Source organism: Ylistrum balloti, unplaced genomic scaffold (genome assembly GCF_031769215.1).
Source record: "Ylistrum balloti isolate Yb309-2 unplaced genomic scaffold, AGI_CSIRO_Ybal_v1 Utg371732, whole genome shotgun sequence".
Lineage (NCBI taxonomy): Eukaryota > Metazoa > Mollusca > Bivalvia > Pectinida > Pectinidae > Ylistrum > Ylistrum balloti.
Window position 1 is genome coordinate 33,294 of NW_026782871.1, and position 72,089 is coordinate 105,382.

At 34.0% G+C, this 72,089-nt stretch overlaps 4 protein-coding genes and 1 pseudogene across 4 annotated transcripts; 2 read left to right on the top strand and 3 right to left on the bottom strand.

Moving 5' to 3' along the window:
* Positions 1 to 501: 501 nt before the first annotated feature.
* Positions 502 to 4,502, top strand: LOC132563451 (protein phosphatase 1L-like). Its single transcript, XM_060228209.1, has 5 exons — positions 502 to 693; positions 1,720 to 1,908; positions 2,570 to 2,738; positions 3,559 to 3,689; positions 4,050 to 4,502. The coding sequence occupies exons 1-5, from the start codon at positions 502 to 504 to the stop codon at positions 4,422 to 4,424; spliced, it is 1,056 nt and encodes a 351-aa protein (XP_060084192.1). The 3' UTR covers positions 4,425 to 4,502.
* A 10,650-nt stretch (positions 4,503 to 15,152) lies between these two features.
* LOC132563445 (arginine and glutamate-rich protein 1-like) lies at positions 15,153 to 21,622 on the top strand. The gene is made up of 5 exons (XM_060228204.1): positions 15,153 to 15,410; positions 15,921 to 16,028; positions 16,314 to 16,539; positions 18,965 to 19,048; positions 19,366 to 21,622. Exons 1-5 carry the CDS (start codon positions 15,214 to 15,216, stop codon positions 19,522 to 19,524), a joined length of 774 nt encoding a protein of 257 aa, XP_060084187.1. The 5' UTR covers positions 15,153 to 15,213; the 3' UTR covers positions 19,525 to 21,622.
* Positions 21,623 to 24,950: 3,328 nt separating this feature from the next.
* Positions 24,951 to 29,958, bottom strand: LOC132563448 (WSCD family member CG9164-like). Its single transcript, XM_060228206.1, has 3 exons — positions 29,700 to 29,958; positions 27,892 to 28,239; positions 24,951 to 25,342 (listed from the first exon to the last, which is right to left on the bottom strand). Exons 1-3 carry the CDS (start codon positions 29,956 to 29,958, stop codon positions 24,951 to 24,953), a joined length of 999 nt encoding a protein of 332 aa, XP_060084189.1.
* Positions 29,959 to 39,435: 9,477 nt separating this feature from the next.
* On the bottom strand, positions 39,436 to 44,615 carry LOC132563449 (uncharacterized). Its single transcript, XM_060228207.1, has 4 exons — positions 44,196 to 44,615; positions 42,347 to 42,440; positions 41,618 to 41,767; positions 39,436 to 39,839 (listed from the first exon to the last, which is right to left on the bottom strand). The coding sequence occupies exons 1-4, from the start codon at positions 44,613 to 44,615 to the stop codon at positions 39,436 to 39,438; spliced, it is 1,068 nt and encodes a 355-aa protein (XP_060084190.1).
* A 6,147-nt stretch (positions 44,616 to 50,762) lies between these two features.
* On the bottom strand, positions 50,763 to 55,943 carry LOC132563450 (uncharacterized; annotated as a pseudogene).
* Between the last annotated feature and the right edge of the window lie 16,146 nt (positions 55,944 to 72,089).

A 72,089-nucleotide genomic window follows, 5' to 3' on the forward strand; every position in this document is an offset into this window, starting at 1 on the left:
TCTCTGCAAGTGCATTTTCATCCGAGAATATATTTTTTTTATGTTTTATGAATAAACAGGATGTTTTGGAAATATTTACCAAAAGAAATTTATACTATGTTGCGAATTACAATTTCGAGATAACCTTCTTTTATTTACGAACTTATGTCTTTGATGCTGAAATTGACAACTTTATAAAAATACATTTTCACTGAAATTATGAAATCTGGGTGTCGGAAAGGTGTAAAATTATTTTTCGGAAAAGAAAAAAACAGTAGTTGAGCTAGATAAGAAATTATACGGGGGCAGGCTCCTATGGAGAATTAACATTACTGGAAACAGGCCCTTTTAAATGTTCCGGTCAATATTAGGTTATTAATCATCCCTTTACTACGTGCCATTTTACCCACAACACCCTAGTCAACATGGATCCGTTGTTGTACACTTCCTGTTAGTTGTCAACCCTGTTTATTCCCTTTTCCAAGCCTCATTTCCCCTTTGTATATCCCGAACAATGGCAACATGACGGTGATAGCAGCATGCAGTCGCTTCCTGCGCCGGTATCTGTTCTGCCAGGAAGCATTGATCTTCTTAATTTTATTTGTGATCGTCTACAATTCTTTGTTCCACGTCAAGCCAATATGGCGATATTTTCAAAGGGCAAAATTGAAAATGCAACTCCGATGGAACGGGCCGAACAACACATATGATAAGGTATGCATTGTTGTCGATAAAATTTTGGAATTCCTAAGCTAAAACCTGGCTAATAGTAGAAATTGCCCACGTGATACAGGTGGATATCCGATTTCTCATGGACAGGTTGGACATGGAGTAAAGCATTTAGTTTGGTTTATTGTTGCTTTACGTCATCAAACAGACAGGGCCAGTGTCATTTAAGGACGTACTAGGTGTGGGTGTTGGAGGAAAGCCGGAGTTTCGGAGAAAACCCACCGACCTGCGGCCAGTAGCTGGCCATGTAGGTCTTGAACCAGCGAGCCAGTGGTGGGCTATAATGATAACCTTAATCCCTTGTAGGATTCCGCCTAGGAACTCATTTATGTTGGACGTTTGACCTTGTGCTTCATCGGGCAACCCTGCATATGGGAATAAGTCATGCATATACCACCCTCGATACTCCAGGGGTTGCATTCACTTTCACTCTTCAAAATCGAAGGTTCCATGAACGACATCTTGTAGACAAGATGAAAAGACTTATTTAGTACTTTGATTTACATCAAACAAATCTCAAGGTTGCAAAACCCAAGGAGTATTGAGGATGCTAAAATGCAGGGTCATTTGAAATAGAAACACAAAATTCATTTAAACATTTGCATTGAAAAAGGATATATATCTTCATTTACTTATAAGTCAGTTTCATACACCATTGAGTCATATCATATGGATTCCTTTGACTCCTAAAATTAGCATTACTGTTACAGCATTAGAGCTTTAAATGTATACGAAATACAGAACAGTTTGGAAAACATCTTATACACATCAAGCTGTTTTTTTTTTCTTTTCGTGAACAACAAGAAAAAGAACATATTGCTAAAACTGAAAATAGTTTGGTATACTCAACATGATAATTCTGCAGTCTTCTTGGACATTGATGCATTGAACAATATACAAAACATTTATTAGCAATATTTTACATTAAAAGTGCATCTGATAAGAATATTTAAATTCAATTACTGATGATCAAATATCAATTTAATGTCATTATTTTCTGTATGGTCACAGGGTCCAGCTTCTTTAAGTTATCCTGAAACTGCAGAGAGGAAGGCCTCATGGGATTTAAGGAAACAAAATGCAGCAGTATATGCGATTCAGGGACGACGCCCACACATGGAAGACAGGTTCAACATTGTCAGTCGTTTAGAGCACACAGGCACATCTATTTATGGAGTGTTTGATGGACATGGTGGAGAGGTTAGTACTTGTATATCACTTATCAAACAATGGAAACATTGGTCTAATAATGATGATTGATGACAATGAAGGAATGTTTAGACTGATTAAATAAGTGCCATTTTCTGCTATTTTGAAAAAAGAAGTAAAAGAATAAATTTGTGTCATATCTTCAAAAATAGCATGGCAAATAACACTTTTTATTCAGTTGCAGTATACTGGTGAAAAGAAAGCCAAGTACATACATTCCATTTATATACCAGTTAGATAATATGCTTACTTACAGCAATTGTTATATCAAACACTCATATAGTGTCATGTTTACAGAACTAGTGTTTTATTTTTGTTTATGTAAACAAAAGATGATTGCAAAGTGCATATAAAACTTCTATTCTCATTTTCTCCTTGTATATATAAATTCCTTATAGATGGTTCAGATGATAATTGTTTCCTTACAAAGGTACTAATGCCTGTGTGTTGTTTTCATACATGTACATTTTATAATTTTTGTTGAAATATTTGTAAAACTTTCTAAATCATATAGATATTATTTTTTCAGGTTGTACAATGTTTAATTTTTTTTTAGAGAGAATACCAATGAACATCTATAAAATCACATGTAAATCATTTAGTTTCTGAAAATCAGGTTTTCTTAAAATAAATTCTTTATTTATTTGTTTAGTTTGCTGCTGACTTTGCAGAGAAGACCCTGTTTAAAAGCATTATGATTCGGCTGTTGAAGGCTTCTCTTGATGAACAAACAGAAAATTTTACTTCAATGCTCACACAGGAAATGCTGAACGTTGATAACCAACTTCTGGACATCGCTCGCTCAAACATGGATATCTCAGGTATATATCTTAAAATCTCACTGCTGTACACTTGAGGTGAATCAGCTATTTGTAAGCCCGAGTTAGGGTGGGGGCACATTACTATTTGTACTTATGCAAAATCAGGGGATAGGTTAATTACTTGAATAGGAAATAACATTGGCTTTGTTATTTACACAGCAATAGCCAGACTTGATATATAAGATACCTTATAAATTAAAAAAAAATAGCCTTACTTCATGATTATATGTTGTAAACAGTACCATCCTACTAATATTGTACATGTCTGATAGATAAAATGTAAATTCTTTTAGAGAAGTAGCTTTCTGGGAAATGCAATGGTATAGAGCCTGAGGATAAGTCATAATGTGCATCAAGGAGATTTTGACATTTTTGTTTGATAGTACATGTTGTTTTGTTTCATTGATGAATATTAAGCAGACGATTATGTAGGTGTGACTGTAATGAAGCTTGGAACAACTTTTCACTTCAATACCTGAATCATAGATGAAAACAAATAATTCATGTAGGATTGGCTCTTAAGTAACTTTTATCGGGGAAAGATAGAAAAGTTAATCTTACAAGTCATGTAGGTAATGAGATACTTTAGTAGGTAAAACTTGTCATAACATTTACTTGTGTTGTTGTGAAATATCAACAGGATTAACCGTAGTCAGTTTTAATCAAATTAAAATTTAAAATTAAAAAGTTATGTTACATTATATATAATTTAAGGAATATTTTTTGGAAACTGTCCAATGATTATGGCAAAAATTTGTACCAGTGTAAAGCCAATAGATATGTTGTACTATGGAGGCTGTAATAAGTTTCCTCATTACAGGTTCTACAGCGTTAGTTGCTCTGGTGAAGGACGGTAAACTGACTGTGGCAAACATTGGTGATTCACGAGGTGTTCTGTGTGACAAAGATGGCAGAAGTATTCCCTTGTCATATGACCACAAGCCTCACTCGGTTGGTATATCTCTAGTATAATACAAATGTAGTCCATATACTTTACCAATACTTTTTGGAGCCAAGATTTTTTTTCAGTTGTGGGATTTCATATTATTTACTTTACCCTGTTTCAGTAAATAACATGTAGACAAATTTAAATAATAAAGATAATTGATTGTTTTTAATTTAAGAGGTAGTTATTTATCTCTTCTGAAAAAATACAGCAGTGCAATACAGGGTTATTGAATGAAATTCCTTCCAATGAGCTTTGATATATCATATATAGTATATAAATATTTATAAATATTTCAAATATTTGTTTTGTCTATCCTCAACATTTAGTCTTATTGCAAAATGTGTGATATTGTTAAATTTCAGGTAAAAGAGAAGAAGAGGATAAAAGAAGCAGGAGGTTTTGTGAGTTTTAATGGTGTGTGGAGAGTTGCTGGTGTCTTAGCAACATCTCGTGCACTTGGTGACTACCCTCTCAAAGACAAGAATCTTCTTATTGCCGAGCCAGACATCCTTAGCTTTGATTGCAAAGAAATACAACCCCAGTTCATCATTTTAGCTACAGATGGATTATGGGATGTGTTTGGTAACCAGGAAGCTGTGGATTACATCAAAGAGAGGCTACATGAGCCTCACTTTGGTGCTAAAAGTTTAGTGCTGCAGGCATATTATAGAGGATCGCTAGACAATATATCTGTGATGGTTGTAAAATTTGGTACAAATTCGGATCTGTTACGGTAGTTTTGGATAAAAAATTAAAGACTAAAATTATTTTAAAAGTTACGTCCATGTATGTGTTCAAATAACTGATGTCATGATCTGTCCGTTTTGATTTTGAAAGAACAATTTATTTCAAATTTTATTTTATAAAGTGCTGAAATTTCGATTTTTTAAGACAAGAATTATGTTTATATAGATGCAAGTTATGTGTGTTTTGTTGAGGATGATTATGAATTTAGATTTTCAACTTTTAATGTGAATTTTCTGATGTAATGATTTTGCTTATTAAACTCCCAAAAAGGTTCAAAGGTTTTGAAATATTAAGCATTTTGCGGATCACATGTTGATTTACTGGAGCAATATAGAATTTCACTATTCTCAGATATTACATTGATCATATTAATAAAAAAATATTTGGAAGAAATTGATTAAGTCAGATTGAAAACTGCTTATTAAAGATGAATTTGCCTCAAAAGACACCTTTAGTGTATTTCTGTTCAAATCTGAACTAGTGTATTCGAAAGGGAGACAACCCTGAATTTGGCAAGATTTTTTGTTATGAAAATTTAATATATTGTAAGAAACCAAAACTTCAGGTTAACAAGATAAAACTATTATGCTTTTATGCTTTTTAGAATCACTATTTACTATTTCAGTGTCTCTGTATTTTGTAGCCAGGCAACACTTACTTTGTAGAAAGGGCAGTTCCTATGGATGTGTATAAAGTTTTAGCATGTGTAAGCTGTAGATTTGTTGCAAATGCTATTTATGCAATATTTCTGTACTTCATAGCTTGTAGTTCTTATGATTTTGTAAAATCTTTCTTATTTTCCAAGGGACTAGGAATTCATTCTTATAATTTCTTAATTCATAAATCACATTTATTTAAGAGCAGGGTTTGATGTGAAATACAGAAATCATAACTTACTGTTTAATAGCAGATGTTATAAAATAACAGGAAATGTATTTATATTTATGATTGAAAGAGATTTTGTTTATTTATATTACATTAGTTTTACAAATAATGGCCATATTTTGATTTAGTTCAATAATGCATTGTCTTTTTATTGGTTACAAATGTTATACATCATATTGAATATGATTACCATTTATTTTAAATTCATTTGTAACTGATAACACTTGGGCATAGTAATTAATTGATGATACATAAAATGCCATTTCTTTCCTTTAAATTAACTCTTGAACTATTAGCTTTAATGTTATTTTTTTTCCATTTATGTTGACTGAAGGATGGCATTTATCAAGTACATTGTTGTCCTATTTTTAAAATGGTATTCATACATCGCAACATCCACAGTCGTAGGGAAAAATCCTGATTCAGCAAAAATAAATTTTTTACTTAGGATAACAGATTACCTTACATAACAGACTCATTGGTAACTGAACATTTATCAGATTAAAATCCACCTCATTGAAAGTTACAAACAAACAAAACAAAATAAACAAAAACAAGTTTGTTTGTTTCTGGGATTTTTGTCCCATGAACCAAAACAAGCAAAAAATTAAATGAAATTTTTCACAGGTGAATTGTTTCATTAATCAAAACAAGGGTTTTACCCAACATCAGAACTGCTGTCATCTGAATTCTCAATCCACCTCTTGTACAGTAGCAATTGTTTTGGATTCCAAGAAACTTAAACCTGCATCATAGTAAGTGTTGGAGAAATGAGTAAAGTTATTTACTAGATAGGTCACAGACAGAAGAGGCTTAAGCTGTAGCAAGTCACATTCATCTTATTTAAAATTTTTAATTTCTAAAATATTGACGTAATTGTGACTATAATTTTTATGTGTGTATGTATCTAAGATGTGATTCAGTGATTTTATTTTCAAGTTAAAAGGATTACAAGGTTTGTGGTGATAATTTTGCTTTAGTCTTAATCCCATCTGTTACAATAATCTATGCAGGAATTGGAATGAGTGATAATTTACTTCAATGAATATTTTCAGTGCAATGATACTGAAATAAAAGTATAATGTTGTATGCCTGTATATAAGTATATATATATGTTAGGGATGTCAATTTCATAGAAATTGCTATTCATATACTGGTCTCATTCAGTATTCAAACATTCATTGATATTCCTAATATATACATGTATATATATGTGTACACACATATTTATATAAATGTATATATGTTTTTTTATTACTATTATTAATCTCATTTACCCGGCAGTAAGCCCAGCGGCCAGATTATCAGTGTCAGAGTCAGTGGTGGGCTTTTACAGGTTAATGATTCTACTGAGCAGCAGCATAATATGTTGAAGGGCTTATTGCCAAGCATGGGCTTATTACCAGACATGGGCTTATTGCTGGATGGATATAGTAATTAGTTTGAGATTCACCATTCCTTATCAAATGATATGTACTTAGCTGTGTGATATATTGATAGTTCACAATGGAAATATTTGAATACAGAATATTTGGGTGTATTTCATCTGAATTTTTTAAACATATGTTTATGTTGTCTGTAAGTGTTACGTTTTTCAGTATGCATATTTCTGTAAACAAAAATTGAATATTTAAGAGGAGGTACAATGCTATAGTGGACAGTAATTATTTTTATCGTAAGGACAACTGTCTCAGGTTTTGTTTTACTGAACACCAATGTAAATAAATGTTGTGAAGATAACACTTTAGTACTAAATTACAAATTGATTTTTTAGTTAATAGTTGGTGCACAATTATTTAATTGTTAATTCACTTAAAATATTTAGTCTGACTCATTAGCTTAATGGTTAATCATCATTCTACATGTTGACATCCGGAATTTTTTTTTTGTATTTTAAAATTAAATGTCTTAAAGTGAAAAACAAAAATACTTCTTAAAGTACTGCGATAAATATGTTCTGTCATAATTTTGATCTCCCATCCTTTTTATTGAAAGACAAGAAATAAACAGAGTATATTTCCACAAGAAATCTTGTATGAAATACTTGTTTAGAATGGACAAACATACCATAGCATACATTAACATTGTATATTTGTCTGTCACTTATTCTTTCAACACTTTGAGTCTTGTAGATTCTTTTAAGTCAAATATAATGTGAATATAAATAGAAAATGTATTATACATGTAAGATTGCAGCATTTGTGCATATATTTGTGCAACAATTGTATATGTATGTGTGCAGAAATTGTGCATGTATATGTTCAGCAAATGTGCATGTATGTGTTCAGCAAATGTATTTGTGCAACAATTGTACGTGTATGTGTACAGAAATTGTACGTGTATTGTGCAGAAATTGTGCGTGTTACTTTGATATGATTTGTGTGTGCTGTTGATCATATAGATATCACTAATATGTGATTTTATGCAAAGTACTTGATACTGCATGTTGTTGATTTTTTATTGTTTACCGCATATCAATTACCACTTGTTTATGCTGATTGTAATTACATCTCGTGTGAATTAGATGCAATACTAAGCAGTGCAATATACATGTTATATATATTTTTCTCCATTAAGTGTAAGTATAGTTATTTTGTGGTTTAATTTTATCAATAAAGTCCTGTCATGCATGTAAAATAATGAATAAAAAAATACTATTAATTCCATATTATTTTAGAAATTTTTTGTTTTTTTTATTACTTTCAAGAAATTTTTTTTAGATGCTTTTATTCACAGTAAGATTTTGAATTTAGAAAATGAAACTAGACGGCTGTGCAGCAGTAAAGTATGTATATATATTTTCTGTTGTAGGTACTAGAATCTATTTATGGACACTTACACACATTCCTCATTTGGTGTCCCCACTCTCAGTTATCTCCCTTCTGTCTTGCTAGAATATTCGTCTACCAGATGTATTTTGATGCATGAAAAAAGTGAACAATTACATGATTCTGTCCTTAAATATTCTCAGATCATGTATTATTTACATCAGAAACTCATATATGGAAATTTAAAATTGGTGACTTGTATTAATTAAAGGGTGCAAAACTCTTTGTAACTCAATAGTCATTAGGCAGTTGAATGCAAGAAGATTTTGGTTGTGTTGTATATCAGATAAAGTGTACTGTTTACGATGTGAATGAGTGCTGCCATACTGGGTGTATACCTTGAATGCAGTCCTTCATCTTATATGTACTTTTAATCTGAAGGGAAGTTGATTTCTGAAAATCACCATTTCTCTTAATTCTTCAAATTGATTCAATTCTTAAAATAAGTGATGGGAGATTTACATGATGAATCACATTCATTTGGAAATCATTGACAAAATAGGAAAAAAAAATAGAAAAAAATAGCATAATACATTATGGAATGTAATTTTTTGGTGTGTTTATTGTTAGCCTATGAAGCCCATTGCTTGTACAATTTTTGCCAAACTGTGTTTGACTGACTGATATATCAACAGATAATCTAATCTGCATGATAAAATATCCTTAAGTTTGGTAAGACAAAATGTAAAGTAAAAATACTTTGGTTTTTGGTCTGTTAAGCTTTTTAGAAATTTTTACACAAAACTGCCTGTAGATAAAATGCATTTGGTATTTGAAATAAAAAAAACCTACACAGGAATTGGTATTTTGTGATAGTAAAAGATGGATAAAAAAAGTCAGGCATGACTGATAACTGGTCAAATAAATACATCTCATACCATATAATTATTTCCTTTAGAGAGCACACATATATTGTTATTGCTAAAAACAAATTATCACTGGAAATTGGCAGTGGATATACTTGGTGTGTTATCTTTGTCTCTGAAGTCGTAGTGACTTAATTTCAGTTCATGTAAAAAAACATATAATTGAAATTTTGAACCTTTTCCAACAACAAAATGAAAGAAATATTATCACTAATTTTAAAAATTGATTTCTTTGCTAAATTTTGACAGACATGTTTATAATTGTGAATGGGCACTGTTTCAGATTTGATACTTCTAATTACAGTAAACATCACAATATATCATAAGGAAAGTGGACTGGAGTTGAAAAATCATGAATCATTAACATTTTGTGATGGCACCAGTTTACTGTTACAGTCCTCGTTAGGCTTTTGTCATATACATACACCAGGTGTTGTAGTTAAACTCCTAGATATGTCAAATTTTGTCCTTATCAGTGGTGTAGGGCATCTGTTGAGACAGCTAAGAATATACAATATGTGGAACCATCTTTGAAAGCATTCGTAGTTTATTAACCTAATGTAGTACATTTATGATATTGATAATGAGGAATATATTGCATCCATTCCTTTCATTGTTATTATGTCTGTACCCAGTTACAAGTGCCTGGAACCTGTTTGTTACACATGTGGAAACATACAGACACAATCATTTACTACTAGTACAATTTAATCGTATATTGTAAAATCTTTTGTGTTGTGTATCCACCACTGTATTGTCACATTTTCATCTTTGAAATACTATATCACCTTTCTGTACTTTTTGTCTTTAAAATGCTGATTTTTCGTTGCTATGTTTTGCATACATATACATATAATTATCAATCTTGTAAAAAAATTTAATGATTCTACAAAATGGTTATATACAATGTATATGATTAGATAGTGATGAAATTAAACAACTTGTGATATATCTCGAAATATCATTATATATGTATATAAACAAAGATTGTACTAAAAATCACTGTTTTTGAAAATAAATATATAATTTTTCACATTCTTAGCAGCAACATATTGTGGCACTATAGGTGTATGTGACAACATGGTATTCTGTGACATAATACACTGTATTCAAATACGTAACATCTTTACAACAGCCATACTGTACATTTTTAACTTATCATTGTGCTGTGTTTTAAATTTGTACGTTGATATGAAAATAATAATATTTGGGTTGTATTTAGTTTCTAAGATTAAGACATTTTGTAGAACTTTGTATACAGTTTGCAGACTCACCACAAATTTCTGTCTTATTATTTAGATTGAAGTTTACTTACATGATTTTATCATGAGCCTGTCATCAAGTGAATTTCCCATGAGATTTTTATGCACATGCCATCAGTGTAATATAACCCTGGGGTGTTTTCATAGGCTGTGGTAACCAAAAATTGAATGTGATGTCATGAAATGGACAATGGTATTACGTCATGATCTGAAAGTAGTGTAACAAATGGACAGCTTCTGTTTGATTTTGTCCTCCACAATTTGACTTTAAAACCTATCAAAATGTAAGCTTTTGGAGTAATTTGATAACAAGTGTATAGATTTTTTTAAAATTTTATATGAAATTTTATGCAACTTATCTTAAAGTTTTAAAGTCTCCAAGTCTTGCTGAAACAAAAACTTCTAAGATTAATTTCATAAAAACTCAAATGAAATGAAAATTCAATTAAGATACTATATATACCTAGTTATGTAAAGTCATAAAATACCATGTGGACAATTTGAAATTTTCTCCATTTATATATTAACATTCTATTTAAAGACTAAGAATTGTATATTCCATTAAATTGTTCTAGAATTGATATACTGTAATAGTACTTACTCAACATTGCTTTTATCAATGACAGGAGAAATTTAAAACATATTTTCTTGTATTGATATAAGCCATATATCTAAATTTCTGAAATATTTAAAACAGTTGTATTTATGTGGTTTTCAAGTTGTACACATTTGTATATATTTACATCAGTGAGAAAACCATTCTTTTGTTCAGGAATTTAAGCCAATGATATCCGAGATTACTGGTGATTATGTTTGATATCAAGTCTGATAATTTTTAGGCTCTCCCCAAACCTCCACCTCACTGTCTTTGTATGTTAACAGATAAAACTCTTATGGAATACTGACCAGATTTCATTTCCGGTTTGAATAAAAATTATTTAGTATATGAATATATATTTCATCATTTCTAGATTAGTTTTTATTTTGTCATTATATAACGGTGAGCTGCCAGTAGAGAATGGTTGAGAGAAGTTTAAATCTCCATTTATGTTTTATTTTTATTATCTTCTAGAAAATATTCAAAGTTAAGTTGAATTATTTTTCTTCTTTTCATCAGAAATTTTTAACTACACAGCCACATGTAGATAATTACAAATGTGAAAAACAAAATTGTGATAGTCCATGCTACTTGTTTCTTATATAAATCCAATTCTAGATGACTAGTTTTCTAAATCTATTAATGGTCTTAGTTCTGGACTTGATAAACATATCCTGGGGTTATGTTATAGATAAATCAGTAGTTCTACCAAAAATCCTTTTAACTCTCCACCATAAAACATCAAAACTAAGTTTAGCCATTTTGACCTTCATACTACATTTCAAAACATTTTTCAAAGAAATCATATAGTTTCTGGGATGATGGTTATACAAAGTCTATGGTCACCATATATTTTAATGGTGCAGGCTGCATGCTGTATATCTAGACAATTTATCTCAAACTCTAATACCTTAATTAAATTCTAAATAAATATAGGGATGTTACATTCAGGTACCTTAAAGTTATTTTCAGAACACAGTTTCATTGCAGTAGATTTTTGATGTAAAATTATGTGAAGTATTTTTTCAAGGTTCAAAGCTTATCACCACACTAAATATTGTCCCTTCATGTGTCTCCCAGATAATTTTTTTCCCAAACCAATGAAACGTTTTGATATTATTTTAAATGGGACCTATACTTTTTCAGCAAAACATCCATGACTGAATTTTAATGTAGATATGTTTTTGTGTACCATGTAATGAGTTGTGAGAGGTTTGAGAAGGAAATTACTTGCTTGAAAATGATATCACAGTAATCACACTTTTTACAGGTTGTATTCAAATGAAATAGCTGAAAACATAATTATTTGATTTCTGTTTCTGAAAATAATGATTTTTAACTTACAAGTTGGTTAAAACTGAAGAGTTTTTAGATTTTATTAAACTTTTTAATATTATAAGATATACGCCCCTGGTCCATTATGACCTGCTTTTACCATTTTGGTGAAATTTAAATCACTTTTTATAAAGGGAGCCAAAAAATCCCTGTTGATCGAGATAAGTCAGTATTTGGGGTACATGTTGACCTTTGTAACCTCATGTAGTGGTAAATATAGCAAGTAAGTACACCCAGAGCAGTTATAGATTTGTTCTACCAATAAATTGTCATCTCTGTTTCTCTCTGATTCACCTGGACGTACATACGAAAAAGAACTAATATGAATGATCATCACTCTGATGGGTCATATTGGTCTTGCAGCGTGTCATAAACATATCCGTACACTATGGGATTTTATCCGTGTACAGGAAACTAGGGTATACATATAACATATATTTTTATTATTTGTTATTTACTTCTAGTCACAATAAAATTGCATATTAAATATATGTCTTCTGTGCTATTTGTGTTTGTTTCCATGCTATATTGAAACAGAGACGTATATAACACATTATATATGTCTCTAATAGAAATGTTGAACGCACGACTGTTATCTTACTTCAAAGATAAAAGTTGAACGTAATGTTGTAATGTGGTTCATTTGTATAAAAGTGACGTCACTGTGATACATATACATTGTATATGAACCGTTGGTTCGGAATTCCCTGGGATTCAATACAACTTTTTCCGTGTATGTTTAAAGTTTTCCTTAAGGGCGCTCAGGACATTACATTGATAAGCCCAACGTCATCAATTGGCTGAACTGTTTCAAATCGCCCTTCCGTCTTGTGTCACATGCATATTCATAAGATTTTTTTTTTCAAATTCCATATGCAGATTACCCTTGGTCCCTCGTGCAGGATCATTTTAGGCTAATTAGGAAAACAGTATCGCTATCAAGCGGCCATTTTGAATTTTGACAGTTAGAGTATGAGTTCTGCCGTTCGTCACTTGTGTATGTTTAATTTTCAGACTGATCGGAGAAACAAAATGGCAGATATGCGGTCGTCTTGAATTTCGATAGCTGAAATTCACTGATATCGCTAGTACTTGAGAAATACTCAAATGCTGTATATTTGTCAATTTCATTTCTAGGCTTCCCTTGGTTCCTACTCATATAGAATTAGTCTGAGTCTATAACATCCTCGATACTCAAGGGGTTACGATCACTTTCGCTCTCTGTACCCCTGGAAAATGTCATGGCAAAAACTGAAGGTACACGCGAAGTGTTTTGATTGGTTCCAGGAGAAAAAAATACTGACTAATCACTGACTGATACAATCCGTTTACATAGATTACATAGGAGCAACACCCAACTTCAAAGTCATTACAATATACCGTTATGAGACCTCAAGATTCGTTCGATGTATATCAAAGGATCAAACTAGTCTTTTCGTCTTGTCAATAAGATGTCGCACACGGACCCTTCGATTTTGATATGACATGTTCTATACGTAGATTGAGGTCTTAGTCGCTTGATTGCATTGATGGATCTATGACACTTGTTTGATTTAAGGACAGGTAGAAAAATGCAGTGGCCATCTTGGTGTTTGACATGTTAAAAAGCCTGTTATCGCTGTTTGTTGAGCACTTGCAGTTGTGACTCTCATGTGTCATATTTATTGAGCTTTCCTCTGACCGTCTTATTAGGGATATATATTATCGGTATACGGCCAATATTGGTGCATTTTTATTTTGGTCTGATTGAAAAATGAAAAACACGTTAAGCCGCTTCGTTATGAGGAGAGTCGTTGTTAGCCCTCGGTACACAGAAGGCGGCACTTCAAATTAATCAAATAAGACATTTTATCAGAAGCAGAATAAATTTCGTCTTGATTCCTAGCAATGTATATATCTGTTCATGATACGGCATTCATCTGTCAACGATTATCGAATGCATTTTTTGACATTCGAGTAAACATATTTATTAATTAATTCTTTTTCTTTATTCCTTATTTTCTTTTATTCTATTCCAATTTCAAACAATTTTATTGGCATATAAATACATATATGACAAAGGGATCAAACATCAGGCAGAACCACTTAAGTCCACTTCCACACAAAATGTTGGCATTGGAACAGGGCATAATACGTTTACCCATTCATTAAATAATGCATTGTAACACAGGGGAAACAACTCCTATTTACCTGAATTTGACTGTTTAATTATAATATTCGGACTCAATAATCTATTTGGTTAAAAAAAATCAATTTCTATTGAAGAACGTGGAAAATTACTCACTGTGTGTATATTATTACAAGGTTATATACAATTGCATTTGTAAATATTTGTTGAGATAAAATGTCTTTATTTCATCATATACAGACCAAAAGTACATTGTGACATATATATTGGAGATAATTTTTCGCTATCGTGCATGTGGTCCGCAAGGGACACGTCAAGGTGATGGCGACTTAGAACATAGACACTAGTCTATTTAACAAATGACGGTTTCCCGACAGCTTTTGTACGCTTTTCTGCAGTAAAGATATTACGACTAAAATGGTGAACATCCATCATTCAAGCTACAAACGCGCCTCAAAGTTGATATTGAATTCATTCATTTAATGATATCTCGAATTTGAATTATTTATATCGATATTTACGGAATTATTGATTCATTAATTAACATCATTAAAATCACCTGATTAAATTAATTATATTTATACACAGGACAGCGGCCTTTGAGAGTACGATTATTTTCTATTTTTTTCTATTATTTGTTGAACGTCAAATCACTGTCGTTTATACTGAAAAAATAGCTGTTTTCTAATTTTCAATTGTGTTTTAAGGTTTGCTGTTGGACGTCGGATAATTTTTAGGCCTAGACACAAAAGCTGTGTCGACATGCGCAGTTCATAGTCTGTTAATGTTTGCCATTTCCGGAAATAAAGAAAGGAAGCCATTTTGGATTTGCAAATGATAACAGGAGCATATTGCTAACGTTTACCGTGTGCTTTATATGCACATTTCAAAGAAAATGGGTCGATCTCGAAGTCGCAGCAGATCTTCCAGTAGACAGAGACACAAAGGGAAGCACAAAAAAAGGAGGACACGATCTCGCTCCGGATCACGGTCGACTCTGAAGGAATCTCGATCCAGTCGTCGCAGTCGAAATCGCTCAAGGTCGAGAGAAAGGAAGCGAAGTCGTCATGAAAGGTATCACAGAAATGTGCATCACACACTTTATATATGTAATGATTGATAAATATTTCAGGCCCTGACAATCGCATTGATTACTACAATAAATGCATGTAGGTCACAAGATGTCCGCACGCTGCGCGTTGGTTGGATATGTTTGCAAACAATAAGCAAGTCGGGGGAATCACAAATTTGCGCATAATGCGCAAACTGGCATATTAAACTACGATTGGAGTATGGATTTGTTACTCTATTTTCAATGTGACCATGTCAACAAATCAGTCTTATGCTCTGCAAATTGTCGGACTCCACTATGATACTAATTAAACTGTTCCCTTTACAACTTCTCCATCCAAATTGGTGAAATTTCAGGTTTGTTCCCCAAGTTTTTCATGTACTCCCCCATATGAATACATTGTTATAGTAAAATGTACCCCTAGTTTCAAAAGGCAACGGGAAATATTGACAAATTGAAATTCTGCATTAAATTGCTGTAACATTACGTTTTAATCAATTTTCTGCTTTCAGGAAACGTTCATCTTCAAGTAGCTCTAGTAGTGATGATGATCTTATCATACGTGCAAAACGTAGAGAAGAAGAAGAGAAAAAGGTGGAACTGGAGAGGCAGAGACTACAGTAAGATTTTGTTTATTTATGGGAACGTGAAAGTTGTTAATTATCTTTCAGCTGATTTATCATTACACTTTTATATCAAATAATTTTATTGTTTTTTTAATTTTAAAATAAAAGCAATTAACTGTTACCGTAACCCGTAATTTAACCTATACAAGACTGTTAGAGGCAGAGTAAAAATTAACAGGATCAGTAATTATATTTTCAATTCTATGAAATTTACATAGTAACTTTTGTAAAGCAGATTTTTGTCAGGGACCTGAATTGACTTAACTCTTCAAATTACAGAAAACAAAAGGAACTTGAAGAGCGTTTGATAGAGGAGGAAGTTGCTCGACGTGTGGAAGAGCTTGTTGCTAAACGAGTTGAGGAGGAGTTGGAGAGACGAAAAGATGAAATTGAGGCAGAGGTCCGTCGTCGTGTTGAGGAGGCAAAACGCATAATGGAGAAACAAATGCTTGAGGAGTTAGAACGTCAACGAGAGGCAGAGCTTGAGGCTCGTAGGAATAAGGAGGTATACATAAGATCTGGGCACCTGTTTGGGTTGGCTCTGGTCTGGTCTTTTATATAGCCACAGTAAAATGTGTGGAGGAGGAGTGAAAGTGGGACAGAAATGCACAGACCCTTCACAGCTTTTGAAAGCTTACTTTATAATGCAAAGATAATATGCTGTATATTTAATTCCATCTCTTTGATATGTTTTCTTATATGAAATCTTTTCTATTTTTTGTCCAGCTGATGATATGCTGTAACCCTTCTGTAAAATTTTTTGAAAAAGTATATTTGATTTCCTATATTCATGCAGCCAATATAATGCTGCAAGTTTCAGACAGTATAGCTTGTGAAGTGACTGTTGCTGAACAAGAATGAATGAAACACTAAAAGGTGTAGATTTGTTCAAGTAGCTTTGAATGTGAAAAGTAAGCATAAGTGAAAAAAAATTGAAAACAAATCATTATTAGATTTATTTGTATATGCCTGTAATATTTTGGTGGATGCACCTATAATTCGTAGACCACCATGTCCCAGCACTTTCAGATCTATTGTGTAATTTCTCTTGAGCAAATAATGTGATAGTGTGAGGAATATAGCTGTCAGTGGTTATAAAAACATCAAAATCAGACTAAAACTAACATTTAGCATCTTGGTACAGAAAAGGTGAAATAATTTCTATCCCTTTGTTCATTTGTGTTTTACTGCAAAATTTTTGGCCAGAACATGCTTTTGAATCATACGTCCATCACATACATAAACATGTATTTGTAAGAATTCATCAATTCTGGTACACTCTTAGTACACTGATCAGGAAAAAACACAGTGAAGAAAGTATTTATGCAATCCAATTTTTGAAACTGTTTTTTAGAGTCTGATTTGCAGCAAGACTCGAATGTAACAAAGTGACTAGCCATTCATTACATGACAGAGTGTTTGAACAAATCTTCAGCTGTGATGTACGTATGTGTCAGTGAAGGCCAGACCTTAGCTATCCTTCCGAGTCTGTCAAACAGCGCTCCAGCTCGGCTCCTCCTCACATAATGCAACTGTCCATTTATATTATATTAACTTCTCATTAGTAAACATAATGACTGCTTTTGCTGTTTTTCGCTACCTACTCTCCTACCTTTTGCAATTAAAGAAGAAAAATGTTAATTTCCTTTTTTTTTGAAAGCACATTTATTTATTAAGAAAGACAAAATGTTGCAAGGTTGGTTCAGGAAGTCATAACTGGACAGTCAGACTCGGAGAAAGAAAAACCATCCCACCCTCAAAATCTCCACGTTACTGTTATATGCATGATGGAGCCATTTAATTCCAGGCTATGGTAGAAGTAGTCCCAGCAGATATCACCGATAATCATGCCAACCAAACATTTTCTTTCACAGTTCTCTTAGGAATTGCAGTATCTATTAACAGACATAAAGGGAGTTTCAGGGCAGGAATTATTACCTCTGTATGCAAGTATTAGACATTTTTTTACAAATCTTGATATATTTATATCACATAGGAGCATCGATCAAGTCTAAGGTACAGTAGAGCTGAGAGAGTGTAAGAGAGAATGTATGTTACCTATAAAGTAATCATATTGTGGGAGGGAAAGGGTGGGAGCTTGGGCGGGTCTACTTCAATTGTCATAGTACGAGGGAGAAGGATGTTCATTGTATGTGCCTGTGATGGAGGCAAGGAGGGCTTTTGAGTTTACATCCCTCCACGATTGCTTACTCATGTGAAGATTTGTAGCTCGGCAAGCGGAGAGAAGTAACAATGCAGTCTGGTTTTGGTATGTACGTTAACTATCCATCGTCCACAGGTAAAAAAAAAATGATGCCATCTTACATGTTGTCGTATACATTTACCATTACAAATTTTAATGCACTTTTTATTGTTTTATTAATTTTGGTCTTACATGGACATCAGGGTTATCATCAAGTATTTATATGATGATGATGATGAAAGATTGCTTTATATTTTATAACTACTTCAGTTGATTTAACATGTATTTGACAAGGAAGGAACAACCACTGTTAATGTTCCCTCGTTGTTGTGTGCTGTGGATTGATTGTTGGTCTGCTACTATACAACGCTAATATCATAATGTTTACATCAGATAGAAAATATTTTTAATTTATCCAGAAGTCACTCATTTATCTATGCTTGATAATAAAAATCAGATATTTATGTATATATAATCTGTAGGATTCTTATACAGATCATCAATCAAATATAATCAAAGTGAGTCTAGCTTGATGATATCATAGATAATGTTTTCAGTGTCTTAAATATATTTAACCAAGATGCTTTTATGCTCAATAAGTGTTAAAACCTTAGGAATGAGTTTTGGAATGCTTGGGTGGCTATGTTTGGATATAGAGTAACAACCAGTTTTTGGAGTTAGGCAGATTTCTGCTGAACACATGTTCACATGCCAACCTTTTTTGTAGGACGAGGAAAGGAAGAAAAGAGAGGCTTTAGAACAAATAATGGAAGAAAACAACCGCAAGATAGAGGAAGCACAGAAAAAATTGGTATGTGATGTAAATCTGAAATATAAACAGAAAATAAAGATATCCTGAATCGTAACTTACAGTATAAAGTCAGCATTTAAAGTGAAGATAATCTAAAGTGGTAATTAACATGAACTATATATTCAATTATTCTGAAAGGTTTTTGTCAAGTTGTATTCTTCATTTTCTGTGATTCATAGTGACCCTTGCACTTCAATCTGCTCATCAATGTGTTATTCATAAGTACATTGATGTCAGTTTTAGTGTCAAACAGCTTTTTTTTCTGAAGATGCATAAAATCATGCTTTTCTACATACAAATTTAAAAATTTTCTGCAGGCTGAGGAACAGTTGAAATTAGTAGAGGAACAAAGGCGTATGTTAGAGGAAAAACAACGAATGGAGGATGATGATAAGCGACGTAAAAAACGGGAACAGGAGGTAATACTCAATAAGAAGAATGCTCGTCCTAAGGTATCCTTCTCTCTGGGAAAGTGATGTGTGTCATGCTGATAGGATCTAATTAATTATTGTGTTGTGCAATCGCGAGTGAAAAGTCATCAGAAAATTGGAAGGTGAAATCAAAGATTCTGGATGTTCCGAAGGCTATGCTCACGGGATACTCAGCTGTTGATGGAGAGCTTGGTTATGTGGCATATTATCAACTCAACAGAAATGTATCTAATTCTCCACGCCAGAGGGAAGGGATATAAATTGATATTGAATGTGTATGTATCAGGATGTGTTTTTTTTTTATGTATTATAGTGTTGTGTATGATAGTGAAAGTGTGTCTGTAAGAGTGTGTGTTTGTCTGTATTAGGGTGTCATTGTTGTGTGTGATGATGAATGTGTGTGAGTGTGTGTTTGTATAGGTGTATTGTGTGTGATATTGAAGGTTTATGTGGGGATGCCTGATTGTCTGCATTAGTGTGTTGTGAGATAATGTGTGTGGAACGTGTTGGAATATGGATTTGGCAGAGATAGTGCTAGGGTAAATATATAGAAAAGAATTATTGGAAATGAGGAGTGATTTTAATGGAATACATATATATATCATTATTTGTTGATGTTTCAACTTAATTATATGATGAAGTTGAATGTGATTTGACGTTTTATGATATTTATATTGTCAAATAAGATGTTTTAAGAAAATATTTTTTTGACATATAATGAATGAGAGGACTTTTCTTTTTACATACTGTATAGATGTAAATATGGTCTGTTTTTGGACAGTATAAATATGCCAGTATTGCACATGTCTAGCAGAAGAAAAGACTTGATCAGACCAAGCATTACACTTGGCTGGCAGTGTTTATCACCAGAAATGAATCAAAACAAAAATGGATCTAATAAAAGGATGAATGACATTTTATTTCATAGATAATAAATTCAGAGAGAAAAATGTTGACTAACTGTATTAATGATGGGTGTTTAAGGCTGGCATTGTACTTGGCTGGCAAGGTTTGTGATTGTTTGTGTGGAAGGTAGTTACAGAAATGATGAGCTGTCATCCTGTTTACACAGATAGGGCAAATTAGAGGGATTTGGATTGTTTGGCTCAAGGTGCTGTGAAACTTGTTTGCTCCCTTCAGGATTAGGATGAACATTTCCTGGGCTGAGTGGAGGATATGCTTGCTGTAATCTGCTACACACTTTATTAGGTGTGTCATTGTTCTAGCTTATAGAAGTACATCCTTTATTCAGCACAGGAAATTTTCATACGTAAGTTGAAGGGTCCAAATAGGAAGTCTGAAATAAACAAGACTTCAATTTTACAGAACATTGGGCTAAAATTGACATGTGTGTTCTTAGATCATTGTTAATAATGACAAAATTTTTCACATTCATGACACATATTTGTACATAATTGTTGATAAATTATACTTGTGCCAAGGAATTTGTTTTTTCCTGTTCCCGGGAAGTGTTTGCTTATACCCTAAAATTTCTTGGCAAGACATTTTACTTTCTTGAAGATCATAAAAAAAATGAACTAACATTTTTTTTATGAGTCAGATGGGTAGGTGTTCAGTAATTTGTTTTTTTATAGATGAGTATCTTGGTAAAATTGTTTAGATTTAAAGCAGACACAGAGAAGATTTAATTAGAGTAAGGAGAGGCCTACGGTAAGTCATCCTTTGTATAGATAGTCTTTAGGTAGACTTAAGAATGCTCTAGTCTACAAGGGTCACAGTTTCTGACACCTGATTCATTAGATGTGTGGTAGAGTGGAAATTCCTAGTTAAATAATTAAACTTCAGTTTATTCTAGATCTGCCGTCTTCCTGATCAGCATTTTGTTTTTGCTTTTCACAGAAAGATATTGTTTTTAATTTTTAGACGTAACTCACTCCCTTAAGAATGATAAATTAATGGCTTTTTTCATCAAAGGATAGGACTGTTGAAGAAATTTCTTCCTTAAATGCGAGATTAAAACTAACCAATGTTTTCATTCTATCAAACATAGTAAGGGAGAGGGATGTTATTATTTGTAAAGTTCTTAATTGTCACATTTTATTCCAAGAATTATTTCAGCTTTGGAACTTAGATATGAAAATTGCACTTTGTTGCAATAAAAAAAAAATTGTCTATGTATAAATTGTTTTGTTTTTGTTAAAATGTCATTAGGACTTGGAATATTGAGAGGTATGGAAACTGCAGCAGAAATGTGGTCTTTACATGGCGTTTCTCATGGCACAGTTTCTGTTATCACTTGTCCTCCTAAACCAAAAGTCGTCTTGAAACATGACTTCCACTGGAGCTGTGTTGGCAAGAGATAGTCCGAATTAAAATATTGGAGTGTTGCTGTGTCCAAGATGACTGCATTGCTGTCATAATAAAAAACCTTGTTACCCGTTCCTCTCCCGAACAAAAAGTTCTATCATTGAGACAGGATTTCAACAAAAGAGTTGTGTATAGGTCACCAATTGTTATATTTTCATTAGACCCTGTGCCCCACTCAAAAAGCAGTCTTAAAAAATAACTACTGCTTCTTTTCCTTTATAAATGATTGCGATGGCGTCAGAAATTTTTTTAATGAGTTGGGTTTCATCCACAGATGGTACCAATTAAAACTGGAACCTGTGCCTCATTCCAAATGGCCACAATGACAGCCATTTGGAAAACATTGTATTGCTATGTATACATCTCTTCTAAAGAAAAATGTTATTGAAACCCGACTTCAAGAGAAAAGGCATTTTGAAACAATATTTTAAATAATGATTTGGAAATGGATTTTTGCCGCCACATTCAAAACTCTGTTCCCCTGATTGAAAAATTGAATGAAACAGGAATATGGTCCTCAAGTAAATTTGAACCGTTGGCATTATCAGCAAACCTATCATCTTGAAATTAATGTTGTAAATGACATGTGTATGGTTCACAGATAAATTTTAACTTATGTCGCATTAGATAACGCCAATGCTGCTTTTTGGGAATAGAAGTGTCCAGACAGGGTTCCTTAAATTATGATTTGTTCACGATCCAAAGAAAGATGGTCCTAATAAAATTTTATGCATTATTGTGGCATTAAAGGTGGCGATCATCTTGAAAATTTTGTTGTCGCTAATCCTCCTGAAGGGAGCCTTAAAGAGCCGTAATTGTACCACTTTCAAGATGACCGTCATGGTCCCTGTTCTTAAAATTTCTACTCATCCTTGACAGAAAGTTATCAAGGACAAAAAAGAAAGTACCGAAAGGTCAAAAGAAGTATTAATTCAAACTCGATTCCGAGTACACCATGTCAAACTTAAGAAAAAAAAACGATTTAAAAGGAAATTCGACAATCGTCATATAAATATTGGACAATCCCAAGTATTGTCCACCAGGTACACAAGGGAACAGTAAACGCGCCAAACTTTATATCGTACAAGGAAACGGAATATCTCCCAAGAAATCATTATGATGGCCACGAAACTCCCCAATGATATTCGAGCTGCCTCTGTCGAAAGACTGTTATGAGATTATCTTGTCAGTTGTCGACATCTTGCAAGAAAATTGTGATATTCAAAACAAGCGTTTCGATATCGAATCAATTGCTATATGTAAACATTTTGTTAGGAAAGCACGATTCATATTATCCAGAAATGGAAAATTCACAACAGGGAGATTGAAATATTCACGCTTATACATCTAGGTGGAACGCGGTCTTTCTTGGTTGAATTGTAGGAAAAGATCGAGGTAAGTGGCTGATGTAGAAGTGTCTGTCACGTTCTTGATTTATTAATATTATTATTATTACTACTACAGTCTTAACAGCCCGTCAACACATAAGAGGTTATAAGGACCATCAAACGGTGAAACAAACCAGAGATCCAAAGAAGAAAAACACATCAAACAAACTAAAAAGTAAAAGACAAATGCTGAAATTCTTTAATAGTTATATTATCACAAAAGATTAAAATGGTAAGTCATAGTCTATAATACAGACCAACATCTTTCAGATAACCTAGAAATTTATAAATCTTTACAGTTTCAAAAGGGGTCTTTAGACTTGTAACGTTACGATATTAAATTCTCTCGCAGACAGAAGGTCAATGCAGTCCAATAACAAATTAAATCTTCGTTTTTCAACATGATAGGTTTCAAGGTGTGCAATTTATTATTGATATCTTGGTTCCATTCCTGCTGCCACTGAGCTGTTAAAAATTGTTTGATAAATGGTTGAAAATGAGTAAAATGAAGATTAAAAACAACAGGTGGCAGCGATAAAGATTCCTTTGCGCCTCGATCTGCTTTTTCATTGCCTGGTATTCCCATGTGCCCAGGAACCCAGCAAAGAGCAATACGAAAGTTAAAGGCAAGTTCATGATATAGTGTTAATGTATTGCGAATGATAATATTTTCAATATTTCTATAGCTAAGACTTTGTAGTGCAGAAAGAGAGTCTGAATAGATTAGAGCTCTCGTTACTTTGTTTGTTTAAATATATTCAAAGGCGAGATATATAGCTTGCGCTTCCGCCGAGAATACTGAGGCGTTGTTCGGTAGCCGGCATCCATAGGCTTAATCTTGTGAAACTTTTGCCACGGAAACCTTATCATTAACTTCTGAACCATCAGTGTATAAATGTAGAAATTTTTTATATTCGAACATCAATTTCGAAAAAGGATGAACGAAAGGTGCAGTTGTCAGTGTCTGATTTAACCATTTCATGAAGTGAAAAGTCAGCTTATGAAACAGTACTAGAGTAATTCGAGAGAGGCGGAAACGAGGTTATATTGCTCTGGTTTGATTTTCAGATCTTGCATACTCTACGGATTTTTTTTGTATTCCTTGCTAACGATATCAAGACTGCACTAATCATAATTATATAAAAATATGTGTTTTCGTCTGCTGGCAAAGCCTTTAATAACTTTTTTTCTGGTTTTGAAAAAGACGCGATCGATAACCAGGCAAACTCTACCGCCAAATTATGCTGCCTCTTCAAAGACGAAAAACTATATGCATATCATCCTTCGGTATAACGATCTTATGGTTCACCCTTTATAAGAATCGTGAACTTCAATGCTAATATCAATACACGTAACGAGGACCGTGTATTAACAGCATTGATTGTTGGCTCAGTAGATTGTTAAACCTAACAGTATCCAAGTTTTCCTGCGATTCTAAACCAGTATTACGGTCGTATTGTTATACTGTTCGCGTTTATTAAAAACGAGAAATCAATGCAGTGTGGATTTTAAACAACTCAAAAGGTCATTGGATTAAATGTCTTTCTTTTAAGAATTTTTTCCCACTCTGTACACGACATGTTGCCGAATTCAGAGTTGTTGCTAGACTATAAATTGTCCATTTAGCGTGTGCCTGCATAACGCTGACGCTGCAATTTATGACGTTAGAACAGAGTGATAGTCTTTTCATATTCTCATTTCGTCTTTATGATAAAAGAGAAAAAGTTCATTCTAGAATTTAAGTTTAAAACCGCATTAGCAGTGTGTATCGTTCTTTTTCGATAATTTCACCAGATACTGCGATATATCTAAATCAATGCTTAAACTCTTGGCGACGTGTGAAACCTCACAGACAGATTTTCGGATTTCTTCCTTTTGTTTTGACGTATACAGGCTGACAACGCTAGAAGCCGTCTTGTTCCGTGCTTGGCGGTGAAATTGTCCCTCCTTGTTTACTATAGTACACAATAAGTCTTTGGGTTTTACCTGTACTCCAAGGAACTCTCCTATTCTTAACAATTCTGCAGAATTATTGCCTTTCAAAGATTCATACAAAACAACTATGCTGTTATGTTGAAATTTCTCCAACCAAAATACGTTTTTCCTCCTCCAGCGCCTTAGCCGGTCATCCACAAAGTCACTCCATTCTAAACAGGAAGACAAGCGTAAGCATAAAATAGAATATGGGGAACAGAACAATAAAAATTCATGAAATATCTACCATGAAAGAATATTGATAAGGAGAGTTATGATCCATTAAAATGATCTTGTTTAGAGCAGTAAGTAGAATTGCAAAGGATTGAAATGTCAGACAAGGAAACATTACAGGAAGCAATGCAGTATTTATTCTTTGATGATCACAAATGTAGATATGCGTTTACTGTAAAGTCACTTATTTTCGTTGATTTTGTGGTTACTATAAATCCATGAATTAGACTGTATAATTACAAAATCATAAACGAATAAAAAATTACATGGATCGTAGTATCAGTAGATTTCGTGAGCAAGATTTGACCACGAAATGAAGTGCCAACGAAAATGCATATTTTTTTGAAAACCGCGAAATGTTACCCACATGTAAATGTATGATTTTACAATATGTGTTTCAATTAAGGTTATTGTATATGATATATGCATAATTCTACAGCTGCATTTTGTTGAAACAATATCGATAAACATAGTGTAATATTGGTTAACCACAGGAATCGGATGTTCCATATACGAAATATAAGTAATATACTTCTAAAATAGCAAGAATAATATATAAATAAAACACTATTTCCTGATATATTAGTAGTATAATAGCTATATTGTACATAGAGAATACCCAATACCTATGGGTTAACATTGGGACGTTGTGATTATATTTTCTCTTACCCTGGACAGGTAAATCCACCCTTTTTACCGCATTCGGGTAACCCTGTTGAAACGGTGCAGGTGGAATGGAATTATTCCATTCTACACGGACGCACTTGTACCGGATGTTGGACCTGATATATGTAAAGCTCTTAATGCACAAATCGGAATTAACTGTCAAGCATAAATCATTTAACTAAAATTAACATATCATCCAAGTCAGTTTCGGACAGGTACGGTTGTATCCCTTCAAACTGCAGGTGCTAAATATTCCGTAGTCCAGCCAAGGTCCCGATATGTACATTGCGTTTTTATTGCTGATGCAACCGGTTAAACCGTTAAAGCTTCTTACTTGAAAACGCCCTACATCTTACCCTAGGGTTTAGACAATTTACTCGTGCTCATTGCACGACTTGAAAAAAAGTTATTTTGATAGCTATAGTTCACACCCAATACCCGTGTGCTGATATTGTATTGGGTTCTCTTACCGTGGCCAGGAAAAACCACGCTTTTTACCGGTATGAGATTAAATTGGAATGCGTGAAGTGTCTGAAGCACGGGCCTCGTCACTATTTATATGCCATTCCCGAGCTTTTGTTTACACACAAATATACTTCGTCTCACTCTCAGACAAGGAAAATATGTTAAGAGAAAAATTATTAATCACAGCCTTTAGGGTGTTATAAGATTATCCCTACATCCGGGGAAGATGATTAAGCTCATTTAATTAATAACCTTACCCCTCGGAGGGGAGAGGGAGTGAAAAAATTCTATAATTCTTTTAATCTAAACAGTAAAAGCTTTTCTCACCCTAGAATTGAGATTGGGGATTCTCCTTTCAGAACAATGATATGACGTCACACTAACAAGTCACTAACGTCACATCGTCAATTAAATTACGTCAACGATGCAAATTATCGGGATGACAAAAACACGTCTAACTTTCTAATAAGGTCAGCAGAATAAGAGAAAAATAATCATTCATCCCCCTTGATGAGAAAGGTCGATCTAAAACCTCGGGAAAAAAATTCTTTTTCCTGGGGTTGAAATCCACCTATCTCACCTCCAAGGGGATTAAAGATTCGATTAGTCCCAAAATATACTCAGGCCAATTATTATCCGAATTGGAAAAATATATAAAACTTGCCGTGAGACCTACATTGTACACTACCCACTTACCTAGTTGCAGTATAATGAGCAGAAATAAGAAGGGTAGATTAGAAGAAAAGGATGGTGACATTACAAAGATACATAATTCAGGGAATTTCATAGACACGACGGAAGATGATAACACAGTTATTAAGTAGTACTAACGACACCAAGATAAAGGTACTTTCCAGCAGGTATGGCAGACAACATGGCGTCAGGACTTATCATCATATATGCAGGACAGCAAGATAGATAAAGTAATGGGAGTCAAAACGAACCACACGACAAGTGTCTTAAACAGCAGAAACGACGGACAAGACAGTTGTACTTAGCAGCAGAACCGACGGACAACAAGACAGATGTGCTTAACATCAGAAAGGACGGACAACAAGACAGATGTACCTAACAGCTGCAACGACGGATAAGACAGATGTACTTAACAGCAGAAACGACGGACAACAACACAGGCGTAATTAACACATGTCAGGCCAACAAGACAGACATACTTAATCGCAAATAGGAAAGACAAAAAGGCAGATTTACATGACTGCATGATATTAATGATATTAAATTGATGCAAATAACAGATGCGAATTGGGGTTAGCCAAGATGAGAAAGAATGGAGTATTAATAGACATCACAAATGACCTATTTAACAAAAACGTGTATCGAGCCAGGCAGAGAAACTTACTTCTAGTGTGAAATAAGGACGTATTCGCATGGTCTACATGCTTGCTTCTTGACTTCGTCTTATCAGAGGATATCAGATCCTTGACCCTTCGGTCTCCATTTTCTAGGCGTTGCCTTTTCGCTGAATTTCCCTTTGTAGCATATTCATAGTTGAAAAAGGATTTAATCGCATGCAACGGATTTCTTATAATGATTATTGCTTTGGTGAAAAGCTTCAGGGTTTGTTTGGTGGCTAAGTGAGTTTTGTACACTATACAATGTCTAGTCGAGTCGATGACAGGCACTAATTCTCCCGGAAACCCGTTCTCTGCGAGACCTTTATCCTGGTATACACTTCCTGTGTAGAAACCTGGAAAATGTGAAAATATCCCATGTCCAATCATTCAAAATATAAACAAAATAGTTATATAACAATCCTTACAGGATTCGTATTGTTTCCTTATTTGGTTTCAGAGTCCTTCTGCACAGGAACAGTAGTCTTAGGTAGCAGCAAACAGCTAATTTGCATTCATTCTGAACTAACTGGCCATGATTGAAGTATATAGGTTATGAAAAACGCACACTTACATGTACATATATATTCATAAATTACATAACAATTACATTATATTAAACAAAAAATAACTCCTTGCTAAAAATGGTTTTGTCATGTAAAGTGGACAATGTGGGGTTTCATAATTGTTAGAATTATATGTTTACATTATGGTTGGATTACTATTTGGGCAGTCTCGAATCTGTGTCTTCACACCAAAATCTAGCTTTACACTAAACGAAATTTTAGTGAAGGCGTTCCAAGTTTGAATTTGCTGTAATGTTAGAAGCTTGTTGCCATGACAGTGTTGTTGGTTTTTTAAACATGCGTTTAAAAAATGCAGTGTAAGGTTGGAATTAGTAGTAATTTTTGCATTTTCAGGCAATCACATCAAAATTTTTATTTACACAATTTTTATTTTTCTACTATTAACTTTAATTAAAACTTTTATAATTTGGTAATCTAATGAACAAAAATATCACCCAGGGCCACACCGAGAAACTTGGTACTGCTATCTTAACAAATCATATAATTAATACAATATACTTGTGATCAAGCAAAGTGAAAAAGGTATGTTACTGTCACAGTGCTTCAATTGAAATTATCCCATAAACATAGTATAATGCCGTTGAGCTGTATTATATTTCTTTGTTTTCTTATCTCTGCAATACGGCATATGGTTTATGCATACGGTTATCTAGTGTTGTTTCTCTTATCTATCGTTATTGTTATGTATTTAGAGACTGTCGGTCTTAGATAACTTAGAGGCACTTTCAGATTTACAAGCGAAGCTATGCCCACTACTTATCTGGCGGCACTTTGTATTATGGCAAAATGACATGAACAATCTTACTAACTGCCATATTTTTAATCAAGGAACTTTCCAAAGATCAAAAAGATTGCACCATAGAAACAGAAATGACACACAAAAGAAATTGTATAAGATAAATGTTTTAGAATATTTTACTTTAACCCTAAGATAGTAGTTCATATTAACCTCAGGTATCTAATCCAGTTCGTTAGCATAATAGACAACAATAATGACATCATTGCAACGACAAATGTTCCCTGTCTATAATTCGTCGAGCTCCTCTCCATGATCACAATGACATGGAATACATGAAATGTTTGGATTTTATTTCAAGGTGCAATAAAGAAGTATTGACCATGTGATGTCAACTATCAAATTTGATGAGGTATTTATATACATAATGTTATAAATCATGTTGATATGTTAAAATACGAGAATGCATTCAATTTTAATATTCAATAAATACCTGTAAGCTCCTGTATCAGATGTCTCATCCAGGTGTTACCAGATCCAGGAAAGCTGATGAGTGCTGTTCGGTGTTTTGGTTTGTCGATAAGAAATGACAAGTTCCTTGGTTGACAAGTCTCAGCTTTTACTAGATCGTTCGATGCTGATAAACTGAAATAACGCGTTTGTTCTCCAGAATAATCATTTACAAAAGACGTTGCCAACCATTTGCAACTTGAAGACTTACTCTGGGAGTCATTCAAATGATGAGGTTTCATGGAAAGATATATCACAGCTGATCGTTGTGAAGTAAAATACCACAGAACAAATAAAATAGTAGCACACCACAGGAAAAGCATACGACGTTTCCACAAGACGCTTGATGGACAAGGAATCATGCCTGGAGGCAGTTAAATGGCCAACCGCTTGTCAATATGCAAGGTATAAACAAACAAAGTGAAGTAGTAGCGTAGCCTCTAGAATCATTGAATACTGTTGTCAGGTTAAAGAGAAAGCATGAAATTAGTCACTTTGTGTTGAACGGAGAGGGAGATCTTTGCAATATCGGACAGAGTGCTGCCATGTTACTGAGAAACTATGCTTTGTCGATGCTTTACCAGTGACAGGAACGTTCGGTTAAATTGAACCATCGTCACTGTAGTTGCATTTCCAAGCAAAGTCTCGGGATATTATTTTATACGTGAAGGAAACGTCGGCGTTACTGTCCAAGCACCCAAATCAGTATACGTTGACGTCACTGTATATACTAAACCTCTTACGCCAGCGTCACTCCTCAACCAGAAATCGACGTAAACGCTTAATATTTGTGATAAGACATCTGAAATTGACGTCATCGTATAGTTACATCTAGAAATCTTGCACCAGAATCAGTGTTCAAGCAATTAGTCTCCGTCTCCGTATTTACAGTCAGGAGTCTTACGTAGATGGACTCCACTGTCTTCTGCAGCTAGGTATCAGATATCACCAACAATGTCCATACTGTAAACAAACTTTCAGATACGTCAATACATAGTGAGTCCGTTCTTTGTTGAAGGCCAGGCTTTATGATCATATCTACCTTATCATTACTGATAATATGAAAGCCATTGATAAAGCGTGAATCTTTTGTGATGGTGACGGCCATATTGCCATTTATGACATCAGACTCTGGTTATTATTAGACATTTGGTTAGATGATAGAGCAACAGCTTGACTGTTCCTTATTTACGTAAATCGACGGTTATAAACCGATTAACTGAAAGAGCAGAAATCGAGCAGATTTTTTTATTCATTTACTATTTGTGTTATCTTTGAATTCCGTAACAACGTTGGCGGTCATGTTCCCTGTCTATAATTCGTCGAGCTCTTCTCCATGATCACAATGACATGGAATACATGAAATGTTTGGATTTTATTTCAAGGTGCAATAAAGAAATATTGACATCTACCATGTAATATCAACTATCAAATTTGATGAGGTATTTCTATACAGAATGTTATAAATCATGTTGATATGTTAAAATACGAGAATGCATTCATTTCTAATATTCAATATATACCTGTAAGCTCTAAATCGACGTATACGCTTAATATTTGTGATAAGACATTTGTAATTGACGTCATCTTAGAGTTACATTTAGAAATCTTACACCAGAATCAGAGTTCACGCAATTAGTCTCTGTCTCCGTATTTGCAGTCAGGAGTCTAACGTAGATGGACTCACTGTCTTCTGTAGCTAAGGATAGGGCATCACCAACAATGTCCATACTGTAAACAAACTTTCAGATACGTCAATACATAGTGAGTCCGTTCTTTGTTGAAGGCTAGGCCTTATGATCATATCTACCTTATCATTACTGATAATATGAAAGCCATTAATAAAGCGTGAATCTTTTGTAAAATTAGATAGGTCAAGATACGCTCTGTCGAGTATGATTAACAAGAGGCCAAGAGGGCCTGTATCGTTCACCTGGATCTTTATGACCACCAGTACTATATATGTGCATATGTTCCACAGTAGATGCTTAAAGTAATATGACAAATTACTCCATATGGGTTCTGTCCCTTAGTAGTCTGCCCCCTCATTTGTGCAATGTTGAATTGAGACTTTCTTATGATGTTTCCGGTTAAATATAATTGATAGCTTTCTTTTAAATTAAGGAAACAAGATGGTCAAACAATATAGCAGAAAAACCCTTAGTTATAGCTGGACGGATGACCGAGGCCAGCAGAAGCTTACTTACCCTTTAGATCATCGTTTTCAAACACAGATACAACATATTTGAGACTTGCATAGGTCAACAATACAAAGGAACATAATCCTAACTCAAAACCAATAAAACGTTTCATGCATATCATTAGTGATGTCACCATGGTCAGTTAAGCCCCGGTTACTGGAGGTATACTGATAGCTGTTTACTGTAGGCCTATAAACACTGCATAGCAAATGGGATCAACTTAGAACTATATATTTATGCTGTAATTATGAAGAATCTTCATTCAAAATGAAGCTCTTGCAATTCTCTTTCCGATCATGTTTTCTGTATTTTAATGTTGTGAATAGAACATAAGTAATTGGCTAACATGTAGTTTTTCACATTACTTAGCTCAATCCTCTCAGACCTCCAGGGGACTTGGCCTAATCTATTTTTTGGGAACAGTGTGACGCCACTGTGAAACGTCTTTATAATTTTGTTCAAATCATGCCAAGAAAACTCCCAGCCAAATATGTCCCATTAATTAAGTCAGGAAGGTTCTACATATTTGTATATAAGCCTTTACAGGCCAAATATACTCAACAAAACAAGAAAGGTTAACATGTTTCCTTGGCGAATACCTGTAAATAAGTGAAAACAAAACGACGTTTGTGCAATATTAGAAAATGGTACTGTTTTACATTACAAAATCCAATGGGGTTGCCAAAATCGTTCAAGCGTGAAAGTCTGTATTAGCGAAAGAGCTGCAGAAGGTTTTCTGCGACGAACTTGTATCTTCGCTTGAATTTCATAAACATTCAAACTGACAACTGTTCCTTAGATCCTTTATCATTATGCCCCGGCTGTCACAAGTACAGAGAGAAAGGGCTGTAGGCATGATCCAGGCTGGGGAGTCTCGCCGTCGAGTTGCACGGCATTTTGGTTGCAGTGTTACACTGGACCAAATTTGTTGCGACGTCACCGTAATAATCGGCGTAACTGGACCCGTGTTCACCGTCGTTGGGCCTTACGACAATGGAACAATGTTCTGTTTTCAGACGGTGATGGAAGGCGCAGAGTGTGGAGGCGACGAGGGGAGCGTTTTGCGAACTGCTGCGTCGCAGAACGGGACCGCTTTGGCGGCGGAAGTGTAATGGTTTGGGGTGGTATTTGTGGGGGGACTCGTACAAGGCTTGTTGTGTTGAATGGCAATTTAACCGGCATTCGATATCGGGACGAAATTTTACGACCAGTGGTTCTGCCATTCTTAAGACGCCATGGCGTTGGCGCCATTTTTCAACAGAATAACGCACCAGCGCACACCAGTCGCGTCAGCAGAGCTTTCTTGCAGCAGAGTAACGTACAGGTGTTAAATTCGCCATCTAAATCACCTGATTTGTCACCGATTGAGCATGTCTGGGACGTTCTTGGGCGACGCATGAGAGAACGTCAAAATCAGCCGTCAAACTTGCAGGAGCTGGCCCAAGCCTTGATTGCTGAATGGAACAACATCTCTCCTCGAATTATCCGCCGGCTTACGAGTTCCATGCGACGACGCTGCATTTCTGTTTACTTCGCAAACGGTGGCCATACCCGTTACTAATGGTGTTACCTTTGAAATTGACCCCAACGTCATTTACAGTCGAATAAAATCAACTGAACGCAAAGTTTTATAATAAACCATGACTGCAGTTTTATCAGAATTGATCACTTACTTTATTCGTACATGATTGGTAAGGATTTATGAAGGGGTTAATTAATTAATCACAGAATAAAGTAGTGTTACCTTTCCTTTTTTGTTTAGTATATGACGGCTTTTTGGTTAATCAGAAGAAGTTGTTTAACAATTTTACCAATTTAACCCCAATGACCTTAAATATCATTATGGGTCAAGCTATTTTTTCACACACTATATGAACCTTTTGGCCAAATATTATGATCCTAGACCTTTAGGTTAATCAGAAGTTGTTCAAAGGTTTAACACATTTGATTGTTGTGACCAAGGTAATTTCTGTTCTCAAATGTTACCGGGCACTATTGAGAACCTATTTTAGAATAATATCACTATCCTAGATGTTTTCGATAATCAGAAAATGTTTAACACATTTGACCCATGTGACCTTGAGTATGGGTCAAGGTAATTTCTTTTTGCAAACATTCTTCGACTTCATAAAAGGAACATACTGGCCAAATATAATTATTCTAAGCTTTTCGATATTTTAGAAGAAATTGTTTAAACGTTTTAACACATTTGACCCCTGGGACCTTGAAGATTGTCACAATCATTTCTTTTAGCAAACTTTGTGACCTTGAATATGGGTTAAGGTTATTTTTTTCGCAAACTTTGTTGTGCTTCATCAAAGGAACCTACCAGCCAAATATGATAACTCTACGCCTTTCGGTATCTCAGAAGAATTTGTTTAAATAAAAAGTTGACGGACGCAGGACGGACGACGGACGCCGCGCTATGGGCAAGGTGAGCTAATAAATGGTTTTTGAAAGCTTGTTCAAAATATGAATTTCAAATCGATTTCGGAAAAAATAATCAATGGTAGGACGTTCAATTTGCATAAGAATAATATGCGTGACCCTATGATTTATTACAATTATAAATTATTATATACAATACAAGTTAAATCGAAAGGTACTACATTGCTCTCTTTAAACTCATCAATTCAATATCTAAACAAGAGGCCTAGCGGCCTTGTCGATTACTTGAGATAAGCTATATTGAATAAAAACGTTAAAGGATAGTTAGCAAGTGTCATGAGACAGAAATTGTTACGTTGAATATATTAAGCCAGTGTCAATACATGCATACCATCAAAAATGTCATCCTATACTAATAATTCTTATAAAGTCATTTCCAGTGGGAATAACCAACGTTATGCTAAATAATGCAATTTTCTATGAAATTACAGTAAAGTCTAAAAACATATTCCTCCTCAGGAAGATATGTGAGACTTATTTCGGTAATTAAAGCATTTTAAGATGCTTCCATTCATTAAGAGCATTTGATGATACCATTTCTATGTCTTGAGGAGAGGAGTTTTGAAATTAGAGTCAATTTGATTCCCATTGTTCCCCCACCCCATCAGCAACTGGGGGTCAGTCAGGATCAAAATGGGCATAGCAATCAGACAGTCACCGTTCACTTCAATTCTAACCACGATTGAAATATTTCCAATGGATATTAAACAAATTTGTCTCAAAAACGTGGTTTTTCCTTTATAAACTTTAGTAAACTTTACCCCCTCCCCACGGGGAAATGTGAGAATCTGGGGCCATGAAATTCATGACTTTGATAAAGTACTTTGTGATGCTTCCATTCACGAAGAGTATTTGATTATACCATATCTGAGTCTTGAGAAGAGTTTTGAAATTAAAGTTAACTTGACTCCCTTTGGCCCCTCCCATTAGGCCCTGTGAGTCAAATTTGGTTCATCTTGGGCCAGGGAAATCGGTCAGTTGATTTAGAGACGAGGCATGAAGGGTATTAGAATAGGTCACCATAAGACTTTGTCTCTGGTGACCTAAAACATTCATGGGAAACCTTGTTTATTTAAATAATCATGTTATATGATTTTTTTCGTTGAAGATTATATGCACGATTGGTCTATGGCTACATATACAACGAAATTTACGTGTGTACCATCTGACTCTGTGTTCGATATATAATAAATATATCATGTTCATATCAAGGCATAGCAGATCTATATACATTTTTTAACATCTCAAAGGTTTCTGGTCCAGAAAATCATATGGTATTATCTATTGATCAATGGTCTAATCTACCCTGGGAACTACCACAACTAAAGGTCTTTTTAGAAGTTGCTTGCCACATTTCGACACAATAACAAGTCTTTAGAATCGACCAGGATATACTGCGATTGATCTACATATGCACGCCACGCTTTTCAAAATTAAATCTATGTTTCGACTTCAACGAAGAGGAAACCCCATTGAATAGAGTATATACATGTATAACTCATAACGTGGTTGAATGCAGTTTGGGTTGGAAAAATTGTTTCATTATTACCATACAATAAATGATTTAATTTCGATGTGGCAAATGAAGACTAATCATTATCAATAGCAACGCATGTCAATAACTGAAGGATGTTGTAACTGAATTTTTGTTTTCATAAGAAAGCATACATTATATGTTTTTGTTGAAAGATTTCCAAACACTGCTATAAACGTCATCTTGGCCTAGATATATAAGTCGACAGATCGATTAATGGACGAAAGAATCCTTTAATTGAAATTGTTTCATTTATACCCATGATCAATATATGTACAGAAAACTTTTTATAGAACCAATGGATGACATGGTTCTGAATTGCATGTCAACACCCTCCATGAATAAAATAGTAACATGCCACAGGAAAAGCATACGGCGTTTCCACAAGACGCTTGATGGACAATGAATCATGCCTGGAGGCAGTTAAATGGTCAAACTGTTTGTCAATATTAAAGAATGAAATTAGCCACTTTTGCAAGGTACAGAAAATGTATAATGAAATTTCAAGAAAAGATTGAAAATAAATAAAATGTTGAACGGAGAGGGAGGTCATTGGAATATTGGACAGAGTGCTGTCATATTACTGAGAAACTATGCCTTGTCGATGCTTTACCAGTAACAGGAACGTTCGGTTAAATTGAACCATCGTCACTGCAGTTGCCTTTCCAAGCAAAGTCTCGGGATATTATTTTATACGTGAAGGAAACGTCGGCGTTACTGTCCAAGCACCCAAATCAATATACGTTGACGTCACTGTATATACTAAAACTCTTACGCCAGCGTCACTCCTCAACCAGAAATCGACGTAAACGCTTAATATTTGTGATAAGACATCTGAAATTGACGTCATCGTATAGTTACATCTAGAAATCTTGCACCAGAATCAGTGTTCAAGCAATTGGTCTCCGTCTCCGTATTTACAGTCAGGAGTCTTACGTAGACGGACTCCACTGTCTTCTGCAGCTAAGTATCGGGTTTTCTTGTTGACCGTGTGTCTGTTAAAGTGACCAATTACATTAGAGTAGTGTTGAGATAAGCAGATGGAACCAATAAAATGCTACATGTGTTTCCAAGGTATATGCTATTATTGATTTTCGTAACATTAATAGGCGGAACTACAGTCTCCCCACAACCACTGGACATTGACACGGCGGAGTGTTTGTTTTTGTAAATTTTATGTTTATATTCGACTTGGACAGTTTTTTTATTGTCCCAAGGGAGATAACTCTAACTAGGAATGAAAGGAGTGTGTGAACATATGTCGAATGAAAGTCCTCTTGTATTAGGACACATATGTTAACTTTTCATTTGCCTTTGGTTAAATAAATATTTTTTTCTCTGAAATAAAAAAAATTGAACACTCGCTTCATACAAAAACACTTTATAACATTGTCTCGATAAACAAAGACATTTATTTGTATTCACATTAGCGTATTACTTCTACAAAATGACATCTTAAGGCTGATTGAATAACCAAAATATGTACATATAAGGGGTGATGAGGTGCAATTTTCTACATATCATGTATCCCTCCATGCATATGTATCTTGCGCCTCTCATCGGTGCCAATAATTTGTACCCCATCTTTTCGTTGTACATATAGACTGAAGTAAATGTCGTTCAGATCTATATGTTATATAACAACAGTGATTGATATTATGGTTGTATTTGAAATGTTCCTGTCATTTAATAAATGACCATTTGACAACATTTCTTTTCCCTGTTGTTTTTCGTTTATAAGGTAGCAGTAAACAGTTAATTTGCATTTTTCCTGAAATTATTTGTCATGTTTGAGATATACAGGTATTGCAGATTGGTTATGAAAAATACATCATTACATGTATATATATTTATAAACTGTATAACAATTACATTAACAGTAGAGAGATGAAATTTGTGTAAAAAAAAATTCCTCTGATTTCTGACATTTGATTGTCATGGTAACCTACTGAAAAAATGCTAAAAATGCAAAAATACTGCTAATTCCAACCCAACACTACAACTTTCTAGGAGAAATTTAATTCTAAACACCTATCTTACAATCAAAAACACTGTCATGGTAACAAAGTACTTACATTTCAGCAAATTCCAACTCGGAAATTCTTCATAACATGACCACATGTAAACACTATGAAAATTTCACTTCCTGTAAAGTAACTAGTAATCTCCAACACAAAGCTAAAATATTATCCTGAAAAAAATGAAACCCCACATTGTCCACTTTAACATGACAGGACCAATTTTAGCAAGGATTTTTTTTTTCATTTTTAATTAAAACCTTTATAATGGGGTAATCTAATGAGCAAAAAAATCACCCATGGCCACACCGAGAAACTGTGTACTGCTACCTAAGACATGTACAACAAATAACAAGCTGCAGTCTCTGAACTGGGTTACCATGCTAACACAAATATACATATGATGATAAGTATAGTATAATACATATTACCGCGTGTGTATTACCTGATGTGAATACTTAAAGCATCACCTCAAGTATATCAAGGTGATGAGAGTATAGATCAATAACTTTTATTATAAAAAAATGAATCACAATACGAGTGATGGATTAACTTTATCAAAACGAATAAAAAACTTAACAATTGTAACTGCAGTAGATTAGCAGTAAAGAAATAATCAACAAAACAAATAATGATAAAAACATAAAAAAAATAATAGCTTAGTATTTCATAATTATAAATACCATAAACATCGGGGTTGGAGAGCAGAAGTGGGGATATAGGATTGTCATATAGTGTTAACAAATAAAGTATAATATTTATATTGTAGCCAGGTCCATATTACAGGAAAGTTCCATCCATGTTCATTAAACACATTACAAAGCAGGTAATTTCGTCTTCGTTCTCTGCTAAATGAACACTGAAGAACCAACATGGCATGTTGCAACATTGCTTGCCTCCACTTTATATATGACCCTGGATGTTGTCAGGACGTTAAGCCACTAAATATTACTGGATATATTAAATGATATGGTATAGAAGATGTTATGTGAATGAAGAGTGGTCGTTAAAATCTCAATTAAAAATATCACAGATAACTGACTTTTTTATTGCGTAATATGTTTACATTTTGTATATAAAAAGAAATAATGTCTATAATTTTTAATTGTTATTCATCTATTAAAAAGACCAGTCAGTTGAAACGTGTTTATTTTTATCATTTTTTTCCTTTGTTTTTTTTTTTTATTTTACTTGTTTGTGTTTTTTCTTTTTTTTTTTCTTTTTTTCCCCTTATTTTTGTTTTGTTTTTTGTGGTTTTTTTTCTCTTGTATTTGATTTTTTGTTTTTTTCCCTATTATCCTTTTTTGTATTGTGTCTTTCATTATTTATTTTAATATTTTTTGGTTTGATTTTTGTTAAGGTTTTGTTTTCTATTTTACTATCTTATTATTATGCTCATTTTGTTTTTGCTTTCTCTTTTTTTTTTTTTTTTTTTTTTTTTTTTTTTTTTTTTTTTTTCTGTTTGTTTTTTTTATTAACTTTTTGGTTTTGTTTTGTTTTTTGTTTTTTAACTGAAAGTTAAAAACTGGACAGCCTGTACAAGCCAAAATAGTTCGAATAATACAGGTGATACATGAAAGAACTGTTGGACACCTTGACGAACAGTTCATCACCTCTGCGGAGTTTGAATGTGCCACACAAGAAGCTGGTGTAGAAGCCACTTGACTGCTTTCCTCCACCGTATTTATTCATCATCATAATGGTTGCTCCGGTTTCCGGAAGCAAGTAATGCTCACGTAATAGCATATGGTACACTTGAGCATTCAGATCCGATGCAGGTGCTTGTAATGTCACTGAAGAGTAGATGAAGTACAGACCGTGTTCAATGACTTTGATGCTCCGTTTTTCCGGGTCGTAAGTCAACAGGTGACTAGTCATTGACAAGTTGTGGTAGTCACGTCCATCCCAAGGAATCCTGGGAGCTAGTGGTGGACAAGAAAAAAAGATAAGATCAATTGAGGTATTTCATATGAAATATAATAGAAAACATGTATTGATATACATCTATACAAATGATATATAGATAAGACTGGAAACCATCTTAACGCTCACTCTAATTAAACGCAGCGGATGTATGATAAAAAAGGATAAGCTTGGATATTAAGTTTCGATTCGATTTATGAAAGGAGCACTGGTATGTTTAAGTACATGTGTTGTGAGAGTCATGCATTTTTGATCTATGAAATGTAATGCGTTCAGTTCATATCCTTAGGGGTAATGTCACTACATTGGATATACAGACTGTATATGCATAATAATTGAAAATATATTATTGGTATGCTCTGTTGTTCCCACTTACCTATCTGAATTAGAAAGGTTCTGGGGTTTGATAAGTAATTGATAAATAATTCAATACTTTGAATATTTCATTTCTTTATTAGTCATGTAATAAATAAAATAAATAAAATCACCTCTATGATATTACATCTTTAGAAACAATTAACTTCGGAAATATACTGCATACTCTCAATATATATACAAGAAATTATCATATTGCAAAGAACAGTGTTCACAAAACATATATTACCTATTCAAAATTAATTAGTGTTTGTGTATACGATAATGCTTGGTCAATTAGAAGAACCTCAATGGAACATACATTAACAGAGTCCAGCACAATACAAAGCAATATGATATGTGCACTCATGCACATATTTTACCCTCCAAATATGGCGAGCAATAGGCTTTGCATTGTCGTAGTGCTCATATTGAAATTCAATAATTGGTTGTTGAATTTATTACCCTGCTTACTTATACACCAAGTTGCCTGTTGTAACGTTAATGTTAAGGTGCACAACATTCCGAGGAAGCTGACGACAGGTATATGTTATTGATTGTATTACGTCATAATGTTGTTACCAAAACATTAAAGTAATCGCCTGAAGATAGCCAGAGACACGGCTTGAAAACGCGATAATCAAGTTTATTTGCCGTGTTGGCCTTTTGCGTTTATATATATATACCTGTTATTATATATATATTTGTGCATTGTGTCGACAATGACTAGATATCAAATATAAAGTCATAACGTATAGGTTAGTAATTTTCCACTCAAAGTATTCTGCTTCTCTTGTTTCCCATCCACAGTGCTTTGTCTCGTGTATCTGAAAAATCACGATAGCGTGTTAAATCAACTTTTGTTCAGGAACTACTTTTCAAAAGTGTTATGTATAAGAATATACGACAGTGTAGGAAAATGTGTTTTGAAGAATGTAAGAAAACATTGTGCTATTGTATCATTTTTATGTTTAGATTTTACATTTTAAAATATTTATTAATACCAAGGTTTATATTTACTTTCTCTCTTAGCAGTGACATACATCTACGCATTAATTGTCGCGTAAAGGTCACAATAAAACGGCTTGTTGCTATGAAAATATCTTATATCCGTAAGGCATTAACGTGTCACCATTAAACGGTATAAAGAATGGTAGTTGTGTGTCTAGACCTCCTGTGCACTATAAGACCTTGTATGAATCAAATAATGCAGAGTTGTGTAAGTTTGTCTCTTTATTTTTTTACTCATCAACTGTCATTCTTTTCCGACTGATTAAGAATGCATTTATCTGTAAAGTAAATGTTAGAGGAGTCCAATATCCATTCGTAGAAGATTACTAACGCGTAGATTGGTGAGAGTGATTTGGTGCGTCACGAGTGGATATCGATTTGTCATTTATGTGATTATAAATGATCGACCTGCCAGTTTCATTGGAGTGTTTCAGAATGTCGTTGTCAAGGAACAAGTGCGCAGCAATTTCTCTCTTTTTCCAAAATGATAGTGGCTTAGGCTTGGTCGGGGTCTTTGTCGTCTGTTCTGAACCTCCAACATAACCAGCAACCGGTCCAACAGCTATTAACAAAGTAAAAATAGGCTCCGGTGAGTTCGAACCTTTGAATGTATCTGCCATGTTGTCATACCATATAGGGTCTTCATGAATTTGCTTCATATATACATATATACATATAGATGATATTGTTTAAGTCGTAATGACTTTTTTGTTAATAACATTTGTTCATGTCCTGATTAAAATATACTTTGAATGATTGTAATTGGGAATGTTATTTTTCGAACTTTTTATACGAAATAACACAATCATAACGTTCACTGTATTTTACTTAATTTTTAAACCAACTTGAAAAGCATATGTTTCCTGTCGTACCTTTAATACTTCACTGTAGTATCTATAGCACCGGGCATTAGAGGATTAGGCGTGCGTAACTGTGTCCTTAATACTTGCATGCATATCGTGAAGAGGAAATTAATAATCAATTGAATGTTTACATTATTTATATGCGGAAATATTTACTCAATATTCTCCATAAAGTCTTTATGATTTTTGTGCGCTGTGATTTTTTGTTTTGTTATGAAAAGGCAAAACGGCTTATATATGGTGTTTTGCAAATTGAAATTTTAATATTTCAATGCTACCTTCGTCCGGATCTTTTTCTTCGTCATTTGCTTCTGAATTCGTTTCTGTATTGGTTGAAATATTCTTCACGTTTCTGTAATATTCGTTGACTATCTGCAATACGGCACAAGAGAATGAATTACCATATATACACATAAAAACACAAATACATAGATATACCTTTATAAAATGTTAAACACCTACTGAAGCATAACAAAGGACATTTGTGTAGACACTGGGTAGTATGTATTCTATTTAAACGTTCAACACGCATCCTGAAGCAGGGAATCATTTAATCTGATACGCCCTATTACATTTCACACAGTTCTACAGTTACAAGAGGCCCTGAGTCCTTCACGGTCACCTGAGTTGAACTTTATCGTAAAAGACAAGCACAAACTCAACAAAAATGTCTTATTTAATATATAGCATACAGATTTAAGTCTGCAGATTACTGTTTGTAGCAAGTGTGGATTTAATGTACACTGCAGAAATTTGAACAAATCCAACTCTAAGAGTCCTGCACTGAAATTTTCAAAACATCGAACCTCCCTGACAAGGAAATTTTAGAATGTTTTGAATATGAATACAAATACTCAAACATTTCCTGGTGGATGTCCCATGTTATGGCATGAGTGAATATTTCATGATTTCTAATGGTTTTATGACCAAATCAAACAAAAGATGATATAACATCAGCCCATGCTATTTTTATTGTCTTCACCTGGGTGCTAGCAAAGGTTCATGTTAAATACTAACTGAAATGTGTAACGCTGATTGGTCAAAACGAAAACGTGCAGCTGTCAACCAGGACGTCTGTTTGAATATTTCATTGATTTTTTAACCTGCTTTCATATAATTGTCAAGCGATGTGTGTATGTAATCACCTTACTGAAAATTTAAAAAAAAATTAGTTTTGATATTGTTAACATGTAATGTTTATACTACGATAGGCTGACGTAGCGTATATGATGAAAATATATGATATGATATGACAACATCTGATATATCGATTTTACACCGCATCTGTCGGACAGATGATTAATATTTTTAGCTCTCTGAAAATTTTCAGCGAATGATTAATTCATTGTTAACATCACTTTGTTAAAATGGGTATGTGAGCAGATCATTCCTGTAACAGTAAGTAACGTTACAGGGAAAACTTTTTAGTGTTAAGTGATACATACCTTGATTTTCAATTAACATTAATCGAAACATATGCAAAGCTAACTTCAGACATGGTCTAACCAGCAGGTAGGGGTTATAAAGCCCGCTCGGTAAACCCAGTAAAAGACAGTACTGTTAGTGTTAGTTCTCGTAAATATCTACATAAGTTCATGTAGATAATTGTCAAATATAAAAACATACGTCAGTTTTATTGTCAAATTTAAAACAGTGACTGTCTAAATATTTGCTTATCAGTTGTGCCTTTAGTAATATAGCTGATTAATCGTTATATACTAGCATTGTTAATTAACATCACTTCTTCTAAGTTCACTGGCCAATTCTTTTGTATACAAAAGACAAAGACGAGTTTAAGGTGAGATTACAGCGCAATAGGGAAGAAAAAATTAGGAAAACCAAAAAATGATTTATAAAGATTCTATTTTATGCTAGAAAAGAATCATAAACTGATGCAAACAGGAAAGATATTAAAAGGTTACACCTGTATGTATTTTTGAAAGTATTCGTAAAGATTTTAGTTTTACATAGATCCGATATGTGAATGATGAGGATCTATCCGTTGTAAACTCGTTTAAAACTGGCGCCGTTTATATATACACACACACATCCATACCGTGACCTAGTTAGTAGGCCTAATACAAAACAACAATCTGGGTAATCGCCTTTAACAAAACATACACTTACCAACAAGAACAGTTTCTTCAGATTGCCCACGTCTTGCATGCAACACATGTTTGTTTTCTTGTCCAGTTTTATGATATCGCCGATGTCATTCTCTGTAATGTTCCTACCTATCTCTGCACACGGGAAGCACAGAGAATTTATAGGTTCAGGTTCAATAACAGTGCTTTTCTGAGCAACATGCTGAGCTGACATCTGCTGACTCGAGCCGGCTATATCCTGGTCAGAACTCTGACATTGTGTAGACCGCACAATTAAAATGCAGATGATACCAAATTGAATTAATGCAACACTTAGAAGTAGTACGAGATACACATTTTTCCTAGGTTTGTTGCAAAGCAAAAGATGTTTCCTGGCATCTTCGCTTAAAGAGTCGTATTTAATTTGTCCGTCATCAAATTTAAATTCCTGTCGTGTACTCATTATTTAGTATATGGCAGGATAATTCAGACCATCTACCGCTGTGTACTTGCATAAGTTTTCTGGCAGCGTTTGTTGTTAGCTACCGATGCTACGGACTTTCCAGATTAGGTGTTTCCCCAATTTTGAGAACGTTACATGCGCATGCGCAGTGAACTACATTTTAACTTGAGATTTTATACCGCTCCGCTCGAGTGAACAATTTTAGTTTTATCGTTTTGTAGATAAAAATTCCAACAAATTGATAAAACTTTGACAAACTTGAATTAAAAGTCAGTTGTGTCATGGAAGTTAGATGAAAATGGCAAATAATTTCAGTTCAGTTATGCTGTATCTTTATGTACATTTTAATCAATGGAAATCCCGTAATTAACATCTCGAGTTACTACTCTGTGCATGTTTTATGTCCATTCACGTATGTTTCACATTGTGTTTTTTTTTTCTTTTATATTGATATGTTTTGTCGTAATAATAGCTCCTCTAAGCTAATGTTGACTTTGTTATATATTGTATTGTATTGTATTGCCGAAACTGGCCAATCACACGAATAACATGAAGACTCGTAATCCATTTTTCTACCCGACAGGACGTGTTTTCAATTTAAATTCTTTTCACATTATCTATGCAAATAGTGAGTGATACCACTTTGTTGCAGGTAACGAATACCTAATTAATGGTGTCTGTGAGGTGTGCATGAAACTTGTTATTACAAGTATACTTACAATTATTCCTCCTCCAACAACTGTGTGTGGGGGGAGGGGAGGTGTGTTTGTGAGTGTGTGTGTGTGTGTGTGTGTGTGTGTGTGTGTGTGTGTGTGTGTGTGTGTGTGTGTGTGTGTGTGTGTGTGTGTGATAACCAATATCTTTTAAATTTCCTGGGCAAAGAGGCTCATGAGGTAGTATAAATAATCAAACATTTGATGGGGATGGTACAATTGACAACTAATGATCAATATTTCTTCATGAAGAAAACACAAATATAATAGTTGATAAAAACAAAAAAAAATGATAAAGGAATGAATGCATATTCAATTCTGATCTCTCCAAATTTCACACTCCAATATGATAAAATTGCAAAAGGTCTTCTATCTAAAAGTCATATGCTTTCTGTCAAATGATAATATCATAAGGAACTATTCTGGTATGTTTCATTTCTTTGTATTAGGTAGTTAACCTTTCCATGTCTTCAACCGTAAGCATTGCTTTGATGTGTAGCAAATCTATCACTTCTCTTGTCCTCAAAACATATTTTTTAAAAATGACACTGAATTATCTACCCGGGGCAATTACGTCATCTGTAATTGGTTTAGTGTATGTGTTTATTTATGCCGGATGTCATAATTATCTACCTGTCTATGTGTCAATATGGACAATGCTCATCTCCGTTTGATATATATATATATAGCTATATTGCCTCCCAGCAAAGGTACAGCACTGAGGGTTACCGAGGGTAACTAGAGCACTCTACCATTCCCATCTTAGTCCTTATTTATTTTACAGATCATGACTTCCACTTCTACACTGTTTCGAAATACCGAGACATATGGACTCGATTATCATCACCAGCTAAACTTTTTACCATATCGTGATTTAAAAAAACAACGTTTAGAATAACAGCCAATCATTACAAACGAACTTTGAACTTTCTGTTTTGTGTCCTATCTGACCATTTATGAAAATAACGTTATGCCTTTCACATCCGTGTTGAAGAACACTTATTTAAAAAAAGATATCTTGACGACGACCCTTTAAATCAATACAATAGATCCCAGCGCAGAATATTTGCATCTTACAGCGTATAATCTTTAGATCTATTTTTCCCGCTCTTAATTCTTGTGTTGACATACACACATAAAACGAATCATGCTGTGTCTTGTTCAAAATTTGTTTGATAAATAGCTATTTTCACTTACACATAAATTCTAGCTAATCTTATTCGGATCTCGGAAACCCGAACGACAGTAAATTGTGCAAGTCCGATTATTTGTTATATCTACAACAGTGTGTAGACGTGTACAGGCCTCGTGTGTTAATATAATGATTATGTCATAAATATTCGTCCTTGGCCTCTGCACAATCATGTCTGAATGCTCGAGGGTATCTTTGTTTGTAGTACAATTTACAGACGGGATAAGAACGTAAACACAAACAAAATAAAGAGGTCTTGAATAAGAAACTGTAGTTAAATACTTAGAAAATACATGTATTTTGATCATTCAAAAATTGCAATCGTTATCAGATAGTGTATCTGTGTTCACTAATCTCTCAACCAAGCGCGTGCAACACATCATGGGTCTTTACCCTTATCAGGATTGTGCAGATCAATGGCCATTAAACATGCCATAGATAAATAACATTACCAATGGCTTAGGCGCTGGTGAATGCCCTAGCGTGTTTGTTTTGAATGTATCTTATATAATACAGCATTATGTATTGACAGTGTGTTTGATGTGCTATATTTAGTGTACAGGTCATGAGCAGTTTTACCGTGTGTATTCATCGTGGTATTATACCCTTCACCTATATTTTCTGTTGATAATGATATCAACGTCCATGCTTTTCCAGGTTATGTTTACACACATATATAAGACCTGCGGTCACTGGCCGAAGGTCACCTAGCCCAGTAGAACATAAAATCCACAAATTGATACTGAAAAAAACTCACACAAACAGACTACATAGACCACTTTTAAAACAAATATCACAAGGAAGTTAACTCTTGTTAATAAACACACAACACCTACAAACTACTTAACTACAAGGCCCAACGCCCTGATTAGGTTACACTTAAATGGGAACATCAGGGTGCAACGGTCATGTTCTGGTGATCACCCGGGTAGGTAGGACAATGGGGATACACAGCTCTCGATAAATCTTTATACAAGGCAGTTTATAACAACAACAACAACCGTACACCAGTAACCACGACTCTGAAACAACAACAAGAATCCACAAAGTGCACAACAACAACAATACCGTTCAGTAAATTACCAATAAAAATATACAACACCAAAAACAAATACACTCATTCTAAACACATACTAACAAAAACGGAAGACAAGGACCCCATCCACCACCGGAAGTCCAGACAGCTCATAGAGATTAATCACTTGGCCAAGGAGTCGTCTCCAAATTTCAGACCAATCAATCCCCAGACGACTCCACCCATGGGGAGAGCACCCTGATAACGTCGCAAAAGAATCGACCCCATATTACTGAGAAACTATGCCTTGTCGATGCTTTACCAGTAACAGGAACGTTCGGTTAAATTGAACCATCGTCACTGCAGTTGCCTTTCCAAGCAAAGTCTCGGGATATTATTTTATACGTGAAGGAAACGTCGGCGTTACTGTCCAAGCACCCAAATCAATATACGTTGACGTCACTGTATATACTAAAACTCTTACGCCAGCGTCACTCCTCAACCAGAAATCGACGTAAACGCTTAATATTTGTGATAAGACATCTGAAATTGACGTCATCGTATAGTTACATCTAGAAATCTTGCACCAGAATCAGTGTTCAAGCAATTGGTCTCCGTCTCCGTATTTACAGTCAGGAGTCTTACGTAGACGGACTCCACTGTCTTCTGCAGCTAAGTATCGGGTTTTCTTGTTGACCGTGTGTCTGTTAAAGTGACCAATTACATTAGAGTAGTGTTGAGATAAGCAGATGGAACCAATAAAATGCTACATGTGTTTCCAAGGTATATGCTATTATTGATTTTCGTAACATTAATAGGCGGAACTACAGTCTCCCCACAACCACTGGACATTGACACGGCGGAGTGTTTGTTTTTGTAAATTTTATGTTTATATTCGACTTGGACAGTTTTTTTATTGTCCCAAGGGAGATAACTCTAACTAGGAATGCAAGGAGTGTGTGAACATATGTCGAATGAAAGTCCTCTTGTATTAGGACACATATGTTAACTTTTCATTTGCCTTTGGTTAAATAAATATTTTTTTCTCTGAAATAAAAAAAAATTGAACACTCGCTTCATACAAAAACACTTTATAACATTGTCTCGATAAACAAAGACATTTATTTATATTCACATTAGCGTATTACTTCTACAAAATGACATCTTAAGGCTGATTGAATAACCAAAATATGTACATATAAGGGGTGATGAGGTGCAATTTTCTACATATCATGTATCCCTCCATGCATATGTATCTTGCGCCTCTCATCGGTGCCAATAATTTGTACCCCATCTTTTCGTTGTACATATAGACTGAAGTAAATGTCGTTCAGATCTATATGTTATATAACAACAGTGATTGATATTATGGTTGTATTTGAAATGTTCCTGTCATTTAATAAATGACCATTTGACAACATTTCTTTTCCCTGTTGTTTTTCGTTTATAAGGTAGCAGTAAACAGTTAATTTGCATTTTTCCTGAAATTATTTGTCATGTTTGAGATATACAGGTATTGCAGATTGGTTATGAAAAATACATCATTACATGTATATATATTTATAAACTGTATAACAATTACATTAACAGTAGAGAGATGAAATTTGTGTAAAAAAAAATTCCTCTGATTTCTGACATTTGATTGTCATGGTAACCTACTGAAAAAATGCTAAAAATGCAAAAATACTGCTAATTCCAACCCAACACTACAACTTTCTAGGAGAAATTTAATTCTAAACACCTATCTTACAATCAAAAACACTGTCATGGTAACAAAGTACTTACATTTCAGCAAATTCCAACTCGGAAATTCTTCATAACATGACCACATGTAAACACTATGAAAATTTCACTTCCTGTAAAGTAACTAGTAATCTCCAACACAAAGCTAAAATATTATCCTGAAAAAAATGAAACCCCACATTGTCCACTTTAACATGACAGGACCAATTTTAGCAAGGATTTTTTTTTCATTTTTAATTAAAACCTTTATAATGGGGTAATCTAATGAGCAAAAAAATCACCCATGGCCACACCGAGAAACTGTGTACTGCTACCTAAGACATGTACAACAAATAACAAGCTGCAGTCTCTGAACTGGGTTACCATGCTAACACAAATATACATATGATGATAAGTATAGTATAATACATATTACCGCGTGTGTATTACCTGATGTGAATACTTAAAGCATCACCTCAAGTATATCAAGGTGATGAGAGTATAGATCAATAACTTTTATTATAAAAAAATGAATCACAATACGAGTGATGGATTAACTTTATCAAAACGAATAAAAAACTTAACAATTGTAACTGCAGTAGATTAGCAGTAAAGAAATAATCAACAAAACAAATAATGATAAAAACATAAAAAAAATAATAGCTTAGTATTTCATAATTATAAATACCATAAACATCGGGGTTGGAGAGCAGAAGTGGGGATATAGGATTGTCATATAGTGTTAACAAATAAAGTATAATATTTATATTGTAGCCAGGTCCATATTACAGGAAAGTTCCATCCATGTTCATTAAACACATTACAAAGCAGGTAATTTCGTCTTCGTTCTCTGCTAAATGAACACTGAAGAACCAACATGGCATGTTGCAACATTGCTTGCCTCCACTTTATATATGACCCTGGATGTTGTCAGGACGTTAAGCCACTAAATATTACTGGATATATTAAATGATATGGTATAGAAGATGTTATGTGAATGAAGAGTGGTCGTTAAAATCTCAATTAAAAATATCACAGATAACTGACTTTTTTATTGCGTAATATGTTTACATTTTGTATATAAAAAGAAATAATGTCTATAATTTTTAATTGTTATTCATCTATTAAAAAAGACCAGTCAGTTGAAACGTGTTTATTTTTATCATTTTTTTCCTTTGTTTTTTTTTTTATTTTACTTGTTTGTGTTTTTTCTTTTTTTCTTTTTTTCCCCTTATTTTTGTTTAGTTTTTTGTGGGTTTTTTTTCTCTTGTATTTGATTTTTTGTTTTTTTCCCTATTATCCTTTTTTTGTATTGTGTCTTTCATTATTTATTTTAATATTTTTTGGTTTGATTTTTGTTAAGGTTTTGTTTTCTATTTTACTATCTTATTATTATGCTCATTTTGTTTTTGCTTTCTCTTTTTTTTTTTTTTTTTCTGTTTTTTTTTTTTTCTGTTTGTTTTTTTTATTAACTTTTTGGTTTTGTTTTGTTTTTTAACTGAAAGTTAAAAACTGGACAGCCTGTACAAGCCAAAATAGTTCGAATAATACAGGTGATACATGAAAGAACTGTTGGACACCTTGACGAACAGTTCATCACCTCTGCGGAGTTTGAATGTGCCACACAAGAAGCTGGTGTAGAAGCCACTTGACTGCTTTCCTCCACCGTATTTATTCATCATCATAATGGTTGCTCCGGTTTCCGGAAGACAAGTAATGCTCACGTAATAGCATATGGTACACTTGAGCATTCAGATCCGATGCAGGTGCTTGTAATGTCACTGAAGAGTAGATGAAGTACAGACCGTGTTCAATGACTTTGATGCTCCGTTTTTCTGGGTCGTAAGTCAACAGGTGACTAGTCATTGACAAGTTGTGGTAGTCACGTCCATCCCAAGGAATCCTGGGAGCTAGTGGTGGACAAGAAAAAAAGATAAGATCAATTGAGGTATTTCATATGAAATATAATAGAAAACATGTATTGATATACATCTATACAAATGATATATAGATAAGACTGGAAACCATCTTAACGCTCACTCTAATTAAACGCAGCGGATGTATGATAAAAAAGGATAAGCTTGGATATTAAGTTTCGATTCGATTTATGAAAGGAGCACTGGTATGTTTAAGTACATGTGTTGTGAGAGTCATGCATTTTTGATCTATGAAATGTAATGCGTTCAGTTCATATCCTTAGGGGTAATGTCACTACATTGGATATACAGACTGTATATGCATAATAATTGAAAATATATTATTGGTATGCTCTGTTGTTCCCACTTACCTATCTGAATTAGAAAGGTTCTGGGGTTTGATAAGTAATTGATAAATAATTCAATACTTTGAATATTTCATTTCTTTATTAGTCATGTAATAAATAAAATAAATAAAATCACCTCTATGATATTACATCTTTAGAAACAATTAACTTCGGAAATATACTGCATACTCTCAATATATATACAAGAAATTATCATATTGCAAAGAACAGTGTTCACAAAACATATATTACCTATTCAAAATTAATTAGTGTTTGTGTATACGATAATGCTTGGTCAATTAGAAGAACCTCAATGGAACATACATTAACAGAGTCCAGCACAATACAAAGCAATATGATATGTGCACTCATGCACATATTTTACCCTCCAAATATGGCGAGCAATAGGCTTTGCATTGTCGTAGTGCTCATATTGAAATTCAATAATTGGTTGTTGAATTTATTACCCTGCTTACTTATACACCAAGTTGCCTGTTGTAACGTTAATGTTAAGGTGCACAACATTCCGAGGAAGCTGACGACAGGTATATGTTATTGATTGTATTACGTCATAATGTTGTTACCAAAACATTAAAGTAATCGCCTGAAGATAGCCAGAGACACGGCTTGAAAACGCGATAATCAAGTTTATTTGCCGTGTTGGCCTTTTGCGTTTATATATATATACCTGTTATTATATATATATTTGTGCATTGTGTCGACAATGACTAGATATCAAATATAAAGTCATAACGTATAGGTTAGTAATTTTCCACTCAAAGTATTCTGCTTCTCTTGTTTCCCATCCACAGTGCTTTGTCTCGTGTATCTGAAAAATCACGATAGCGTGTTAAATCAACTTTTGTTCAGGAACTACTTTTCAAAAGTGTTATGTATAAGAATATACGACAGTGTAGGAAAATGTGTTTTGAAGAATGTAAGAAAACATTGTGCTATTGTATCATTTTTATGTTTAGATTTTACATTTTAAAATATTTATTAATACCAAGGTTTATATTTACTTTCTCTCTTAGCAGTGACATACATCTACGCATTAATTGTCGCGTAAAGGTCACAATAAAACGGCTTGTTGCTATGAAAATATCTTATATCCGTAAGGCATTAACGTGTCACCATTAAACGGTATAAAGAATGGTAGTTGTGTGTCTAGACCTCCTGTGCACTATAAGACCTTGTATGAATCAAATAATGCAGAGTTGTGTAAGTTTGTCTCTTTATTTTTTTACTCATCAACTGTCATTCTTTTCCGACTGATTAAGAATGCATTTATCTGTAAAGTAAATGTTAGAGGAGTCCAATATCCATTCGTAGAAGATTACTAACGCGTAGATTGGTGAGAGTGATTTGGTGCGTCACGAGTGGATATCGATTTGTCATTTATGTGATTATAAATGATCGACCTGCCAGTTTCATTGGAGTGTTTCAGAATGTCGTTGTCAAGGAACAAGTGCGCAGCAATTTCTCTCTTTTTCCAAAATGATAGTGGCTTAGGCTTGGTCGGGGTCTTTGTCGTCTGTTCTGAACCTCCAACATAACCAGCAACCGGTCCAACAGCTATTAACAAAGTAAAAATAGGCTCCGGTGAGTTCGAACCTTTGAATGTATCTGCCATGTTGTCATACCATATAGGGTCTTCATGAATTTGCTTCATATATACATATATACATATAGATGATATTGTTTAAGTCGTAATGACTTTTTTGTTAATAACATTTGTTCATGTCCTGATTAAAATATACTTTGAATGATTGTAATTGGGAATGTTATTTTTCGAACTTTTTATACGAAATAACACAATCATAACGTTCACTGTATTTTACTTAATTTTTAAACCAACTTGAAAAGCATATGTTTCCTGTCGTACCTTTAATACTTCACTGTAGTATCTATAGCACCGGGCATTAGAGGATTAGGCGTGCGTAACTGTGTCCTTAATACTTGCATGCATATCGTGAAGAGGAAATTAATAATCAATTGAATGTTTACATTATTTATATGCGGAAATATTTACTCAATATTCTCCATAAAGTCTTTATGATTTTTGTGCGCTGTGATTTTTTGTTTTGTTATGAAAAGGCAAAACGGCTTATATATGGTGTTTTGCAAATTGAAATTTTAATATTTCAATGCTACCTTCGTCCGGATCTTTTTCTTCGTCATTTGCTTCTGAATTCGTTTCTGTATTGGTTGAAATATTCTTCACGTTTCTGTAATATTCGTTGACTATCTGCAATACGGCACAAGAGAATGAATTACCATATATACACATAAAAACACAAATACATAGATATACCTTTATAAAATGTTAAACACCTACTGAAGCATAACAAAGGACATTTGTGTAGACACTGGGTAGTATGTATTCTATTTAAACGTTCAACACGCATCCTGAAGCAGGGAATCATTTAATCTGATACGCCCTATTACATTTCACACAGTTCTACAGTTACAAGAGGCCCTGAGTCCTTCACGGTCACCTGAGTTGAACTTTATCGTAAAAGACAAGCACAAACTCAACAAAAATGTCTTATTTAATATATAGCATACAGATTTAAGTCTGCAGATTACTGTTTGTAGCAAGTGTGGATTTAATGTACACTGCAGAAATTTGAACAAATCCAACTCTAAGAGTCCTGCACTGAAATTTTCAAAACATCGAACCTCCCTGACAAGGAAATTTTAGAATGTTTTGAATATGAATACAAATACTCAAACATTTCCTGGTGGATGTCCCATGTTATGGCATGAGTGAATATTTCATGATTTCTAATGGTTTTATGACCAAATCAAACAAAAGATGATATAACATCAGCCCATGCTATTTTTATTGTCTTCACCTGGGTGCTAGCAAAGGTTCATGTTAAATACTAACTGAAATGTGTAACGCTGATTGGTCAAAACGAAAACGTGCAGCTGTCAACCAGGACGTCTGTTTGAATATTTCATTGATTTTTTAACCTGCTTTCATATAATTGTCAAGCGATGTGTGTATGTAATCACCTTACTGAAAATTTAAAAAAAAATTAGTTTTGATATTGTTAACATGTAATGTTTATACTACGATAGGCTGACGTAGCGTATATGATGAAAATATATGATATGATATGACAACATCTGATATATCGATTTTACACCGCATCTGTCGGACAGATGATTAATATTTTTAGCTCTCTGAAAATTTTCAGCGAATGATTAATTCATTGTTAACATCACTTTGTTAAAATGGGTATGTGAGCAGATCATTCCTGTAACAGTAAGTAACGTTACAGGGAAAACTTTTTAGTGTTAAGTGATACATACCTTGATTTTCAATTAACATTAATCGAAACATATGCAAAGCTAACTTCAGACATGGTCTAACCAGCAGGTAGGGGTTATAAAGCCCGCTCGGTAAACCCAGTAAAAGACAGTACTGTTAGTGTTAGTTCTCGTAAATATCTACATAAGTTCATGTAGATAATTGTCAAATATAAAAACATACGTCAGTTTTATTGTCAAATTTAAAACAGTGACTGTCTAAATATTTGCTTATCAGTTGTGCCTTTAGTAATATAGCTGATTAATCGTTATATACTAGCATTGTTAATTAACATCACTTCTTCTAAGTTCACTGGCCAATTCTTTTGTATACAAAAGACAAAGACGAGTTTAAGGTGAGATTACAGCGCAATAGGGAAGAAAAAATTAGGAAAACCAAAAAATGATTTATAAAGATTCTATTTTATGCTAGAAAAGAATCATAAACTGATGCAAACAGGAAAGATATTAAAAGGTTACACCTGTATGTATTTTTGAAAGTATTCGTAAAGATTTTAGTTTTACATAGATCCGATATGTGAATGATGAGGATCTATCCGTTGTAAACTCGTTTAAAACTGGCGCCGTTTATATATACACACACACATCCATACCGTGACCTAGTTAGTAGGCCTAATACAAAACAACAATCTGGGTAATCGCCTTTAACAAAACATACACTTACCAACAAGAACAGTTTCTTCAGATTGCCCACGTCTTGCATGCAACACATGTTTGTTTTCTTGTCCAGTTTTATGATATCGCCGATGTCATTCTCTGTAATGTTCCTACCTATCTCTGCACACGGGAAGCACAGAGAATTTATAGGTTCAGGTTCAATAACAGTGCTTTTCTGAGCAACATGCTGAGCTGACATCTGCTGACTCGAGCCGGCTATATCCTGGTCAGAACTCTGACATTGTGTAGACCGCACAATTAAAATGCAGATGATACCAAATTGAATTAATGCAACACTTAGAAGTAGTACGAGATACACATTTTTCCTAGGTTTGTTGCAAAGCAAAAGATGTTTCCTGGCATCTTCGCTTAAAGAGTCGTATTTAATTTGTCCGTCATCAAATTTAAATTCCTGTCGTGTACTCATTATTTAGTATATGGCAGGATAATTCAGACCATCTACCGCTGTGTACTTGCATAAGTTTTCTGGCAGCGTTTGTTGTTAGCTACCGATGCTACGGACTTTCCAGATTAGGTGTTTCCCCAATTTTGAGAACGTTACATGCGCATGCGCAGTGAACTACATTTTAACTTGAGATTTTATACCGCTCCGCTCGAGTGAACAATTTTTTAACTAGAGATTTTATACCGGCATTTCAGAAAAAAAAATAGTTTTATCGTTTTGTAGATAAAAATTCCAACAAATTGATAAAACTTTGACAAACTTGAATTAAAAGTCAGTTGTGTCATGGAAGTTAGATGAAAATGGCAAATAATTTCAGTTCAGTTATGCTGTATCTTTATGTACATTTTAATCAATGGAAATCCCGTAATTAACATCTCGAGTTACTACTCTGTGCATGTTTTATGTCCATTCACGTATGTTTCACATTGTGTTTTTTTTTTCTTTTATATTGATATGTTTTGTCGTAATAATAGCTCCTCTAAGCTAATGTTGACTTTGTTATATATTGTATTGTATTGTATTGCCGAAACTGGCCAATCACACGAATAACATGAAGACTCGTAATCCATTTTTCTACCCGACAGGACGTGTTTTCAATTTAAATTCTTTTCACATTATCTATGCAAATAGTGAGTGATACCTGTGTGTGATAACCAATATCTTTTAAATTTCCTGGGCAAAGAGGCTCATGAGGTAGTATAAATAATCAAACATTTGATGGGGATGGGCACAATTTGACAACTAATGATCAATATTTCTTCATGAAGAAAACACAAATATAATAGTTGATAAAAACAAAAAAAAATGATAAAGGAATGAATGCATATTCAATTCTGATCTCTCCAAATTTCACACTCCAATATGATAAAGAAATTTAAAGTATTCCCTCTCCACATATGAAAGTCAGATATTGCAAAAGGTCTTCTATCTAAAAGTCATATGCTTTCTGTCAAATGATAATATCATAAGGAACTATTCTGGTATGTTTCATTTCTTTGTATTAGGTAGTTAACCTTTCCATGTCTTCAACCGTAAGCATTGCTTTGATGTGTAGCAAATCTATCACTTCTCTTGTCCTCAAAACATATTTTTTAAAAATGACACTGAATTATCTACCCGGGGCAATTACGTCATCTGTAATTGGTTTAGTGTATGTGTTTATTTATGCCGGATGTCATAATTATCTACCTGTCTATGTGTCAATATGGACAATGCTCATCTCCGTTTGATATATATATATATAGCTATATTGCCTCCCAGCAAAGGTACAGCACTGAGGGTTACCGAGGGTAACTAGAGCACTCTACCATTCCCATCTTAGTCCTTATTTATTTTACAGATCATGACTTCCACTTCTACACTGTTTCGAAATACCGAGACATATGGACTCGATTATCATCACCAGCTAAACTTTTTACCATATCGTGATTTAAAAAAACAACGTTTAGAATAACAGCCAATCATTACAAACGAACTTTGAACTTTCTGTTTTGTGTCCTATCTGACCATTTATGAAAATAACGTTATGCCTTTCACATCCGTGTTGAAGAACACTTATTTAAAAAAAGATATCTTGACGACGACCCTTTAAATCAATACAATAGATCCCAGCGCAGAATATTTGCATCTTACAGCGTATAATCTTTAGATCTATTTTTCCCGCTCTTAATTCTTGTGTTGACATACACACATAAAACGAATCATGCTGTGTCTTGTTCAAAATTTGTTTGATAAATAGCTATTTTCACTTACACATAAATTCTAGCTAATCTTATTCGGATCTCGGAAACCCGAACGACAGTAAATTGTGCAAGTCCGATTATTTGTTATATCTACAACAGTGTGTAGACGTGTACAGGCCTCGTGTGTTAATATAATGATTATGTCATAAATATTCGTCCTTGGCCTCTGCACAATCATGTCTGAATGCTCGAGGGTATCTTTGTTTGTAGTACAATTTACAGACGGGATAAGAACGTAAACACAAACAAAATAAAGAGGTCTTGAATAAGAAACTGTAGTTAAATACTTAGAAAATACATGTATTTTGATCATTCAAAAATTGCAATCGTTATCAGATAGTGTATCTGTGTTCACTAATCTCTCAACCAAGCGCGTGCAACACATCAGGGGTCTTTACCCTTATCAGGATTGTGCAGATCAATGGCCATTAAACATGCCATAGATAAATAACATTACCAATGGCTTAGGCGCTGGTGAATGCCCTAGCGTGTTTGTTTTGAATGTATCTTATATAATACAGCATTATGTATTGACAGTGTGTTTGATGTGCTATATTTAGTGTACAGGTCATGAGCAGTTTTACCGTGTGTATTCATCGTGGTATTATACCCTTCACCTATATTTTCTGTTGATAATGATATCAACGTCCATGCTTTTCCAGGTTATGTTTACACACATATATAAGACCTGCGGTCACTGGCCGAAGGTCACCTAGCCCAGTAGAACATAAAATCCACAAATTGATACTGAAAAAAACTCACACAAACAGACTACATAGACCACTTTTAAAACAAATATCACAAGGAAGTTAACTCTTGTTAATAAACACACAACACCTACAAACTACTTAACTACAAGGCCCAACGCCCTGATTAGGTTACACTTAAATGGGAACATCAGGGTGCAACGGTCATGTTCTGGTGATCACCCGGGTAGGTAGGACAATGGGGATACACAGCTCTCGATAAATCTTTATACAAGGCAGTTTATAACAACAACAACAACCGTACACCAGTAACCACGACTCTGAAACAACAACAAGAATCCACAAAGTGCACAACAACAACAATACCGTTCAGTAAATTACCAATAAAAATATACAACACCAAAAACAAATACACTCATTCTAAACACATACTAACAAAAACGGAAGACAAGGACCCCATCCACCACCGGAAGTCCAGACAGCTCATAGAGATTAATCACTTGGCCAAGGAGTCGTCTCCAAATTTCAGACCAATCAATCCCCAGACGACTCCACCCATGGGGAGAGCACCCTGATAACGTCGCAAAAGAATCGACCCCATATTACTGAGAAACTATGCCTTGTCGATGCTTTACCAGTAACAGGAACGTTCGGTTAAATTGAACCATCGTCACTGCAGTTGCCTTTCCAAGCAAAGTCTCGGGATATTATTTTATACGTGAAGGAAACGTCGGCGTTACTGTCCAAGCACCCAAATCAATATACGTTGACGTCACTGTATATACTAAAACTCTTACGCCAGCGTCACTCCTCAACCAGAAATCGACGTAAACGCTTAATATTTGTGATAAGACATCTGAAATTGACGTCATCGTATAGTTACATCTAGAAATCTTGCACCAGAATCAGTGTTCAAGCAATTGGTCTCCGTCTCCGTATTTACAGTCAGGAGTCTTACGTAGACGGACTCCACTGTCTTCTGCAGCTAAGTATCGGGTTTTCTTGTTGACCGTGTGTCTGTTAAAGTGACCAATTACATTAGAGTAGTGTTGAGATAAGCAGATGGAACCAATAAAATGCTACATGTGTTTCCAAGGTATATGCTATTATTGATTTTCGTAACATTAATAGGCGGAACTACAGTCTCCCCACAACCACTGGACATTGACACGGCGGAGTGTTTGTTTTTGTAAATTTTATGTTTATATTCGACTTGGACAGTTTTTTTATTGTCCCAAGGGAGATAACTCTAACTAGGAATGCAAGGAGTGTGTGAACATATGTCGAATGAAAGTCCTCTTGTATTAGGACACATATGTTAACTTTTCATTTGCCTTTGGTTAAATAAATATTTTTTTCTCTGAAATAAAAAAAAATTGAACACTCGCTTCATACAAAAACACTTTATAACATTGTCTCGATAAACAAAGACATTTATTTATATTCACATTAGCGTATTACTTCTACAAAATGACATCTTAAGGCTGATTGAATAACCAAAATATGTACATATAAGGGGTGATGAGGTGCAATTTTCTACATATCATGTATCCCTCCATGCATATGTATCTTGCGCCTCTCATCGGTGCCAATAATTTGTACCCCATCTTTTCGTTGTACATATAGACTGAAGTAAATGTCGTTCAGATCTATATGTTATATAACAACAGTGATTGATATTATGGTTGTATTTGAAATGTTCCTGTCATTTAATAAATGACCATTTGACAACATTTCTTTTCCCTGTTGTTTTTCGTTTATAAGGTAGCAGTAAACAGTTAATTTGCATTTTTCCTGAAATTATTTGTCATGTTTGAGATATACAGGTATTGCAGATTGGTTATGAAAAATACATCATTACATGTATATATATTTATAAACTGTATAACAATTACATTAACAGTAGAGAGATGAAATTTGTGTAAAAAAAAATTCCTCTGATTTCTGACATTTGATTGTCATGGTAACCTACTGAAAAAATGCTAAAAATGCAAAAATACTGCTAATTCCAACCCAACACTACAACTTTCTAGGAGAAATTTAATTCTAAACACCTATCTTACAATCAAAAACACTGTCATGGTAACAAAGTACTTACATTTCAGCAAATTCCAACTCGGAAATTCTTCATAACATGACCACATGTAAACACTATGAAAATTTCACTTCCTGTAAAGTAACTAGTAATCTCCAACACAAAGCTAAAATATTATCCTGAAAAAAATGAAACCCCACATTGTCCACTTTAACATGACAGGACCAATTTTAGCAAGGATTTTTTTTTTCATTTTTAATTAAAACCTTTATAATGGGGTAATCTAATGAGCAAAAAAATCACCCATGGCCACACCGAGAAACTGTGTACTGCTACCTAAGACATGTACAACAAATAACAAGCTGCAGTCTCTGAACTGGGTTACCATGCTAACACAAATATACATATGATGATAAGTATAGTATAATACATATTACCGCGTGTGTATTACCTGATGTGAATACTTAAAGCATCACCTCAAGTATATCAAGGTGATGAGAGTATAGATCAATAACTTTTATTATAAAAAAATGAATCACAATACGAGTGATGGATTAACTTTATCAAAACGAATAAAAAACTTAACAATTGTAACTGCAGTAGATTAGCAGTAAAGAAATAATCAACAAAACAAATAATGATAAAAACATAAAAAAAATAATAGCTTAGTATTTCATAATTATAAATACCATAAACATCGGGGTTGGAGAGCAGAAGTGGGGATATAGGATTGTCATATAGTGTTAACAAATAAAGTATAATATTTATATTGTAGCCAGGTCCATATTACAGGAAAGTTCCATCCATGTTCATTAAACACATTACAAAGCAGGTAATTTCGTCTTCGTTCTCTGCTAAATGAACACTGAAGAACCAACATGGCATGTTGCAACATTGCTTGCCTCCACTTTATATATGACCCTGGATGTTGTCAGGACGTTAAGCCACTAAATATTACTGGATATATTAAATGATATGGTATAGAAGATGTTATGTGAATGAAGAGTGGTCGTTAAAATCTCAATTAAAAATATCACAGATAACTGACTTTTTTATTGCGTAATATGTTTACATTTTGTATATAAAAAGAAATAATGTCTATAATTTTTAATTGTTATTCATCTATTAAAAAGACCAGTCAGTTGAAACGTGTTTATTTTTATCATTTTTTTCCTTTGTTTTTTTTTTTTATTTTACTTGTTTGTGTTTTTTCTTTTTTTTTCTTTTTTTCCCCTTATTTTTGTTTTGTTTTTTGTGGTTTTTTTCTCTTGTATTTGATTTTTTGTTTTTTTCCCTATTATCCTTTTTTGTATTGTGTCTTTCATTATTTATTTTAATATTTTTTGGTTTGATTTTTGTTAAGGTTTTGTTTTCTATTTTACTATCTTATTATTATGCTCATTTTGTTTTTGCTTTCTCTTTTTTTTTTTTTTTTTCTGTTTTTTTTTTTTTTTTTTCTGTTTGTTTTTTTTATTAACTTTTTGGTTTTGTTTTGTTTTTTGTTTTTTAACTGAAAGTTAAAAACTGGACAGCCTGTACAAGCCAAAATAGTTCGAATAATACAGGTGATACATGAAAGAACTGTTGGACACCTTGACGAACAGTTCATCACCTCTGCGGAGTTTGAATGTGCCACACAAGAAGCTGGTGTAGAAGCCACTTGACTGCTTTCCTCCACCGTATTTATTCATCATCATAATGGTTGCTCCGGTTTCCGGAAGCAAGTAATGCTCACGTAATAGCATATGGTACACTTGAGCATTCAGATCCGATGCAGGTGCTTGTAATGTCACTGAAGAGTAGATGAAGTACAGACCGTGTTCAATGACTTTGATGCTCCGTTTTTCCGGGTCGTAAGTCAACAGGTGACTAGTCATTGACAAGTTGTGGTAGTCACGTCCATCCCAAGGAATCCTGGGAGCTAGTGGTGGACAAGAAAAAAAGATAAGATCAATTGAGGTATTTCATATGAAATATAATAGAAAACATGTATTGATATACATCTATACAAATGATATATAGATAAGACTGGAAACCATCTTAACGCTCACTCTAATTAAACGCAGCGGATGTATGATAAAAAAGGATAAGCTTGGATATTAAGTTTCGATTCGATTTATGAAAGGAGCACTGGTATGTTTAAGTACATGTGTTGTGAGAGTCATGCATTTTTGATCTATGAAATGTAATGCGTTCAGTTCATATCCTTAGGGGTAATGTCACTACATTGGATATACAGACTGTATATGCATAATAATTGAAAATATATTATTGGTATGCTCTGTTGTTCCCACTTACCTATCTGAATTAGAAAGGTTCTGGGGTTTGATAAGTAATTGATAAATAATTCAATACTTTGAATATTTCATTTCTTTATTAGTCATGTAATAAATAAAATAAATAAAATCACCTCTATGATATTACATCTTTAGAAACAATTAACTTCGGAAATATACTGCATACTCTCAATATATATACAAGAAATTATCATATTGCAAAGAACAGTGTTCACAAAACATATATTACCTATTCAAAATTAATTAGTGTTTGTGTATACGATAATGCTTGGTCAATTAGAAGAACCTCAATGGAACATACATTAACAGAGTCCAGCACAATACAAAGCAATATGATATGTGCACTCATGCACATATTTTACCCTCCAAATATGGCGAGCAATAGGCTTTGCATTGTCGTAGTGCTCATATTGAAATTCAATAATTGGTTGTTGAATTTATTACCCTGCTTACTTATACACCAAGTTGCCTGTTGTAACGTTAATGTTAAGGTGCACAACATTCCGAGGAAGCTGACGACAGGTATATGTTATTGATTGTATTACGTCATAATGTTGTTACCAAAACATTAAAGTAATCGCCTGAAGATAGCCAGAGACACGGCTTGAAAACGCGATAATCAAGTTTATTTGCCGTGTTGGCCTTTTGCGTTTATATATATATACCTGTTATTATATATATATTTGTGCATTGTGTCGACAATGACTAGATATCAAATATAAAGTCATAACGTATAGGTTAGTAATTTTCCACTCAAAGTATTCTGCTTCTCTTGTTTCCCATCCACAGTGCTTTGTCTCGTGTATCTGAAAAATCACGATAGCGTGTTAAATCAACTTTTGTTCAGGAACTACTTTTCAAAAGTGTTATGTATAAGAATATACGACAGTGTAGGAAAATGTGTTTTGAAGAATGTAAGAAAACATTGTGCTATTGTATCATTTTTATGTTTAGATTTTACATTTTAAAATATTTATTAATACCAAGGTTTATATTTACTTTCTCTCTTAGCAGTGACATACATCTACGCATTAATTGTCGCGTAAAGGTCACAATAAAACGGCTTGTTGCTATGAAAATATCTTATATCCGTAAGGCATTAACGTGTCACCATTAAACGGTATAAAGAATGGTAGTTGTGTGTCTAGACCTCCTGTGCACTATAAGACCTTGTATGAATCAAATAATGCAGAGTTGTGTAAGTTTGTCTCTTTATTTTTTTACTCATCAACTGTCATTCTTTTCCGACTGATTAAGAATGCATTTATCTGTAAAGTAAATGTTAGAGGAGTCCAATATCCATTCGTAGAAGATTACTAACGCGTAGATTGGTGAGAGTGATTTGGTGCGTCACGAGTGGATATCGATTTGTCATTTATGTGATTATAAATGATCGACCTGCCAGTTTCATTGGAGTGTTTCAGAATGTCGTTGTCAAGGAACAAGTGCGCAGCAATTTCTCTCTTTTTCCAAAATGATAGTGGCTTAGGCTTGGTCGGGGTCTTTGTCGTCTGTTCTGAACCTCCAACATAACCAGCAACCGGTCCAACAGCTATTAACAAAGTAAAAATAGGCTCCGGTGAGTTCGAACCTTTGAATGTATCTGCCATGTTGTCATACCATATAGGGTCTTCATGAATTTGCTTCATATATACATATATACATATAGATGATATTGTTTAAGTCGTAATGACTTTTTTGTTAATAACATTTGTTCATGTCCTGATTAAAATATACTTTGAATGATTGTAATTGGGAATGTTATTTTTCGAACTTTTTATACGAAATAACACAATCATAACGTTCACTGTATTTTACTTAATTTTTAAACCAACTTGAAAAGCATATGTTTCCTGTCGTACCTTTAATACTTCACTGTAGTATCTATAGCACCGGGCATTAGAGGATTAGGCGTGCGTAACTGTGTCCTTAATACTTGCATGCATATCGTGAAGAGGAAATTAATAATCAATTGAATGTTTACATTATTTATATGCGGAAATATTTACTCAATATTCTCCATAAAGTCTTTATGATTTTTGTGCGCTGTGATTTTTTGTTTTGTTATGAAAAGGCAAAACGGCTTATATATGGTGTTTTGCAAATTGAAATTTTAATATTTCAATGCTACCTTCGTCCGGATCTTTTTCTTCGTCATTTGCTTCTGAATTCGTTTCTGTATTGGTTGAAATATTCTTCACGTTTCTGTAATATTCGTTGACTATCTGCAATACGGCACAAGAGAATGAATTACCATATATACACATAAAAACACAAATACATAGATATACCTTTATAAAATGTTAAACACCTACTGAAGCATAACAAAGGACATTTGTGTAGACACTGGGTAGTATGTATTCTATTTAAACGTTCAACACGCATCCTGAAGCAGGGAATCATTTAATCTGATACGCCCTATTACATTTCACACAGTTCTACAGTTACAAGAGGCCCTGAGTCCTTCACGGTCACCTGAGTTGAACTTTATCGTAAAAGACAAGCACAAACTCAACAAAAATGTCTTATTTAATATATAGCATACAGATTTAAGTCTGCAGATTACTGTTTGTAGCAAGTGTGGATTTAATGTACACTGCAGAAATTTGAACAAATCCAACTCTAAGAGTCCTGCACTGAAATTTTCAAAACATCGAACCTCCCTGACAAGGAAATTTTAGAATGTTTTGAATATGAATACAAATACTCAAACATTTCCTGGTGGATGTCCCATGTTATGGCATGAGTGAATATTTCATGATTTCTAATGGTTTTATGACCAAATCAAACAAAAGATGATATAACATCAGCCCATGCTATTTTTATTGTCTTCACCTGGGTGCTAGCAAAGGTTCATGTTAAATACTAACTGAAATGTGTAACGCTGATTGGTCAAAACGAAAACGTGCAGCTGTCAACCAGGACGTCTGTTTGAATATTTCATTGATTTTTTAACCTGCTTTCATATAATTGTCAAGCGATGTGTGTATGTAATCACCTTACTGAAAATTTAAAAAAAAATTAGTTTTGATATTGTTAACATGTAATGTTTATACTACGATAGGCTGACGTAGCGTATATGATGAAAATATATGATATGATATGACAACATCTGATATATCGATTTTACACCGCATCTGTCGGACAGATGATTAATATTTTTAGCTCTCTGAAAATTTTCAGCGAATGATTAATTCATTGTTAACATCACTTTGTTAAAATGGGTATGTGAGCAGATCATTCCTGTAACAGTAAGTAACGTTACAGGGAAAACTTTTTAGTGTTAAGTGATACATACCTTGATTTTCAATTAACATTAATCGAAACATATGCAAAGCTAACTTCAGACATGGTCTAACCAGCAGGTAGGGGTTATAAAGCCCGCTCGGTAAACCCAGTAAAAGACAGTACTGTTAGTGTTAGTTCTCGTAAATATCTACATAAGTTCATGTAGATAATTGTCAAATATAAAAACATACGTCAGTTTTATTGTCAAATTTAAAACAGTGACTGTCTAAATATTTGCTTATCAGTTGTGCCTTTAGTAATATAGCTGATTAATCGTTATATACTAGCATTGTTAATTAACATCACTTCTTCTAAGTTCACTGGCCAATTCTTTTGTATACAAAAGACAAAGACGAGTTTAAGGTGAGATTACAGCGCAATAGGGAAGAAAAAATTAGGAAAACCAAAAAATGATTTATAAAGATTCTATTTTATGCTAGAAAAGAATCATAAACTGATGCAAACAGGAAAGATATTAAAAGGTTACACCTGTATGTATTTTTGAAAGTATTCGTAAAGATTTTAGTTTTACATAGATCCGATATGTGAATGATGAGGATCTATCCGTTGTAAACTCGTTTAAAACTGGCGCCGTTTATATATACACACACACATCCATACCGTGACCTAGTTAGTAGGCCTAATACAAAACAACAATCTGGGTAATCGCCTTTAACAAAACATACACTTACCAACAAGAACAGTTTCTTCAGATTGCCCACGTCTTGCATGCAACACATGTTTGTTTTCTTGTCCAGTTTTATGATATCGCCGATGTCATTCTCTGTAATGTTCCTACCTATCTCTGCACACGGGAAGCACAGAGAATTTATAGGTTCAGGTTCAATAACAGTGCTTTTCTGAGCAACATGCTGAGCTGACATCTGCTGACTCGAGCCGGCTATATCCTGGTCAGAACTCTGACATTGTGTAGACCGCACAATTAAAATGCAGATGATACCAAATTGAATTAATGCAACACTTAGAAGTAGTACGAGATACACATTTTTCCTAGGTTTGTTGCAAAGCAAAAGATGTTTCCTGGCATCTTCGCTTAAAGAGTCGTATTTAATTTGTCCGTCATCAAATTTAAATTCCTGTCGTGTACTCATTATTTAGTATATGGCAGGATAATTCAGACCATCTACCGCTGTGTACTTGCATAAGTTTTCTGGCAGCGTTTGTTGTTAGCTACCGATGCTACGGACTTTCCAGATTAGGTGTTTCCCCAATTTTGAGAACGTTACATGCGCATGCGCAGTGAACTACATTTTAACTTGAGATTTTATACCGCTCCGCTCGAGTGAACAATTTTTTAACTAGAGATTTTATACCGGCATTTCAGAAAAAAAAATAGTTTTATCGTTTTGTAGATAAAAATTCCAACAAATTGATAAAACTTTGACAAACTTGAATTAAAAGTCAGTTGTGTCATGGAAGTTAGATGAAAATGGCAAATAATTTCAGTTCAGTTATGCTGTATCTTTATGTACATTTTAATCAATGGAAATCCCGTAATTAACATCTCGAGTTACTACTCTGTGCATGTTTTATGTCCATTCACGTATGTTTCACATTGTGTTTTTTTTTTCTTTTATATTGATATGTTTTGTCGTAATAATAGCTCCTCTAAGCTAATGTTGACTTTGTTATATATTGTATTGTATTGTATTGCCGAAACTGGCCAATCACACGAATAACATGAAGACTCGTAATCCATTTTTCTACCCGACAGGACGTGTTTTCAATTTAAATTCTTTTCACATTATCTATGCAAATAGTGAGTGATACCACTTTGTTGCAGGTAACGAATACCTAATTAATGGTGTCTGTGAGGTGTGCATGAAACTTGTTATTACAAGTATACTTACAATTATTCCTCCTCCAACAACTGTGTGTGGGGGGAGGGGAGGTGTGTTTGTGAGTGTGTGTGTGTGTGTGTGTGTGTGTGTGTGTGTGTGTGTGTGTGTGTGTGTGTGTGTGTGTGTGTGTGTGTGTGTGTGTGTGTGTGTGTGTGTGTGATAACCAATATCTTTTAAATTTCCTGGGCAAAGAGGCTCATGAGGTAGTATAAATAATCAAACATTTGATGGGGATGGGCACAATTTGACAACTAATGATCAATATTTCTTCATGAAGAAAACACAAATATAATAGTTGATAAAAACAAAAAAAAAATGATAAAGGAATGAATGCATATTCAATTCTGATCTCTCCAAATTTCACACTCCAATATGATAAAGAAATTTAAAGTATTCCCTCTCCACATATGAAAGTCAGATATTGCAAAAGGTCTTCTATCTAAAAGTCATATGCTTTCTGTCAAATGATAATATCATAAGGAACTATTCTGGTATGTTTCATTTCTTTGTATTAGGTAGTTAACCTTTCCATGTCTTCAACCGTAAGCATTGCTTTGATGTGTAGCAAATCTATCACTTCTCTTGTCCTCAAAACATATTTTTTAAAAATGACACTGAATTATCTACCCGGGGCAATTACGTCATCTGTAATTGGTTTAGTGTATGTGTTTATTTATGCCGGATGTCATAATTATCTACCTGTCTATGTGTCAATATGGACAATGCTCATCTCCGTTTGATATATATATATATATATATATATATATATATATATAGCTATATTGCCTCCCAGCAAAGGTACAGCACTGAGGGTTACCGAGGGTAACTAGAGCACTCTACCATTCCCATCTTAGTCCTTATTTATTTTACAGATCATGACTTCCACCTCTACACTGTTTCGAAATACCGAGACATATGGACTCGATTATCATCACCAGCTAAACTTTTTACCATATCGTGATTTAAAAAAACAACGTTTAGAATAACAGCCAATCATTACAAACGAACTTTGAACTTTCTGTTTTGTGTCCTATCTGACCATTTATGAAAATAACGTTATGCCTTTCACATCCGTGTTGAAGAACACTTATTTAAAAAAAGATATCTTGACGACGACCCTTTAAATCAATACAATAGATCCCAGCGCAGAATATTTGCATCTTACAGCGTATAATCTTTAGATCTATTTTTCCCGCTCTTAATTCTTGTGTTGACATACACACATAAAACGAATCATGCTGTGTCTTGTTCAAAATTTGTTTGATAAATAGCTATTTTCACTTACACATAAATTCTAGCTAATCTTATTCGGATCTCGGAAACCCGAACGACAGTAAATTGTGCAAGTCCGATTATTTGTTATATCTACAACAGTGTGTAGACGTGTACAGGCCTCGTGTGTTAATATAATGATTATGTCATAAATATTCGTCCTTGGCCTCTGCACAATCATGTCTGAATGCTCGAGGGTATCTTTGTTTGTAGTACAATTTACAGACGGGATAAGAACGTAAACACAAACAAAATAAAGAGGTCTTGAATAAGAAACTGTAGTTAAATACTTAGAAAATACATGTATTTTGATCATTCAAAAATTGCAATCGTTATCAGATAGTGTATCTGTGTTCACTAATCTCTCAACCAAGCGCGTGCAACACATCATGGGTCTTTACCCTTATCAGGATTGTGCAGATCAATGGCCATTAAACATGCCATAGATAAATAACATTACCAATGGCTTAGGCGCTGGTGAATGCCCTAGCGTGTTTGTTTTGAATGTATCTTATATAATACAGCATTATGTATTGACAGTGTGTTTGATGTGCTATATTTAGTGTACAGGTCATGAGCAGTTTTACCGTGTGTATTCATCGTGGTATTATACCCTTCACCTATATTTTCTGTTGATAATGATATCAACGTCCATGCTTTTCCAGGTTATGTTTACACACATATATAAGACCTGCGGTCACTGGCCGAAGGTCACCTAGCCCAGTAGAACATAAAATCCACAAATTGATACTGAAAAAAACTCACACAAACAGACTACATAGACCACTTTTAAAACAAATATCACAAGGAAGTTAACTCTTGTTAATAAACACACAACACCTACAAACTACTTAACTACAAGGCCCAACGCCCTGATTAGGTTACACTTAAATGGGAACATCAGGGTGCAACGGTCATGTTCTGGTGATCACCCGGGTAGGTAGGACAATGGGGATACACAGCTCTCGATAAATCTTTATACAAGGCAGTTTATAACAACAACAACAACCGTACACCAGTAACCACGACTCTGAAACAACAACAAGAATCCACAAAGTGCACAACAACAACAATACCGTTCAGTAAATTACCAATAAAAATATACAACACCAAAAACAAATACACTCATTCTAAACACATACTAACAAAAACGGAAGACAAGGACCCCATCCACCACCGGAAGTCCAGACAGCTCATAGAGATTAATCACTTGGCCAAGGAGTCGTCTCCAAATTTCAGACCAATCAATCCCCAGACGACTCCACCCATGGGGAGAGCACCCTGATAACGTCGCAAAAGAATCGACCCCATATTACTGAGAAACTATGCCTTGTCGATGCTTTACCAGTAACAGGAACGTTCGGTTAAATTGAACCATCGTCACTGCAGTTGCCTTTCCAAGCAAAGTCTCGGGATATTATTTTATACGTGAAGGAAACGTCGGCGTTACTGTCCAAGCACCCAAATCAATATACGTTGACGTCACTGTATATACTAAAACTCTTACGCCAGCGTCACTCCTCAACCAGAAATCGACGTAAACGCTTAATATTTGTGATAAGACATCTGAAATTGACGTCATCGTATAGTTACATCTAGAAATCTTGCACCAGAATCAGTGTTCAAGCAATTGGTCTCCGTCTCCGTATTTACAGTCAGGAGTCTTACGTAGACGGACTCCACTGTCTTCTGCAGCTAAGTATCGGGTTTTCTTGTTGACCGTGTGTCTGTTAAAGTGACCAATTACATTAGAGTAGTGTTGAGATAAGCAGATGGAACCAATAAAATGCTACATGTGTTTCCAAGGTATATGCTATTATTGATTTTCGTAACATTAATAGGCGGAACTACAGTCTCCCCACAACCACTGGACATTGACACGGCGGAGTGTTTGTTTTTGTAAATTTTATGTTTATATTCGACTTGGACAGTTTTTTTATTGTCCCAAGGGAGATAACTCTAACTAGGAATGAAAGGAGTGTGTGAACATATGTCGAATGAAAGTCCTCTTGTATTAGGACACATATGTTAACTTTTCATTTGCCTTTGGTTAAATAAATATTTTTTTCTCTGAAATAAAAAAAAATTGAACACTCGCTTCATACAAAAACACTTTATAACATTGTCTCGATAAACAAAGACATTTATTTATATTCACATTAGCGTATTACTTCTACAAAATGACATCTTAAGGCTGATTGAATAACCAAAATATGTACATATAAGGGGTGATGAGGTGCAATTTTCTACATATCATGTATCCCTCCATGCATATGTATCTTGCGCCTCTCATCGGTGCCAATAATTTGTACCCCATCTTTTCGTTGTACATATAGACTGAAGTAAATGTCGTTCAGATCTATATGTTATATAACAACAGTGATTGATATTATGGTTGTATTTGAAATGTTCCTGTCATTTAATAAATGACCATTTGACAACATTTCTTTTCCCTGTTGTTTTTCGTTTATAAGGTAGCAGTAAACAGTTAATTTGCATTTTTCCTGAAATTATTTGTCATGTTTGAGATATACAGGTATTGCAGATTGGTTATGAAAAATACATCATTACATGTATATATATTTATAAACTGTATAACAATTACATTAACAGTAGAGAGATGAAATTTGTGTAAAAAAAAATTCCTCTGATTTCTGACATTTGATTGTCATGGTAACCTACTGAAAAAATGCTAAAAATGCAAAAATACTGCTAATTCCAACCCAACACTACAACTTTCTAGGAGAAATTTAATTCTAAACACCTATCTTACAATCAAAAACACTGTCATGGTAACAAAGTACTTACATTTCAGCAAATTCCAACTCGGAAATTCTTCATAACATGACCACATGTAAACACTATGAAAATTTCACTTCCTGTAAAGTAACTAGTAATCTCCAA

Coding starts and splice junctions, on each gene's coding strand:
- LOC132563448 (XM_060228206.1), bottom strand. CDS start 29,958: ATGAAACCTCATCATTTGAATGACTCCCAGAGTAAGTCTTCAAGTTGC. Junction 28,240..29,699: donor TCTGATACAGGAGCTTACAG/GTATTTATTGAA, acceptor CACATTTTCCAG/GTTTCTACACAGGAAGTGTA. Junction 25,343..27,891: donor GTCCTTATTTCACACTAGAA/GTAAGTTTCTCT, acceptor CTTCCTGTTTAG/AATGGAGTGACTTTGTGGAT.
- LOC132563445 (XM_060228204.1), top strand. CDS start 15,214: ATGCACATTTCAAAGAAAATGGGTCGATCTCGAAGTCGCAGCAGATCT. Junction 15,411..15,920: donor AAGCGAAGTCGTCATGAAAG/GTATCACAGAAA, acceptor TTCTGCTTTCAG/GAAACGTTCATCTTCAAGTA. Junction 19,049..19,365: donor AGGAAGCACAGAAAAAATTG/GTATGTGATGTA, acceptor AATTTTCTGCAG/GCTGAGGAACAGTTGAAATT.
- LOC132563449 (XM_060228207.1), bottom strand. CDS start 44,615: ATGAGTACACGACAGGAATTTAAATTTGATGACGGACAAATTAAATAC. Junction 42,441..44,195: donor TGAAGAAACTGTTCTTGTTG/GTAAGTGTATGT, acceptor GCCGTATTGCAG/ATAGTCAACGAATATTACAG. Junction 41,768..42,346: donor AGAAAAAGATCCGGACGAAG/GTAGCATTGAAA, acceptor CTTTGTTAATAG/CTGTTGGACCGGTTGCTGGT.
- LOC132563451 (XM_060228209.1), top strand. CDS start 502: ATGACGGTGATAGCAGCATGCAGTCGCTTCCTGCGCCGGTATCTGTTC. Junction 1,909..2,569: donor TTGATGGACATGGTGGAGAG/GTTAGTACTTGT, acceptor TTATTTGTTTAG/TTTGCTGCTGACTTTGCAGA. Junction 3,690..4,049: donor ATGACCACAAGCCTCACTCG/GTTGGTATATCT, acceptor GTTAAATTTCAG/GTAAAAGAGAAGAAGAGGAT.